The 72,089-nt window shown below is 38.1% G+C and overlaps 5 protein-coding genes and 1 long non-coding RNA gene across 6 annotated transcripts; all 6 read left to right on the forward strand.

The window, feature by feature from the left end:
• Positions 1-1,041: 1,041 nt before the first annotated feature.
• On the forward strand, positions 1,042-3,558 carry LOC131302291 (heat stress transcription factor C-1). The gene is made up of 2 exons (XM_058328848.1): positions 1,042-1,467; positions 2,783-3,558. Exons 1-2 carry the CDS (start codon positions 1,264-1,266, stop codon positions 3,464-3,466), a joined length of 888 nt encoding a protein of 295 aa, XP_058184831.1. The 5' UTR covers positions 1,042-1,263; the 3' UTR covers positions 3,467-3,558.
• Positions 3,559-5,267: 1,709 nt separating this feature from the next.
• Positions 5,268-10,519, forward strand: LOC131302299 (uncharacterized). The gene has a single exon (XM_058328860.1). The coding sequence runs from the start codon at positions 5,840-5,842 to the stop codon at positions 7,307-7,309; it is 1,470 nt and encodes a 489-aa protein (XP_058184843.1). The 5' UTR covers positions 5,268-5,839; the 3' UTR covers positions 7,310-10,519.
• Positions 10,520-41,886: 31,367 nt separating this feature from the next.
• LOC131302307 (uncharacterized) lies at positions 41,887-42,589 on the forward strand. Its single transcript, XM_058328871.1, has 2 exons — positions 41,887-42,263; positions 42,349-42,589. Exons 1-2 carry the CDS (start codon positions 41,952-41,954, stop codon positions 42,433-42,435), a joined length of 399 nt encoding a protein of 132 aa, XP_058184854.1. The 5' UTR covers positions 41,887-41,951; the 3' UTR covers positions 42,436-42,589.
• Positions 42,590-54,459: 11,870 nt separating this feature from the next.
• LOC131328263 (uncharacterized) lies at positions 54,460-57,058 on the forward strand. The gene is made up of 3 exons (XM_058361227.1): positions 54,460-54,467; positions 55,210-55,312; positions 56,726-57,058. Exons 1-3 carry the CDS (start codon positions 54,460-54,462, stop codon positions 56,936-56,938), a joined length of 324 nt encoding a protein of 107 aa, XP_058217210.1. The 3' UTR covers positions 56,939-57,058.
• Positions 57,059-62,735: 5,677 nt separating this feature from the next.
• Positions 62,736-64,357, forward strand: LOC131328268 (uncharacterized). Its single transcript, XM_058361237.1, has 5 exons — positions 62,736-62,880; positions 62,987-63,173; positions 63,273-63,309; positions 63,610-63,912; positions 64,013-64,357. The coding sequence occupies exons 1-5, from the start codon at positions 62,736-62,738 to the stop codon at positions 64,247-64,249; spliced, it is 909 nt and encodes a 302-aa protein (XP_058217220.1). The 3' UTR covers positions 64,250-64,357.
• A 220-nt stretch (positions 64,358-64,577) lies between these two features.
• Positions 64,578-65,506, forward strand: LOC131302316 (uncharacterized). Its single transcript, XR_009191692.1, has 3 exons — positions 64,578-64,841; positions 64,943-65,217; positions 65,334-65,506. It is a non-coding gene; the product is annotated as an uncharacterized LOC131302316 (long non-coding RNA).
• The last annotated feature ends 6,583 nt before the right edge of the window (positions 65,507-72,089 follow it).

Below are 72,089 nucleotides of genomic sequence, written 5' to 3' on the forward strand. Positions count from 1 at the left end.
CCACGTGATACCCGCTCAATATATTTGGCTGTTTATTTCAGTTTTGGACGGCTTATGACCAATTTGGCTTTAAAAGTCAAATAGTGATTTGTTTTTTGTTTTTATTAAAAAAATTGCATTTATTAGTTTTGCTTCAAACTTTTGTAACTTATTGATTAGTTTCGATAAGAGAAATCGGAAAAGTAAATTTTTTTTATCGAAACTCATACGAGTAATTTTTTTTAAAAAGACACAAATAAGGCTCCGTTCCGAAACAAAAAAAAAAGTCTTTATTTTTTAAGAAGACAATTTTAAGCTAAAAAGTTATGGACTTATTAAAATTTAAAAATATGCAATATGAATTATGTTTGGAAGATCTCGATGAGATCTTCTATAAGATGCAAAAAACATTGGAAAATTATTTTTCATTTACTTTATTTTTGAGTTTGAAAATGTGAAATAAATTGTTTATTTTTTAAGAAGCTTTCTGCAATGGGGCATACATAAAATAAGTTAACTTATTAACTTATTTTTGTCTTTATTCAAAAAAATTGAGTTTCTATCAAATTTTTTTATTTTTTCGATTCTTCTTATCGAGATAAATCAATAAATCACAAAAGTTTAACGTATAACAAACAAATGCAAAAAAAAAATTGAATAAAGACGAAAAATTAAGGCTTTGTTCGTTTGCCATTTTAGTTTTGTTTTAGTTTTGTTTTCCAATCATTACCGTACTTCTTTCTTCAATCATTACCTTATTTTTCCAATTATTACTTTCACATCTCTCTCTATCTCTCTCCAATCATTACCCCTGTCTTCAATCATTATTCCATTTCTCTCTCCACCCACTACCAAAACTAAACTAAACTAAACTCTCAACCAAACACAACCTAAGTTACTTAATTTTTCAATTCAAACCCACCCTCGGAGAGAGAGAGAGAGAGAGAGAGAGAGAGAGAGTGTGTGTTAATCTAGATGGTCCAATATGTTTTTGGATGACTTAGATGTGCCCTATCGAACACCATATCAGCCGAGTGACATGGTATCCACGGGCACTGAAAAAATTCTCGTCCCTGCTTATATACTCCAATCGCAATTGAACCCATGAAGGACAAATCACATCCACCCAACAAGTTTTTTTCTCTCTCTCTCAAACCCCACAAATTTCTCTCTCTTCCCGGTTCGGTTCACCAAATACAGAGAGCGGTACAGCGCAAGTTGAAACTCAGACAGGGAAGAAGATAAAAGTATTTAAGAACAGGAACGGGGGGGGACTTTCGGGTGATGGAGTCTGGCAATATAATCGCGCCGTTCGTGATGAAGACGTATCAGATGGTCAGCGATCCGGCGACGGACCATATAATCAGCTGGGGGAAAGCCAACAACAGCTTCATCGTCATCGACCCTCTCGATTTCTCGCTGCGGTTGCTCTCGGCGTACTTCAAGCACAACAACTTCTCGAGCTTCGTTCGCCAGCTCAATACATACGTGAGTGAAAAACTCTACAATCTCTTTTGGAACATCTCTTTTTTTTGAAACAGGGGACCAGAAAAAAGGGATTAGTGGTTCAACCAATTGGTTAGAGCTTAGAACTCGGCCAATAATTTTCTGTGCTCAATTTACACATTTTAGACGCTACTAATTGACCCCACTGAAGTTATCATATTTGTATTTCAGGACTCTAGCTCTTTTTTAATTTTTAACAATTTTTTTGCCATTTTTTTTTTCTTTTGAACATCTTCGATTTGCCACTATCAAATTTTTGGAAAAATCACTCCCCCACAAAATCTCGAGCTAGGATTGCAAGGACGACATGTTTACTTGATGGAACGAAAAGTTTTGCTAGTTGAAGTCTTACTTTTCTTTCCACAATTGAAGTTTTACTTTTCTCGATTGTAAAATTGAAAAAAAAAATTCACGAACGGGGCGATGGTGCTGTGTCAGTGTGGCACCGTGATGTTGTGCACGTCCGGATCGTCCGTTCGGCAATTTAACCGTCCAAATCTCATTTTCACCATCCGAGCATTTGAGCCGTATATTACAGAGATAAAATCGTTAGATTGTTGAATGAACCACCTGGATATGCATAGAATAGTGCTGCACAACACCTCACCGGACTTAACTTGAACTCTAATTAAGTTTTTGTCTTTTTAATAATTTGATATTCGGTCCACTAGACCAATTAATTCGTGAGACCCATCTTACCGTTCACAAGCTCTTCACCTGATCAAAATTGTGACAGCCCATATAAACTGTCCGAACCAATGAATTAGTAACTCGCATGCGCGAACTGAATCCTAAATTAAGAGCTTTTTGAGGCTTTAATTGTCAACTGACTATCCCTGGCTCACTGCAGCAATATTGGTTGACTCTGGATAAGGAGGAATTTTTCAGTGTCGGGTGGGCATGGCCACGTGGTGCCGAACACGTATCTCTGCCGTCCAAACGTATTTTGAACGGTCCAAATTTGTTTGGACTTGAGGGGGTGTTTTGATAATTTTACACTAAAAAAATTACTCAAACACATCTGGCCGTCCAAAATACGTTTAGACAGCCGAGATGGTGATTGGCACCACGTGGCCCGTGCCCACCTGGCACTGAAGAACTTCTCATGGATAAGGTTTTCCTTCCACTAAACAAAACTTTTCACTCTACCCTTTATGGGGTTAAAAGTCAGATAGTTGCTGCACAGATTTGGACACCCTCATCTTGGATAAATTAGGTGGTTTTTTTTTAATCGACAGAAGTTAGTATTATTAGAATAGTTAAAAAAATTAATTTAAACAGCTTGATTTTGCAACAGGGTTTCCGAAAGGTTGATCCAGACAACTGGGAATTCGCAAACGAGTGGTTTCTCCGAGGCCAAAAGCATTTGTTGAAGAACATAGTCAGAAGGAAGCACAGCAAGGTCACCAATCCCTACTTACTGCGTCACAATTACGAAGAGGAAGAAGAGGACGACAAGGAATTACTAAAAGAAATAGCCAAGCTGAAGCAAGAACAGGGAGACCTAGAACAAGAACTGGAAGGCATGAACAGAAGGCTAGAGGTCACGGAGAAACGACCGCAGCAGATGATGGATTTCCTGTGTAAAGTCATGGAAGACCCCGAGATCGTGCCACGTATCATGATGGAGAAAGGCGGGTCCATGAGATTAAAAGGGGAGAAGAAGAGACGGACGACGACCATGATGATATCGTCGTCGTCCGAATCTCCACCGTCGGTTATGAGCAGTGAGGAGGGAGATGAAGGGGCAGGGGTAGGGGCAATTTCGTCATTTTCCAGAGAACCTTATAGTTATGGGTCTTTCTCTAGTCAGTTGCCGGCGGTCTCCGGCTCCGCCATGGTTGGTGGTTTCGCGGCGGCGTTACCGCCGGTGGGTGGTGTTTCGGGGTATGGGGAGATGGGTTATTTTGGAGGGATGGGTGGTGGGGTGGACGAAAATCCACCGCCTTATCCTTTCTCACTGTTTGGAGGGGGATTTTAGTTTCTTCACATGATTTATGTTGTATTCTATCTTTTTTATTTTATTTTTTATTTCCTAAGTTTGTTCTTATGAAATATTGGTCTTTTTAGAAACTAGTACTCTAACTGCCTCATTTTAATTGCTCCCTACGATAAATCGTGCCACTTTGATTTTTTTATTTTTAGAAATATATTTTTCCAAACTTTTTTGCATTGTTCGAAAGTACACACTAATTGCAAATGCATTACAGAGACACCCTTCCCTCCATATTTCTTTGATTTTCTTTGGTATGCTAATACAATTGGAACTTTATTGATAATTCAAACCGTTAATCATACAGTCTTACTAGCGCATGCCTATGCCTGAAGGCACGGCTCAAAGGATTGGGTATTCAATACAGCTCTGAGAATGCTTAGCAATGTGTGATAAGATATGGGAGTTGACAAAAAAAAAAAAAGTTCATATATTGCATTTGCATTACACTACATGGTTGTTTAGTAAAGTAAAAACACATGCCAATTATCAAAACAAACTACGTGGATTTCACAGATCACAATAGAGGTTTAGTACTCCAAGCCATCATTGATGCAAGCGGAGAAGGTAGAGAGGAAAATGTTGAATTAAATCCCTCTAACAAATGGAGTAAATCTTTCAAGTAAAATGCAAGATGTCAATAGCAAATATAATCCAATATCACAACTCAAGAAGAATTTTGTATAGAGTTTTATGCTCGATCCCTTGGTTCTCCATCATACTGAACGGCACCAGAAGCATTTTCGATGAGAAGCATCAGAAACGGTTCAGTAAGAGTAAGGTGATTTTGAAGATGTATCAGCCTACGGTAAGACTCATCTATGACAATTACCATGTTCTTCAACTGATATACATTGTCCAACCAACATGACTCTCCCTCAAGTTATAGCGTAGTCTTGAAATATCTAAACAGATTATAATTTATAAGAAGTTAAGTCAACCAAATAAAAAACAAAAAGGACTTCTACATTCAAAGAATAAGACCACTTAGATTTCAAAATCTAAAAATTAAGTTTTCACATGTTGGACAAACAACCTGAACTAGCCACAACCAACTAAATCCGCCACCTACTTGCAGAGCCTTCTCATTTCTCCAATATCCCATCCCCATAGCACCCACTGCAGCGTAAAATATGCAAGGTTAGGGAACTGAAAGAACAAACATAACTTAGCCTAAAGGCAAATCCAAATAACTTGTTAATCAAAGGACTACAATGTTGTGTGAATAAAAATGTGGAATAAAGATATGAATGCTTTTCAAATCCTTAGGTAGGCGAAAACATTATCTGACCCAAACCAAAATACCCCGGCCCCGGGTAAACACATCTATAATACAAATCAAAACACAATGTCATAAAGATAAACACATTAACACCTTATTAACAGCGTGAGGATATTGGACTCCAAATTATAGGGGGAAAAAAAAAACAAAGGCCATGAAATTCTTTAGGTCATTCTTAAACTCTAACCAAAACTAAAAGGAAAATAGTTAAATTTAGCAACGATACGTACTGGTCCAAAAAGATCTACGTTCAATACCTATGAAGCACCAACGACATGCTTGAAGAAATTAGTGATCTCACATTTTGAGTTTCTAACTCTACAAAAGTAGGAAACAAAAAATCAAGAAAATAATGGCAGCATACAATTGAATAGCTTGGGGGCTTGGGCCGGCCACTATTAAATCAATTTTATCAATTAGCTTTACACGACTAACCCTTGCATATACAAATTTCAAGTAATTTTTCTACTTGGGCACAACTTCATAGTTAATTTCTCCCAGCAACTATAGTGGTGCGGATCACATAGCTGAAGAGTACATGAAAACCCGAGCCCAAACCCGGGCCCATCGGAAGGCTCGTTGAAGACCAGCAAGTCTGAAAACGATTTCAGCTTTTAGCATATTTAAGTCCTTATTTACTATATCCAAGCCTTTGATTTTTGTTTCTCGTTTTGTTTAAAATCTTTCCTTTTTGTTTAGGATTTGATTTGTTTCATTTTCTTAACTCTAGAGAGGATTTGATTTGTTTCCTTTTTCTTAACTCTAGGGAGTTAGGAAGGTGTTAGTCTTTTCTATATAACCAGCACTATGTAATCGTTTAGGGGGATTATTTTTTTATTGATAAAATTATAGAGAGACCTAATCTCTTTATTCCAAATTCTTTGGTATTCTACGGAATCAACAGAGTGTTTGATGCCTTTATTCCTGGGTATTCTTTGACTAAACAGGTTTAGAGAAGGATTTTGATCTTCGGGTATTCGTTACGAATCAACGGATTTCGAACTCGATTAAATAGTTCCGTTCTTCATAAGCTTCCGCTACATCAGTTGGTATCAGAGCCAGGTTACGTCCTAGCACCCATGGCACCAAGGAAGCAACGTACAATGGAAGAAATTTACGAGACTGATAACGCAAGGATGCAACAGCAAATCGCTGCTTTGACTGAACAAATCGCAGCATTGACGGTGGCATTTCAACAACCACCACTGAATACCCACTTCACGGAGGAGGAAGAGGAAAGAAGTGCAGCGGAGGATGAGGAAAATCCCTTTGCGAGGGATCTTGCTCGAAGGAGGGACAGGCGACCCACAGATACTGGCTCTCATCGGTGGGAAGCCGGATTAAAAATTGACCTTCCAGAGTTTCATGGCACTTTGCAACCAGAAGAATTTCTCGATTGGCTTTTTTCCATCGAGGAGATCTTGGAGTTTAAGGAGGTTCCAGAGAATAAACGAGTGCCCTTAGTGGCTACACGTTTTCGAGGCCGAGCAGCAGCATGGTGGCAACAATCAAAAGTCACTCGATTGAGGCACGGCAAGAAAAAAATTGATTCGTGGGACAAGATGAAAAAGCATATGCGAGTAGCGTTTTTACCCCATAACTATACTCGGACGCTGTACCAAAATTTTCAAAATCTCCGGCAAGGGGCAAAGACAGTTGAAGAGTACACTACAGAGTTCTATCAGTTATTGGCCCGTAATGATCTAGGGGAAACAGAGGAACAACTGGTCTCGCGCTATATTGGGGGTTTACAAATTGCGTATCAGGAGACTTTGAATTTTTTTGATCCCTACTCCGTTTCTGAAGCACATCAGAAGGCTTTACAAGCGGAGAAGCAAGCAAAGCGGCGGCTAGGAAATTACGGTGGGGCAAGTGGATCTAATCGTAACACAACACAATCAGGGATCAATAGAGGGACCATACAGGTTGGTAACCTACCAGTGGTGCCACAAAACAGAAACCCGATCGCGACAAGCGGCCCGCGGTGCTTTAAATGTGGTGAACCAGGACATCGCATTGCGGATTGTAAGAAGGCAGGTCCATTTGGGAAGGGGCTGTTTATGGAAAGTGAAGAGATTGTAGGGGATGAGTTTGACGTGTCCCTACAAGATCCAGTCTTTGATTCAGAACACGAACAGGTTGTGTCCGAGGAACACGTCATGGGGGATGATGGTCCTCTACTGGTGGTACGCAGGGCTTGTTATACCCCACGAGAGGCTAAGGGCGATAGTTGGCTTCGAAATAATATCTTCCAGTCCACATGTACCATTGGTGGCAAAGTGTGCAGACTTGTGATCGATTCTGGAAGTTGTGAAAATGTGATCGCAGAGGAGGCTGTTAAGAAGCTGGCCCTAAGCACCGAGAAGCATCCAAACCCGTACAAGCTATCGTGGCTACAAAAGGGTAAAGAGGTAACAGTTTCTGAACGTTGTTTGGTTTCCTTTTCAATTGGTTCTCACTATAAAGATAAAGTGTGGTGTGATGTTGTTCGAATGGATGCTTGTCATATTTTGTTGGGTAGACCATGGCAATTTGACAGGGACGTATAACATGAGGGCCGCAAGAATACTTACTCTTTCATGTTCAACCAAGTTAAAATTGTACTTGTGCCCAACAAAGAAGGTGCCCCAAAACCAACAGTCGAACGGGTATCCAACTTGTTGTCCATGCATCAGTTCTTGGGGGAGATGACCCAAGCAAATGTAGTATACATGTTGGTAGGGAAGGAACAACAAGGAGGCAGTGAAATACCGGATACGCTGAGGAAATTGGTCGAAGAATTCAATAGTGTATTTCCTAATGAATTACCATCAGAGTTGCCTCCCGTACGAGACATACAACATCAAATTGACTTCGTGCCTGGGGCCAATCTACCGAACCGACCCCATTATCGAATGAGTCCGAAAGAACACGAAGAGCTTCGCCGCCAAGTTGAGGAGTTGTTGGCCAAAGGGCACGTCCGAGAGAGTCTTAGCCCATGCGCCGTACCTGCCCTGCTAATTCCCAAGAAAGATGGTTCGTGGCGTATGTGTGTGGATAGCCGCGCAATCAACAAGATCACAGTCCGTTACCGATTTCCAATTCCTAGGTTGGATGATTTGTTGGATCAACTCAGTGGAGCGACTGTCTTTAGCAAGCTGGATCTCAAAAGCGGATACCATCAGATTCGCATCCGGGCAGGGGATGAATGGAAAACAGCTTTCAAGACTCGTGAGGGGCTATATGAGTGGATGGTTATGCCATTCGGATTGTCAAATGCACCCAGTACTTTTATGCGTGTGATGAATCAGTTATTTCGTCCTTTTATTGGGAGGTTTGTCGTAGTTTACTTTGATGATATCTTGATTTATAGTGCTAACCATGAGTTGCACCTTCAGCACTTACAGCAAGTCCTCTCTTTATTGCACAAGGAAAAATTTTATGCTGCTATCGGAAAATGCTCATTCATGACAGAAAGTGTGCTATTCCTTGGTTATGTGGTCTCAAAGGATGGTATTTCGGTAGATGAATCCAAAGTCGAGGCAGTACATCAATGGCCTTTACCAAAGAACATTTATGAAGTGCGCAGCTTCCATGGGTTGGCATCTTTTTATCGCCGATTTATCCCGAATTTCAGTAGCATCATGGCGCCTCTTACTGATTGTATGAAGGCCGGGAAGTTCTCATGGACAGAGGCTGCGACGAAGGCATTCCAAGCGATTAAGCAAAAGTTAACTTCTGCTCCTTTACTTATACTACCAGATTTTTCTAGACCCTTTGAGTTGCATTGTGATGCATCAAAAGTGGGAATTGGGGCTGTTTTGAGTCAAGGAGGCCGACCAATTGCTTACTTCAGCGAGAAACTAAGTGGGTCGAGGACAAACTATAGCACATATGACATTGAATTCTATGCAATAGTCCAAGCCTTAAAGCACTGGTATTCTTATTTATCGCAAAGTGAATTCATTTTGTTTTCTGACCATGATGCGTTGAAACATATTAACAGTCAGGACAAACTATCATCTAGGCATGCCAATTGGGCTGCTTACTTGCAGCAATTCACCTTTGTTCTCAAACACAAGTCAGGTGTTATGAATAAGGTGGCCGATGCACTTAGTCGACGTGTTCTTTTTCTCACTACCATGCGAACTAAAGTACTTGGGTTCGATTCTTTTCGGGAACTATTGCTTGCTGATCCTTTTTTTGGGAACATTCTTCGTGACGTTAAGGCAGGGCAACGATCAGACTATCTTTTGCAGGAGGGGTTTCTTTTCAAAGGCAACCAACTCTGTGTTCCCGAATCTAGCTTACGCCTTCGATTTATCAAGGAACTACATGAAGAGGGGCATGTCGGGCGAGACAAGACATTTCACTTGGTGGCCAATTCTTACTTTTGGCCCACCATGAGAAAAGAAGTTGCAAAGTTGGTGGAGGGATGCCGCATCTGTCAAGTCTCGAAAGGTACAGCCTCAAATGCCGGGTTGTACATGCCCTTACCAGTGCCTAGTCAGCCGTGGGCCGACGTTAGCACGGATTTCGTCTTGGGACTTCCACGCACAAAGCGGGGTTGTGATTCTATCTTTGTTGTGGTAGACAGGTTCTCTAAAATGGCACACTTTATCGCTTGCAAGAAGACTACGGATGCCGTTAATGTTGCCCAACTGTACTTTCGGGAAGTTTATCGTCTTCATGGGCTACCAACATCAATTGTCTCCGATCGGGACTCCCGGTTCCTTAGCCATTTTTGGAGGAGCCTTTGGAGAATGGCTAACACCAAACTTGACTTCAGCAGTGCATATCATCCGCAATCGGATGGACAAACGGAGGTTGTCAACCGCTCATTGGGTAATTTATTGCGGTGTCTTGTTGGTGATCATTTGAAGTCATGGGACCAAAGGATATATCAAGCAGAGTTTGCTTATAATCGGTCTGTTAATCGTAGTTCGGGTTTTAGCCCATTCCAAGTCAACTATGGTTATCAGCCGCGAGCTCCAGTCGATCTTGCACCCGTTCCCGACCTCAAGCGAGTTCATGGTAAAGCTACAGAGCTGATTGCCCATCTTCAGGATGTTCACACAAATACTCAGCATAATCTTCTAGAGGCCACTGCAAAATACAAATGTGCTGCTGATAAGAAGCGTCGCCTCGTGGAATTTGCAGTTGGTGACTTTGTTTGGGCAGTACTCACGAAGGACAGATTTTCAGCGGGGGAATACAACAAACTTGCAGCTCGAAAAATTGGCCCATTGGAGGTTGTGGAGAAAATTAACTCAAATGCTTATCGTTTGCAACTCCCCAGCCACATCCGCACTTCCAATGTGTTCAATGTCAAACATCTCTTTCCTTACTATGGTGACAATTCTGATGATGAGCCAGCAAATTCGAGGTCGAATTCTTTTCACCCAGGGGAGGATGGTGCGGATCACATAGCTGAAGAGTACATGAAAACCCGAGCCCAAACCCGGGCCCATCGGAAGGCTCGTTGAAGACCAGCAAGTCTGAAAACGATTTCAGCTTTTAGCATATTTAAGTCCTTATTTACTATATCCAAGCCTTTGATTTTTGTTTCTCGTTTTGTTTAAAATCTTTCCTTTTTGTTTAGGATTTGATTTGTTTCATTTTCTTAACTCTAGAGAGGATTTGATTTGTTTCCTTTTTCTTAACTCTAGGGAGTTAGGAAGGTGTTAGTCTTTTCTATATAACCAGCACTATGTAATCGTTTAGGGGGATTATTTTTTTATTGATAAAATTATAGAGAGACCTAATCTCTTTATTCCAAATTCTTTGGTATTCTACGGAATCAACAGAGTGTTTGATGCCTTTATTCCTGGGTATTCTTTGACTAAACAGGTTTAGAGAAGGATTTTGATCTTCGGGTATTCGTTACGAATCAACGGATTTCGAACTCGATTAAATAGTTCCGTTCTTCATAAGCTTCCGCTACATTAACCACGAACTTGATTTTTAGTAGGTTAACCATGAACCACATTACACCACTACTAATTGCATTGCGCATGAAAACTATAGGAAATGCCCAAAAAGATCAATGTCCAATATCTATGAAGAACCAACGACACGCCTGAAAAAAGTAGTGATCTTACACTTACAGAAGAATTAAGCCCCTGTAGGGCATTCTAAGTTTCTAACTCTACAAAAGTAGGAAACAAAAAAGAAGGAAAATAATGGCAGCATACAGTTGAATAGCTTGGGGGCTTTGGTCGGCCACTATTTAATCAATTTTATCAATCAGCTTTACATGACTAACCCTTGCATTTATCAATTTCAAAAAATTTTCGTGCTTGGACGCAACCTCATGGTTGATTTCTCCCAGCAACTATAGTTACTGAACTTTACCTATGGTACTGCCGCAACAAATAAACCTTGATAAAAAAGAAAGCAAATCAAAACTTTATATTTCCTCTTAGGAATTGGGCGAAAACAAAAAAAACATACAACGTAAGAGGTTGTTGACAATTGTCTCTCTCATAGAGCAAAACCTTTTATTTTCTTGCTCAAGAAAAAAATAAAAAGTCAATTTCATGCTCATTGCTTCATGCTCATTGCTTAGGTTTAGCTAGTAACTGATACTGAAAAAGAACCAACCAATTAGGCACAAAAAAAAAAAACTCATTCAACAAAGAAGATTCACACACATAAAACATGAATGGTTAAAAGGGATTATCTGAGGTAACATTGTTAGAAAAATCAAGTCACTAATCAAGGAAGCATACTCGCTCAAAATTGGTAGTGACCAAAAAGGTGCCGCATTGCCTGTCTATTGCTGTCCAAGCAAACGTCAAAACAAAACATCCTAAGTATGTGAAAAAGTTTTAATTAGATTCATGTACTTATGAAATTTCGTGTTAGCAATCTGTTCTTTTATTTTCTTAATCCCAAGACGTATAACTCCTTCAATAGTTTAGGGAACATAAATTTTAAAATTGATATTAGAACTTTCGGTTCACCCTTTCTTTTTCTAGCATATATAGAATGTGGAAATTAGTTTTTTTTATTGTGATTTAAAATTGTACCTATAACCTAAAGATGAATGAGTTTTTATTAGATTCATGTACTTATGAAATTTCATGTTTAAAGATTCTTGTTTGTATCAACAAGGTATGTTTTTTTGAATAGAAAAGAGCAGAGAAGCAAAGTATGTTGCCATACATGTGTCTGCCTCACATATTTTGCCAAACACGTAGAATGTAAGCAAAAACTTTTTTTCCACCCACGTCTCTCACACATTTGTCGAACACATCCTCATGCGTCTTTTGGCTAATCACTGAAAGCATATGAATTTCGTTCGCATTATTCATCCTATAAATGGGACACCAAAAAATGAAGATGTGGTAACTACGTTAGTAAATTTGTTGATTCAAACATATTCACATTCGTAACTGTGTGTGAGGATGCTTGATCGAATAAAAAGCCATGATAATTTTTTGTTTGATCGGCCAAAAAGCCATGAAGTTTATGTTTAGGTTTTTAACTGCGTTAGTTTTTTTTGTTGAATGATCGGGTATAAAGCTAGGTATTTTGGTCGGCCAAAAAATCTAGACATAAAGAGCAATTCAGAGACCATAAATGGTATCAACACATTAGTTTTTTTTAGATTGAAAGCACATTCACATTTGTAGCTAGGTCTTTTAATCGGCCAAAAAGCCATTAAAAGAAGAACGGTATAGGCCAAAAAAAAGAGAAAAAATTATGCCCGATCAAGCACGATATAGTAAAAAAAATAAGAGAAAAACTTTATTGTAAAAAATCAATGTTGCTTGGTTAATTCTTTTTAGGTTGAAAGCACATTTTCCCATTCGTAGCTAGGTTTTTTGATCGGCCAGAAAGCCAGTAAAAGAACGGTATAGGCAAAAAAAAAAAAGAGAAAAAATTATGCCTGTTCAAGCATGGTATAAGCAAAAAAATAAGAGAAAAACTTAATTGTAAAAAATCAGTGTTTGTATAAAGAAAAATAAACTTACCTCAAACTGTAAGTAATGTAATGAGAAGAACGTAGGATTTCGGTATTCCGAAGGATTTTCAAGTTAAAGTACTTGTTAGTTTTTTTAGATTCCAGAGCAGAGCAAAGTTTTTTGATCAACAAAAACTAACGTAGATAATCATAGGCCAGGAGAGAGAGAGAGAGAGAGAGAGAGAGAGAGAGAGAGAGAGAGAGAGAGAGAGAGAGAGAGAGAGAGAGAGAGAGAGAAGGATGAAGATAATTTTGGTTGATTATAGATTACCAGTTGAAAAGGAATGATTGAACCGGCATAATTTTCCACTAATTTCGACTGAAAAGGCATGATTGAACCGGCATAAGATTTCCAATCCAATGGTTGGAAAATATGTACCAATCCAACGGTGAAAAATACAGAAATCCTATGAGGACCGACCAAAGCCCACCGAAATCGTACCGACGGCCACAGCCGGGCCATCTCTGGCCACCAGACGGCCGATCCGAGCCGTCCAAAATGTTTTTTAAAAAAACCGAGGAGCGCGTGTGTGGGAATCAACGACATCCGATGTATGTATGGTAGTTGGATCAAGCACCCAATTTTTCGTGTATATATATATATATATATATATATACACACACAAATACATGAAAAATAGGGTGGTTGGATCAAGCCATTTGATCGTTGTATCATATTTACTCGATCTCAGAACATTTTTTTTTTATAGAAAATTGCCTGTAGGTCTAGAAAACCAAGACTTAATTTAAAGGATGGACTCAATTTTTATTTACCTGTAACGATAACCTCATATGAAGATTACCTATATACCCTTAATTAAATAAAATTTCACATTTTATTATCTTTTTCTGGCGAAATTTCACTACTTCAAATTTCACAAATTTTTGTTGGATTTCAAATTTCACTGGGTGCAGATTTTACCTAGTGAATTTCACTAGCTTTCAAAGTCGTGAATTTCACTCACATTTTACCGAACAGTTCATGTGCATATATAAACAAGTATATTCTGAAGTCAATAATTTAAATGCATTACCTGAGCTTAACGCAGAGCAATAATCGATGCATTAATAGATACCAACAATAATACTACGGATCTACTCTTCAATGAATCTCAAACAGCCATTCTTGGCGCAAATTTTGTCTTTGTTTGATGATGACATATGTAAACTGGCAACATCGCTTTGCACCGACGATGACGACCACAAAGGTACGAAATCGAAGCTAAGTAAAGACGACAAAGAGAGGGAGATCGGATTGTCGACAATGCCGACACCTCCAATTGTCAGCAAGATCGCCTCTGTCCTCGTTGGAAAACAAGTGCAAGGACTGCCGTCCGCGTGTGGTCAGCTTGAGGAGGACGGCGGCAGCGATCGAGGTATGGAAGGGAGGGAGCTGAAGTTTGGGGAGTGCGAGAGGGAGAGGGACGAGATGTGGCCAACGTGAGGTTGTTCTCTCTCAGGAGGGTGTTTTGGGGCATACAAGTTTGTGGAATCCTTAGCGGTGAATTTTGAGATTGGGTTGGAGTTCGAGGGAATACGGGCCTATTTTTTGGACCGGCCGTAATTATCTCTACACGTGGTGTACTCCTTGAAAGAGCAATCAAAAGCCAAATCATCACTCTCAAAATGTTTATTACGGAGTTACTAGTATTCATTGCTTCACAAAGCAGTGGCCCGGGGGCGGAGACAATTGGGGGTGGGAGTGGCACATGTCACCCTTGGGTCCAAAAATAATAGAGAAAAAAAAGTAGGTCTATGCAAAAATGCTCTCTTAGTTGTGAAAAATTCTTCGCTTTTAATTTTCTCAGTCCAATTCAATAGGAAAATCGTTCTTTTCCAAAAAAAAATTTCTTTGGAATTTTGTTTAGAATCACTCTTGGACAATTTTAACAACCAAAGGAGGTTTGAGGTTTGATGTCTCCTATGGAAGCCGAGGAATACAAGTTTTAACAACCAAATGAGGTTTGATGTCTCCTTTGGAAGCTAAGGAATACAACCAGATGGGCTAAGCCTAAGAGCCACATGTCACACTTAACACATCTTAGAAACAGATTTCCGAAGTCAATAAAACTATGGGTAAACCATTTGCTGTGCCCCAAATATACACCTGGTTATTAAGGGACCCACTTTGCAGTCCCACATAAATGACCAGAACCGCTTAATGATAACAAAATTGAGCGAAAAATCAATCAAGCCCTTAACTGTCAACTGAGTTAATTTTGTACAAGAATCCTTAAAAAAAATGTTCTAAGCAAATTGAGTGACTCTGATCATATATACGGAATCTAGAGATAGGCTCCACACAACCAGGTGTGTATATGTTCAAGAAAACTAAGGACACCGACCGGCTACCGACAGTGCATGGCCCACTCCGGCCATCGGATGGCTAATTCGAGCAGTCCAAAAATTCTATTAAAAAAAACGAGTGGGCCTACACGAGAATCAATGACATCCGATGTGTGTAGGTGCTTGATCCAAACATCCCATTTTTTCGTATATATATACAAATTGGGTGTTTGGATCGAACACCTACACACATCCGATGCTGTTGATTCTAGCGTGGGTCCTCTTGTTTTTTTTATAGAATTTTTGGACTGATCGGATTAGTCGTTTAGTGGCCGGAGTGGGTCCTGCGCGCCATCGATAGCTGGTCGGTCTCCCCTTTGGTCGGTGTCCGTAGCGTCCCTTGTATTTGTTGTACACCAAATGGTGCACCCATAGTCGGACTCAGATACTTTCCACATTTTGTTTTCATTTTCGCACTTTCCTTTGTTATATATATGCACTAATTTTTTTCACTCCATCTTTTAGTGAAACTTTTATGGTACAGTACTACTACGTAATTACTCCCTTTCTTTTTCTAAAAATGATTTCCCTTTGTAACTTGGATTCAGAATCATTCAATCACGTGCTCCCCGCGACCTTTGCCAGGACCAGCCAGGTGGGTTAAGTCAATTTGAAGACCAAAAAAAAAAAAAAAGTGTCAGGCCCACTTGGGGTTTTAAGGATGAGACAAAAAACCCTTCTTCTTTTACCCCACTTTTGGGGACCGCTCCAATGCCCCGTGCAACCCATGTCGAGCACACGTGCCCACACAGGGTTGCAAAATACTTCAATCGTAATCCTCGTCAAGTGTTCACATGAGCCCATCATGGCAAAGGAAACGGCTTCTCTGCCACTTTGGAGCTGGACGATTGGGCCAGACCCTTGACTTCCGGGTCCATCCGAAGGATGGGTGAGGCCCTTGGGTCTGTGTCCGTGCGGCTGACTCCTACATCGAGAGTTAGAGTTTGTGCGTGTGTGTTTAAAAGATCCATCTTGGCCCTCCTTAGTCTGCAATTATCTAGATGAGTGGTCAAATAATATTACCCTTTTACACCTCCTCCAAAAAGAAGTAAGTTTTATAAGCTTCCAAAATGTTATGCTCGCGCTATTATTCTCAATCTCTACGTTACGCTCATGTTTTTCATGCTCTCTTGAATTTTAGTATTTGAAATGTGTATCAAAGAAGGTTTTACACTCGTGTGCTCTCATTCAAGCACGCGTATGTGAATTATGCGACTTAGGACTGGACTGCCCCCGCGCAGTCCTGCCAATTTTGTCATCATTTTGAATCAATTTTGAGCATCGAATTCGTTTACAGTACAAAGCTTGTAACGTCCACGAGTCACGTAAAAATTCAAGCCAATCACATACCTAATAATATCTGAGCGGAGCATGTCTATATGGAAACAGAATGAGTTTGGCGCACTTAATCGAAGCTTCAAGAGGATATTTTTCCAATCTATATGTTGTTTAGATCAAATATTATTTTGTAATCCCTCCGTCTCATTTTCATTGTCCATTATTCTCTTTGTCTCTCTTATGTCTTTTGCCAATATCTTTCAGTATGGATCTTGAAAAAAATATGCAATATGGATCTTATTTGATAAATTTCAATTAGTTCTATAATACAAAATTTTCAAAATTATGAAAAACGTTACAGATTGAAAGATATAAGTAATTAAAAAATAGCACGTAATTAAAAAATGAGCAATCAAAATGGGACGGATGGAGTATCTGATTGACACACTTAATCAGCTCATTTAGATGCACAATGGCTTAATCAATTTTTGTTCATGACTTCGCAGAAACAAAATTAATCGAAGTGATTAAACCTTTACCAATATCCAAATGAGCTAATTTATTATAACGAAAAAATATTTTAAACAAATTGAATGACTCCAATCATTTGTATGAAATTCCAAGGTGAGTCCTATATAATTTGGTGTTCGTTTACTACACACAACACATTATGAATACCCAATTTGACGTACATTTGATATATACAATCTAGTGTACATATGATATACCCATAGTTTTTTTATTCCATGAATGCCCTGCATTAATTGTGCTCCATATCCCTTGTTCACAACACATTATGGTGGCGACCTACACTTGCCCGTTCACAACGTTTTTTTATCGGCAAAAGAAAATTTCATTATCGTAATCCTCTTCACAACTTCGCAGCTGTATGTTGTTCCATTGTGCAAGTTAAAATAGGTAGGCGTAAAAACAAATATTGTGAGGAACACATCAAGTGCACACGAAGAACATATTTCATGTGCCAAATGGACAAAATATTATTTAAAACAAAAAGTCACAATTTCTCAGTACTATTTTAGAGGAGAAAGAGCTTTAGAAAAAGAGCAAAAGGGTTTGTGACACGCGTCCCTATTTTCCCAAGGAATGTCATTGTCTTATGGGTTGTATAGCCAGCATTTTTAGACTCTATTTTTATGAGAACAGCCTGCGTTTAGACTGATGTGGCCTATTTTAATGCTCTTCTTAATCGTAATTAATTCCTAATTCGAGATGAGTCACTCATAGTTAGAAGAGATTACTCAAAGCTCCAAAGAAAAAAGGAAAAAAGCACATTAGAGAATGTGTAGAACAAAAGGAGAAAATCATAACTAGGAAAAATCATCTTGATGATAGATCGAAGTACACTTGAACATGGTGATTTTCAACATTTTTTTTTTCCGTTCCACTTATGTTTGCAGTGGAAAGCAAGGAAGTTGCTTAGATGATAAATATTGGTCCATGGAACCCTAGTAGCAAGAGCAATTACACAAGTTTTAGAGAAACAAAATGTCCCTTCTGGGACCAAGAAGACCGATGGACAGACGAGAAGTCCAGCATAATTTTCCAGTCAAGAAAAAGACATGATGCAGAATAGAGTAGGATTTAGTAGGCCAGGATTCAAAAGAGATTATCACACTGTGAGGGCACCACCTATCAAAAATTCTAAGAGGAATTCTTCCTGGCAGGAAAGATGGAATACAAGAAAAAATTACTGTATCAAATTTATATTACTGAACCAGGGACACGAGAGGCGGCAAAGATACATCCAAGGCATATCTTGGGCCGGGCCTTGGTCCGCCCTTGAGTTGAAATGTTAAATCTGGACTCGAGACCTGTAGGTGTTTGGGCTTGGCCCAATGGATGTTTTGGGGTTTTGCCCCTCTGGGTGTTCTCCTGAGTTGGTTTCTTGCTAACCCATGGTTTAGATTTCGAGTGGACAAAGAATAGTTCTTTGCTTAGCTTAGGATTTGCCTTTAAAAAAAAGGGTGTATCTTGAGCGGTCAATCATGAACCACTTATTAAGGTGTATGAAGTTGGAAATGAATGGTTACAGAGGAGTGCAGTTGCTCAAATGTCTCCATTGAGGTCCATGGCCCTTGTCCAAGATCAACTAAAAAGCCTTTTGATAGGTGCGTAAATACGCTTATTTATGCCTCTTAACTTAAGTTTGTCCATGTTCTTTTAGTTCGTTGCTTGGAGTTTGATACCTATTTTCTTGTTCTACGTCTCACCAAGCTGGAGGATGACATTTGGAGCTACATCGAGAAACAAATGATAATGTGATAACGCTAAAATTGGATTGCATAAAAGCTTTATACCTGGTGCAATGTTTGTATGCACTACAGTTTTAGCACCAATAAAAACAATTTTTGTATTAGCAACACCCTTATATTTATAGCCGTTAAATTCCATTGGTAGCAAGTCGGTCTTGACATTCAGAAGAAGCCGAAAGCTGTGGGATTTATCGGTTGCGGGGTTCACATTTGTTATCAAGGCTATAATAATGCTCATGATCAAGCAAAATCAAGCGGTGGAATTTTCATTCCTATGGGGGCCAATCTATTACAGCTTTGGAAGGAAAATAATTGGACTGCCATATCGTTGTGGGGTCCATTTGGGCCCACATTGATAATTCAAAACGCTCATTATTCTAACCATATTTTCTACGGATCTTGAGTTATGAAAAAAGCCTTTATCGATATCGACTTAAGCTGGGAATCCATAAAAAAACATTGTAAGAATAATGAGTAATTTTGAATCATCTACGTGGATCCGAAATGGAACCCTTAAAAAATCAATACATCATTAATCATCTCGCCCTTTTGATGGGCCTTTCTTTTGAAAGAAAAAGAAGATATTGATGGTCCTTCCGACAAATCAAGGCTGAAGGTGCTATTGGCGGGGTTTCTCACTTTCCATATATTCAAATCGAGCACTGACATTATCTTCTCTCCGAAATTAAACAAAACAACTCCCCTGAGAGAGAAAACATGAAGGTCGCAAGAGCCCACCATATTGGTAATTGCGTACTACGATATGAAATTCATTACGAATTCAAAAATGTGATTCATGTTTTAGCCGGTTAAAAAAGAATTAGGAATAATAAAATCCAGACGGAGAAAGTAATATGCATAGTTCACCTATGTACAACTAACCCGTTCAAACTCCATCGGATGTCCTATATTTATTTTCAGAGAATCCCATAATGTAGTCTGGCTTGTAAGATTTGATGTGGACCGCAGACCCGCAATCAGTTTGAATGCACCTCAAAATGGAAACCAAGCAAATATAACACTTAGAATCTGAGAGTAGGGTTGCAAACGAGTCGAGCCGAGCCGAGCTTTACGGTGTTCAAGCTTGTTTATTAAGTTTTTAACGAACATGAGCTCGAGCTCAGTGAAAACTTAACGAGTCGAGCTCGAGCCGAGCAGACCTTGGCTTGACTCGAGCTTGTTCACGAGCCTTAACGAACCAACAAAAAATGTATATATATATATATATATATATATATATATATATATATATACACAAATTATCAAGTGAGGGATCCCTCATTTTAAAAAAATGAGGGACTTTCATTTCCTGATCAAATTTTGAAAATCTGAACCGTTCAATGTGTGCAGAACGTGATTTTAAGGGTCCTCGCGAGAAATCAGCAAAAAAAATGACCGGGAAGGGCTTCATCCGAGCAGTTTTTTTTGAACCGTTAAATGAAAACTGCTCGGATGAAGCCCTTCCCGGTCATTTTTTTTGCTGATTTCTCGCGGGGACCCTTAAAATCACGTTCTGATCACTTTGAGCGGCTCGGATCATCGAAATTCAATCGGGAAGGGGAGTCCCGCATTTTAAAAAAATGCGGGATCCCTTACCGGATCCCGACTGTATATATATATATATATATATATATATATATATATATATATATCCTCGTATAGGCCTAATACAACAAAAAATATTTTGATTGTGAAGGTATATATCTTTCATTTTCCTATGGAGCGGGGGTGTACTGATATGCGTGTGCTTTCGTTTCCCTTGGTTGACTAGAAAGTGAAAACGGAAAGAACAAATTATGAAATAACAATAAAAATCCTAAACTTAAGTATATATACCCCGACTCGCGAGCCAACTCGAGCCGAGCTTATCCTAGCTCGAGCTCGGCTCATTTACAAAATAAGCTGAAAAAATCGGCTCGAGCTTGTTCGTTTAACTTCCGAGCCGAGCTTGAACGAGCCACTAAGGCTTGGTTCATTTGCAGCCCTATCTGAGAGTAACCAACTTAAACGTTAAAGCTCTATAAGCTTCTCCTACGGTGGAATCTCTCCCATAGCCTGCAAATAGCACATGAATGAAAGGTTAATCAGCCTTTTTATAGACATGCAAAAAGTTACATATATTTTGAAAATTTGACACATACAAAATGCTAAACCACGCAGCGCAAGTTCGGTTATCATTCAACTTGTATAAAACACAATCGGTATAAGGGGTGACGCAAGGACGCTGCTTAAATGATAGCTACTGGTGCATGGAACCCTATAAGACCATGTATACCAATGATTTGGTAAAATACTTTGTAAATAGTTCACAATTTTAGTTTAGCTATCACCTTTTTCTTTCACAATTACACTAATATTATCTATTTACCTAACACCAATTAAAATATACATTCTTCCACTATTTTCCTTTTATCTTTATCATTTTCTTTTATCTTTATCATTTTCTTCCCCTGAGTTTCTTCCACCTTGGCAGTGGAGAATCAATTTTTGTGCTCAAAATTGGGTTTTGACCAAACTAATCAGTTTTTGTGCTGAAACTGGGTTTTGATCAAACATGGAAAGAATTTTGTTTCACGGTGATGAGAGAGAGAGAGAGAGAGAGAGAGAGAGAGAGAATATTTTAATACTTACCTTGTAAACAGTTGTTAGGTAGAAGTAGAGAAGAACTGTTCATAAATGGAAAATACCTACTTGTTTGCCTATTCTGTTGCAGCTCTCTTTTGGTGTCTTGAATAGATAAAATAGCTACAAAAGGTGATTTACCTACTCTGGTAAACTTGCTCTAAGCAAGGAATAAAATGTCCCTTTTGGGACTAAGAAGAATAAAGATAGCTGAGAATGTCCAAAATAATTTTCCAGTCAAGAAAACTGACATATGATGCCCATATAGAGTTGAATTTAGTGGGCCGGAATTCTGTTTAAAAGGGGTCAGCAAACTATGAGGGTACCACCTATCAAAAATTCCTAGGGAAGATAGAACTGGCAGTGGCACAACATGCGCGTACCACAAACTCTAAAGGAAGAGAGAACGGGTACAGATTTTTATGCCAACAGAGAGGGTATTTTACAATGAGCTGTGCTACGTGCACAGCAGCTGTGTACAACAGTGGTTTTCTCCCGCCTCGGGTTGTAAAAAGATGATGATTCTGAAGTGATTTTGGGTGTTTTGTTAACGCCTCTAACGATATCAAACGAAACTCATTTTTTACAGAGACCTTAAACGACATATTTTGAACAAAATGAGCGGCTCCGATCATCTTTTTACGACCCAAGGCGGGAGAAAACCGCTGCTGTGCACATAGCTTTTTGGTTTTACAATTTGGAGCAACAATCATTTTACTTCCACACCCACTTATACACCCACACCATAGTTATTGATACCGTTCCGTACCGGCCGGTACGTACCGTTTTGACGAAGAACCGGTACCCTAACCCCCCAATTTCGTTCCTGTCCCAATACCGGTCCTTACTGGTCGGTACCGGATTTTTCGGGAAATACCGGCCGGTATCGGGATATCGAAAATTCCGGCCGAAATTTTGCAGAGTGTTTTTTTTTTTTTTTACGCTACGTTTTTCTTTTTCTGGTCCCAAAAAAACAAAAAAAAAAACGTTTTAGGATTTTTTTCCCAAAAAAATAAAAAAACGTTTTTCAAAATTTTAGCAAAACATGGGCTTAACCAATAGTATGTGCGCGAGGCTTAGATCCTGGATTTGCACCCCCCCTGCGCACGAATAACCCGTGACGCGCACCCAGTTAATTGGTTTCCGAATCAGTTTTTTCAAATTGCCTTCGGCCACGGCACATTTTTCCGAGCGCGCGAGACCTCTTATTGGGTTCTCATTCACAAGTTCACTAGTGTGCAAAGTCATTTAAAGTGGAAAAAAGTTTTGTAACTAAGCAATGTGGGACTAGAGATATTTTATGATGAATTGTATGATATGGGAGATTTTTTTGAATTATAATTATATATAATTATTATATATATTGTAGTGGCGGTAAATCCAAAACGGTACCCGGTACCTGACCGGTATCCGTACGTACTGTACCAGTAGGAAAACCGGTACTCTGTCCGAAACGGTATTCAGAACTATGACCCATACTCACAATAGAGGTGGAGTCCGCACACATTACACATCCAGTGTGTGTGGATCTCACCTCTATTGTGAGTATGAGTGTGTATATGGGTGTGGAGTTAGAATTTTTATTTGGAGCAATCCACAAACTGTAAACAAAGCGAAGTACCGGACTTCAGGTAATTTGGTATCCAACATACAATCAATATTTTAAAGGAAAAAGGTAAAAGAAAAAAAAAGAGTATGACAGAATAATAAAGGACTACAAGGGAAAATCTAATTTCTACACCATGCTCACCATTAAAAAACGTCCAAGCAAGTAAGCTGGTGTATAAATGTTGGTAAAAAAAGTGAGCTAAATTATCCTTCGATATGGCCTGAATGCATGGTCCGTAAGGGGTACAAAAACATACAAAGGAAAACAATGGGACACCGGACACATGTACCAGAAATGCATGCACAAGTACCATGTGAAGTACCAGCCTACGTTTTCAAAAAAAAGTACCAGCTGTTTACACCCATTTTTGGTCAAAAATTAGGAAATAGATTTACGGGTTAAAAGGTAGCCTCGAGGGTCGAGGCCCTAGCCTTGAAAGACCTTACGACCAGTTGCCCACGAATTAGGGCCGGTTCTTAAGAAATGATGGGCCTTCCATATAGGCCTAAATTAGTCAAAGGCCTAAGGCTTGAATCAGTCCACCAGGCCTGAGTATTTCGTCCAGGCCTAACCCAAATCCCTAGAAGTAACAAAGGCCTAAGAAATGGGCTCAAATTGGTAGAAGCCTTGGTTTTCTCACCAGGCTTGGGCTCAGAAGGCTTACATTGGGCAAAGGCCCATGATTTACCAACAAGTTCAGGCCCAATTGATGAAAGGCCCACTGCTTTAAGAGCATCGTTAAAGCCTTTAATGAGCAATTAGGGGGCCTTAAGCTGCTCACAAGTAGCTCAAAGGCCTTAAGCTGCTCACAAGGAGCTCACAAGCAGCTCAAAGGCCTTAAGCTGCTCACAAGCAGCTCAAAGGCCTTAAACTGCTCACAAGCAGCTCAAAGGCCTAGAATATTCCTGATAGGCAGGTCTGGGTAAGCTGCTCACAAGCAGCTCAAGGTCTGAACTGGTGGGACCCCATTCTTCAGCATGAAGCAAGGCTAGAGACAGGTGGCGCACATGCAGCCCTTGGAGCTGTTGGTGAATGATTCATGCAGACCTAAGCAAGCTGCTCACAAGCAGCTCATCTAGGTCTGGTTAATCCTTTGTTTCTGGATCCTTCTTCCGTGAAAGATGAACCTCAGAGGATTTAGAGGGCCCACAAGTATGCAAGGTCCAATAAAATGATAAGAAAGGCCTGGTGAAGTATTGGTCTGCAGCTGTGGTGGGCCCGGAATGGCCTAGCTACTGCAGAAACTGAAATTTTCTTTGCCATTTTTCAAATTTATATGCAGAAAAGAAGGATTTTTCAGGCCTTTGCCCTTTTCTTGGAGTAAAAGGCACGTTTTGTTCAGAGAGTAGCCCCTCATTGGAGCATTTCGAAGCTGCTCAAGCTCAAGCCTCTGTTAGAAGGCCATGTGGCAGCCATGCATTGGAGCATTTTGAAGCAGCTTAAGACCTGTAGCTCCTATAAATCACAGTTCTGAAGGCCTTGGCCAAGGTCCCCGACCATCAAGCCCCCGGCTTATGCAAATTTATGTTTTAATTATCTTTTATCTTTAGGTCCACGACCATCAAAGCCCATGGTTTATCCAAATTTCATTTCATTTATCTTTTAACTATTTTTATCTTTCGGTTCCTGACCAAACAAGCCCACGGCTTATCGTTCAATTACCTATACTTTCTAGAATAGTTTGTACTCAATCTAGCCAAGCCTAGATTTTATTTCATTTCCTTGTAATCAGACTTTGTTAAATCGTTAATAAAGTCCATTTATTTCTGTTTTAGGCCTTGCTCTACCTTTCTGTCCATTTTTCACACGATTAGGAAATTTTAAGTCCTTAGCCCGCAAATGCAAACCACGAACCTCCTCACTGTCTCCACCCTTAGGCCGTGCACTTTCGTCCAATTAGAAGTCAGATTAAGGCTTCCAGGCCTTGATACGAATTTGGGCTGCAATCCAGCCCTGGCACGCCTGCATCAGGCCTAGAACTGCACTACTCGCTGTTCCTAGGCCAATTGTTACTTTTCGGAAACAAACATTGGCACGCCCGGTGGGACCCTAATCGTTTCAAGGGGTATGATCACGCCGATTCATGTCGATTCAATACGTTGAATTGGATATTGAGATTCGGCGTTGTGAAGAAGAAACTAGTTGGCGCTATGATAAGGTCGATGAACTTGAAGATGAGATCAACCGTCTCAACATGGAGAAGTATTGACTCAATCCTACGGATGGTTGGTTTCTCGACGCACAACACTACTACAACGATGCAGTTAGAAGGCTTGAAGACGAAATTGGCAGACTTGAAGATGAGGAATGCCAATTACGCAATGAGGTAGCCTATCTCCTTAATGCTAAGTCACGTGGCTATTCAAGTATCATGCATTCAGGCCTGCCCGGACAGCCTGAATTCCAAAATGGTGGCTTTGGTGATCCTTATACTCAGACCTTTGGAGGCCAAGTTGAGGAAAATATGGGCATTCAGACCTATATCGTTGCATCCAACGAAAAATTCTCGCGGGAGATTTCTCATCCCTTGGATGCATCTTTGCTTAAGATTGAAGAATGTCTAATCAACTGCAACAAGGCCACTATCAACTGCAATAAGGCCATTGACAACTTCGACAAGGCCATTGATAAAGCGATGGCTAAACTCAAGGATAAGTTGTCAACTCCTCCACCACCAGTATCACGGTTTGACACTTTAGGCTCGACTTCAGGCCTGAATGTGTCTAAACAAGCCTCTAACAAGTACACCAGGCCTCCAGGCTTCTCTCAGGCCTCAGCTTCCGAAAGCCCTGCACTCGGGGGGCAAGATTCTCAGTTCAAGCCTTTGAGGATTCCCGACCAGCGGCAAGGCCTGGGTTACAACAGCTTCATGCCTGAACGCAGCAGCGAACATTCAGGAGTTTCTCAAAAACTTCTAGATGAAAAGCCAGTTCCAAGCCTAGAGGAGCCAAACGACAGGCCTGTTTCGACGCAAATGGAGCAAGATCTCAGGCCTGGAATAAGCCAGAACTTGGGAAGTCCAATTATGAGGCAAGATCAGCCCATTTTTTCCTCTCAAGAGCTTTCTGAAGTCTCTGAAGGGCTACCACATCCAGATTCAGTCCTTGGTGATGAGCAGATCATTGATGCAGATCAGGAACGATCCAGGCCTGCCATCAGCTCTATAGACAAGTCTGAATTGCATGTTGCGGTTGTTCTAGAAGAGGAGGAAAGACATGAAGAGGAGGAAAATGGTGACACTCCAAGGCTTGATCATGATTCTTTTGTGATTGGAGATCCCCCTCGTCCCTCGGTTAACGAAGGCCTTTTTGGCATTGTCCGACCTGCCAAAAGGCATTACAAGCGTAGGCCAACTATAGGCCTTAAAGCTTTGGAATCACGCCCACATTGGATTTGTGGGGCACATCAAAAGCGAGTGTTATTCACTTGGCTTACACGAAAACATCGTGGTTGTGGGAAGGGCCAAGTGGAGAAAGCCCTTCAAAGGCCGAACATGAATCTTTAAGATGTTCGGCCAAGGCCTACCAGTCATTGAGTAGGCCTTATTTTTAAGTTTGTACCAGGCCTTTTCTGCAGAGGTGGAGGCCTTTTATTTCATTTAAATAGGCATTTTTGCAAGAAATAAGGCCCTTTAAGCTCTTTCTTTCGGCCTGAGCCCCCTTTTAAGGCCTTTCAACGTATTTCCAGGTCTTGTTGCAAACCTTTCATAGGTTTGGAGCTGCTCTGCAACTGGGACTGAAAATAGGCCTCGTATCGGTGTATGAAGGCCTTTTCCACAAAGATGAAGGCCCTTTGAGTCCTTTAAGTAGGCCTGAATCTTCATTACAAACACTCTAAGTGGAAGTTTAGGCCTTCCAAACATGATTTCAGGCCTGAACGCATAGCCTCTATTGGCGCAAACATGGCTAATAAGAGGCAATGAGCCTTGAGATTCAACTCTAGTATAAGCATGATCATCATCCAATTGCTCTAAATAGCCCTAAAGGATGCAGATTGAGGCCTTCTATATTTAAGAGAGGCCTTTCACAGGCCTGTCCAACAAAAATATGGTTGGCAGACTCATTCCAAGGTCTGAAGTTAGAGAATATTGTCAGAGAGGCCTGAAAGCATGTTTGAAAAATGTCTAATGCCTACTAAGTCCATAGGAAAGGCAATCAAAAGAATACATGCAAAAATAGGAATCGAGGCCAGTTTGGATGCCAAAAAATGGTTTTACTTTTTATACATGCCTTGATCCTTAACGTAAAGAATCAAGGCATGGGGGGGCAATGTTTACACCCATTTTTGGCCAAAAATCGGAAAATGGATTTACGGGTTAAAAGGTAGCCTCGAGGGTCGAGACCCTAGCCTTGAAAGACCTTATGACCAATTGCCCACGAATTAGGGCCGGTTCTTAAGAAATGATGGGCCTTCCATATAGGCCTAAATCAGTCAAAGGCCTAAGGCTTGAATTAGTCCACCAGGCCTGAGTATTTCATCCAGGCCTGAGTATTTCATCCAGGCCTAACCCAAATCCCTAGAAGTAACAAAGGCCTAAGAAATGGGCCCAAATTGGTAGAAGCCTTGGTTTTCTCACCAGGCTTGAGCTCAGAAGGCTTACATTGGGCAAAGGCCCATGATTTACCAACAAGTTCAGGCCTAATTGATGAAAGGCCCACTGCTTTAAGAGCATCGTTAAAGCCTTTAATGAGCAATTAGGGGGCCTTAAGCTGCTCACAAGTAGCTCAAAGGCCTTAAGCTGCTCACAAGCAGCTCACAAGCAGCTCAAAGGCCTTAAGCTGCTCACAAGCAGCTCAAAGGCCTTCAACTGCTCACAAGCAGCTCAAAGGCCTAGAATATTCCTGATAGGCAGGTCTGGGTAAGCTGCTTACAAGTAGCTCAAGGTCTGAACTGGTGGGACCCCATTCTTCAGCATGAAGAAAGGCTAGAGACAGGTGGCGCACATGCAGCCCTTGGAGCTGTTGGTGAATGATTCATGCAGACCTAAGCAAGCTGCTCACAAGCAGCTCATCTAGGTCTGGTTAATTCTTTGTTTCTGGATTCTTCTTCCGTGAAAGATGAACCTCAGAGGATTTAGAGGGCCCACAAGTATGCAAGGTCCAATAAAATGATAAGAAAGGCCTGGTGAAGTATTGGTCTGCAGCTGTGGTGAGCCCGGAATGGCCTAGATACTGCAGAAACTGAAATTTTTTTTGCCCTTTTTCAAATTTATATGCAGAAAAGAAGGATTTTTCAGGCCTTTGCCATTTTCTTGGAGTAAAAGGCACGTTTTGTTCAGAGAGTAGCCCCTCATTGGAGCATTTCGAAGCTGCTCAAGCTCAAGCCTCTGATAGAAGGCCATGTGGCAGCCATGCATTGGAGCATTTTGAAGCAGCTCAAGGCCTGTAGCTTCTATAAATCACAGTTCTGAAGGCCTTGGCCAAGGTCCCCGACCATCAAGCCCCCGGCTTATGCAAATTTATGTTTTAATTATCTTTTATCTTTAGGTCCACGACCATCAAAGCCCATGGTTTATCCAAATTTTTATTTCATTTATCTTTTAACTATTTTTATCTTTCGGTTCCTGACCAAACAAGCCCACGGCTTATCATTCAATTACCTTTACTTTCTAGAATAGTTTGTACTCAATCTAGCCAAGCCTAGATTTTATTTCATTTCCTTGTAATCAGACTTTGTTAAACCGTTAATAAAGTCCATTTATTTCTGTTTTAGGCCTTGCTCTACCTTTTTGTCCATTTTTCACACGATTAGGAAATTTTAAGTCCTTAGCCCGCAAAGGCAAACCACGAACCTCCTCACGGTCTCCACCCTTAGGCCGTGCACTTTCGTCCAATTAGAAGTCAGATTAAGGCTTCCAGGCCTTGATACGAATTTGGGTTGCAATCCAGCCCTGGCACGCCCGCATCAGGCTTAAAACTGCACTACTCGCTATTCCTAGGCCAATTGTTACTTTTCGGAAACAATCACCAGCCTACAGTGTACCAGGTAACAATGCCCAGCATTCGTGGCAATATTACCAAAAGTCGAGTAAAGGTTGAAATAAGATTTTCAGTTTTGGTCAAAGAAAGTTTAGCACAATCCACGAGTCAGACATGGATGCCTTCCCCAAACGTTAATAAGCATAAAGCTGAGATTGAACCCCAAGATTTGGACAACCAAGTAATAGATAAAAATCCCTTTTCTTTTCATAAGTTAGTTTGTTGGTAAATAGGCCAAGCTAACAACCGAAATGGTTCAAATTCACGGATCACAACAATACAAATTACAAACAGCTACCAGCAACATGAAAGTAAGATCTTCGAATTGTTCATAGCTACGGGCTCATATGATAATCTGATTCTGTAGAACTATCTATCTATTCTATTATATAAAGGGAGAGCACCAGTTTGGTGTCTCTCTTTTTTGAAGCTTTGTCACACTTCTGTTTTCCAAAAATACCCATAGAAGTGTGAACAAGTATTTAAAATTCATGGGCAAATATGTAAATTAATATGGCAGTTACCAAACATGTCATCCATAATCACCCCCGCACACATGATCCTCCTCCTCCCCAAACTCACAAGTGTTTGCCCAACTATTATTCAGCAATAAAAATGCAGTAGAATCAAGGAAAGAAATCCAGTAAACAGAATATATCCGGATATTACAAAAAAGAGCTTCATACTGCCATCACCATAAAAAAATAACCCTTACCTACAAGCAAACCCATAATATTCAGGATCCTAAAACCTATGTTCGGTTGACTCGATAACATATTGCAGTTTACCAACAATCCAATCACAGTACAGCCAATATACAAAGGGAAAATGTACCTTGGATTGTAGTAGTTAAAGTCACAGTTCAGGCTGGCAAGAGATGACTTTAACATCATCTTTACACTGATAAACTTTTGCTCGAAAGTTGAGAGTGGAAGAACCAGGACAAGCTATGTCATTGACCTGAAAGGTAATATAATAATAGCGGCGATCGAAAGCCTGAGACATCCTGCCGTTGCCTTAAGGACCTTCTCAAACTGATACTTTGTTTTCTGCAATTTCAAGCAAGTGGTTAAACCAAGTACAAATGAAGCAAAGTTCGGCAATGATCAAAGAGTGGAGGATAGAAGAGTTTTATGAACCAAAAAGAGGCGCTCACATGACCCACAAATACCTTACTTTCGTTGACCTCGTTTAGCGAAGCTTGAAAATTTTTAAATCATCATCAGCCTCTCAGGAACCTTGCCCATGTCAATTGGTCTGACAGGGACACCTGAGGCCCTAGTGTTATAGGGTATATCTCCAACATCAAACCCCTGTAGGTACATTAAGCAAAGCTACGTGATCAGAATTAAAAGGAGAGGGAAATGACAATTCTTTTAGTAAGTGAGAAAAATGATAATGGATACGGAAGGTAAAAAGGGATGTAAGTAGAAAGTGTAAAAGAACTTCATTGGCAGTAAATTTACATAGCCCACTGTCCTTGACTCTCTTTGTGTATTCTTGCATCTGTGACCATGTAAGACAGACGGGAGGGTTGTCCCGAAATTGTTTTAGCTTCCGCATACCAATTTCATGCTGTATTTTCTTCTTTTCATCGTCACTGTCCTTATGCTTTTTTGCTGGTGGCTCCCCTACATAACTTGTGGATCCATCACCCATGTAAATAGTCATGGTGACCCTGTCCTTGTATGCCAATCCCTTAGCATCTTCCTCCTCCCTTATGCGTGCAGCTTCTTCCACAGTCACCTTACGAGCCTGGTGTCTTTCTTCTTCTTCTTCTTCCTTCTCCACCATATTCTTCCATTCAGCATGAAAAACAACCTTTTGTTCTTCCCATTCGCTAATGAATGATGACCCATACCAAAAACAAACAAACAAAAAAAAAATAGGGAAGAAGATGAAACAACTAAAGATAACACCAAGAATTGTACAGTATATAATTAAGGTGGAATAGGAGCGGAAATGATCAATGTGAGTGCAAGTAAAATCTCACTTTTGCAACATTGCTAAACCAAGGTTACCTCCTCCTATACCAAAAGAAAGATAAGATACAGCCGCAGCGAAAATCAATGTTCTTATCGAAGGGTAACGATATTGAATATCATAAAGAATATGGGATACATGCGGTTTTTCTCGAGGTGGAAAGATATTGATATCATTAGGAATATCCGATATGCATACGCGCACATTACAAATTAAGTAAAGAGCAAACTCATCCTATCAGCAACAACCGGAATCCATCATAGTAGTATCAAAATACAGAGAAGACAAAAATAAAATGTTAGGGCTAGTGTTCCATGAAAATGACTCAATTATGTAATTGGGTGATCCTATTTAGGTCGTCTGAGTTGGTTATAAATTGTCGTGGTTTTGCTTATCTCAGTTTCTGGTGAATGTTATGTAAGTAATGGAAGGAGTACCATACGCTCCTAAAAAAGTGAAGGAGATAAAAGGGTAAGCGGGATGGAGATTGGTATTACCGCTTTAGTTTCTCTGCAATCGTTTCAGCCTTGTCGGAAGAGAGAGAGAGAGAGAGAGAAAGAGCCATAAAGCAACATAAAAGACAAAAAAGTGGAAGGTTGGGGTAATACTGACTGCTCGCGGGCGTGAGATTTTTTTAAGAGGACCTGATGAGATTCATGAGAACATGAAATTATAGCGATAGGATCTCCCAGGCCATGAATTAAAAAAATAGGACCGGCCCAGCATTATCCTATCGAATAAGGCCCAAATAGTCTGGGTCATAGACTCATAGGACTAAATTGCCTGGCCCAACCAGGGAAGTAGAACTAATAAGACATTTTGCCCTTGAACTAACAGAAATGATTCGTGCACAGCAAGTTGTGCACAGCAGCTGTGAACAACAGCCTTTTTCTTCCGCCTCGAGTTGCAAAAAAATGATCGGAGCCACTCATTTTGTTCAAAATATATCGTTTAAAGTCTCTGTAAAAAATGAGCTTCGTTCGATATCGTTTGAGGCGTTAACAAAACACCCAAAATCACTTCAGAACTTAGGCTTAAATTTTGAAGTGATTTTGGGTGTTTTGTTAACGCCTCAAACGATATCGAACGAAGCTCATTTTTAACAGAGACCTTAAACGATATATTTTGAACAAAATGAGCGGCTCCGATCATCTTTTTTGCAACCCGAGGCGGAAGAAAAAGGCTGCTGTGCACAGCTGCTGTGCACAGCAGTCTGTGCACGTAGCACAGCTCTTGAACTAACGAGACATACCCCTCGAGTTTTCACCCAAATGCATGAAAAACTAAAACTTCGATAAATTTAAATTTTTTATCCGTCAAACAAGTCACGAAAATGAAAGTATAGCAATCTCAGCCTTTTATTTAGCTGAACACATTAGAATCGTGGGATTTAATCATCGAACTCAACATCAGCCGTTGAAGGCAGGATTGGCTCGATAGGTTCAATTTTCATTTTTCGAGTGTTGGAATGAATAAAATAAACAACGGCTATGTATTTATTGTTTATTGATTTCGTCTTTCGTCTTGTCCTGCAGAAAGACTTGCTTTCTTTTGGCCTTAACTTAAACTTAAAAGGAGAATTTTGTCCTTATTTGAATTTTTTTCGCATTTGTTAGTTTTTCGCCACACTTTTATTGTTTATTGATTGGTCTCGATGAGAGGAATCGAAAAAATAAAATTTCTTTACTTTTACCCAAGTATTTTGAGGAATAACCACTTTTTTACTATTCTCATTTTAAGTTTAAGTTAAGGCCAAAAGTAGGGGTGAGCTAAAAATTCGTTAAACCGCGAATCCAGTCCAAACCAATCCAAACCTAAATGTTTGGTTCGGTTTTTTAATAATATGGTTTGGTCATGGTTTAAAAAATTAAAAACCGCGTTATATGGTTTGGTTTGTGGATTCACGTTTACGATTATGATTCCAAACCGATCCGAATTGTATAATACATAATACATAAAACACACACACATATAATTAAATTATAATTCACCAAATAAATAAGGTCGCCTTAGTCAACTAATTTCTTAATATTTTGATCCTATTAACTCTACCACAATATTTAATTTTTCTTTTCTGCCAAGATAATTTAGACTAAACTTTTATATCTCACAACTAATTCCTAATTTCCTAGATTATTAATCTTGATGTGGAGTGATCATCATAAGTTGGTTGCTACCATATTGCTGCTTCTACCCTTTTACTACCTCATTTAAATTCAATAGTTTTAGGAATTATCTCAGGCCTTTTATTTGGTTAAACTATCTTTAAGATGTTTAGTAGTTGGTATTCTTAGTTGGTTCATTGTAGTGGCTTATCAGTATTTCATTTTCTTAGTTTAAGATTTGAGGCAATTGTTGGTATTCAACTCTTAATTAGTTGATTGAAAATGATAGCTTAGTTCAAATCAAACCATGGTTTAAAACCGAAACCAATCCGTATTTTAATGGTTTAGATTAGTTTGGTTATATACCTTTTGTGGGTTGATTTTGTTCTCCAAATTCATAATCTGTAGATATTAATTTGGTTCATGGTTTACCATAAAACCGAACCAATCCGGACCATGCTCACCCCTAACCAAAAGAATGCCGACGTCCCCTTGGCCCCACATCTCATATCTTTTCCACCGAAACCTAATTAATCTTGTCCAATTCCTCCTTGGCATGGCATCCTCCCTATGTAGTTGAAGACTGATGGGTTTGTGTCTTCTTAGGTTCTAATCTCACGGTGCGCCAAAGAGTAGGTGCGCCAAAGAGTATGTACAACATAGTCGCTTCAAGTTCTATTGACACTGCGCACAAAGCCCTTGCTTAGGCTGCAACCGCGTACTTACTTACTTAGTCACATCAATTGCGGGATTTCAGGCCTTGAAGAAGAGTTTCAATGCAACGGTTATTTTTAATGCCTAACCCACTTCTAATCAGGCCTTTTGGGTTTTCTTGATTCAACTAGGGCCTAGTGCACCTCCAATATTAGGTTTAAGTCACTTTAATCAGGCTCGGAATTGATTCGAAACCTTTACTAGGGCTTGTAACCAATATTCTTTTCCGGAACAATATTAATTTAAAAGCCAATATTCCTTACCGTATGCAAGGCTTCCCATTCGCATTACCATTTTTGACGTGACTTTCTAGGTGCTTGGATTTCTCGTGTCTTGTCAACTTTTAAGGAAAAAATGATTTTCAGGTAAATTCAATTCATTGCTATTTTGTTTGTTTTTTTTTTTTGGAACATTTATTTTGTCACTCTTCAACCTTCATGTATAAAAAATTCGCCATTCAAAAAAAAATAAAAAATCTTCATGTTTAAATGTTTCCATAGGATCTCGTTCCGCTAAGATTCTTATTTTTTAAATATTTATTTCACGTTATACGAGACATGTCATTCTCTCACAATATATCATCTTTAATTAAAAAATAAGTACATTTTAGTCAATGGAACACATCCTAAATCAGCATAAAATATGAAAAAATAGATCAATGTCTTCTCCCGAAAATTATGATTTTATAAAGTAATGAATGGCTCTCAGTTTTATAATTCGATCTCTCTTCCCACTAGGGTTTTCCTCCACATTCTTTTATCATTTACTAATTTGTAGGGAATCCCCACTTTCAAATTCCAAAAACTTTCTCAATTAGTATTTATTTAGAGTGCATCTAAGAACCTCCTTTTATGCTAATGCCTTTTCTGTCTTTCACTAACCAAAAGTGCTACACACACAACGGTTGTGTAAAACACAACACACAACCAATCTCTAGTCGTCCATTGCTGTAATAAATGGTCAGGATTCGCTCAAACTCTTCCACATAAAAATTAAACTTTTCCTTGGAAGAGTTTTTATAAAATCTAGACTGTCCAAATACATCTGGACGGTCAGAATTACATACACAACCAACACAACGGTTATGCAAATAGCATTTTTGTTCACTAACACCCATCTTTCTACCTAACCCGCTCAATCTTCGAAGATATTATGATAAATTTAACTCAAACAATGAGCGAGTTTTTTTTTATAACCAGATGTCCGGTCTGACTTGTGCGCGGCAACTAATTCCAGAGCTTTGAAATTAACGACTGGACAAACCCTCTAGTGACTACATAGTTTGGAATGCTTGACTTTCGTGGGATTCGATCGAACATGCTTTCTCATTGTTGACAAACACTTATTGCTTTATCATTTTCACTTAGCTAAATCTCTTGGGATTTCCTATGAACAGGTTAATTACTTTAATTTTCCAACCTAAATATTGGGCCTGTGATATTTAGGTTGTGCAGTAGCTCGCACCTATATAACTATTTTTAATTTGGTTTCACCTTATAAAAAAATTACTAGTACCATCAAATATTGATTCTTTAAGACCGTACACTAGCTTGTACCTAATTTTAGAAAATTTTAAAAATCACTTGTAGCATTTAGTACTTTTTAGGTACTTTTCCACTGATTTGAACATTTAATCAACTGCTGATTGGCCTCGATTTCGTTACTAATCTCTGATTGCTAGTATAATTAGTACCTTCTTAATTACTCATCAATCATCATTGACGTCAGAGACAACAGCATCATTTGCTACAGGTTCTCCAAGGAAATATTTAGGAATTTTTTTTTTGATAATAATCACACTTTAGTCCCCTATGTGCGAAATCTCAACAAATTTCAGGGGCCGAACAGACTTTGCACCTCATGAGATTTTGCACAAAGGGGATTTCTCTGTGAAATTCATGGACTGGCGTTGGACCATCTAGAAAGGTAAGGGGAGATTCATGTTTCCGATTGGCACAATCAGTTTTGGAGGGATGAAAATAGGATTTATACGAATTACAAGGACTATTTCTCAAACCTTTCCATATTCTATGTATGTTGGAGCCTAATTAATCATGGAAAAATCTTGATTAGAAGCAATGCCTTAAAAAAAAAGGAAAGCAATTAAGGATCCCACAAATGTCTAATCAAGCTCTTAAATAAGGTTTAAAAAATCTGAAAAACATAAGTTTAAAAATAAAGGGTTGCATTAATAGATTTGCATGAGTGGAAGACACAGTGCCCGCGTTGATTCTCTTGTATCATTGCATGTTATTCAATATTATGGAGTGTTTTGTAAAGAGGAAGTACTACTCCAGTGATGTAGTTTGTTTCGTGGAAAATAAAGGAACAAATTTTCTAGGGTAGCATTAAGCTTGGTTGTGAATGGGAGTTTTATTTTTCTCTTTGTGCTTTTCCCCTCACCAATATTTTTAACAATATATTGACCTGGATCGATTCCATGCATTTTAACGAAACTCTGTACACGTGTAAAAGTGAGAGGAATAAACTTTATTACCGAGTCCCCATTATCGTAGCAACAAGGACAGTCACAAAATTTTGTTTTCTTTTATCGATTCAATGCATTTTAACAAAACTTTGTACACGTGTAAAAGTGAGGAATAAACTTTATAACCAAATCCCCATTATCGTAGCAAAAAGGGCAACACAAAAATTAGGAGGGAGCAACCGGCGCCAATAGGTGGAGCTAAGCTAAGCTAACAAGGCCTCACATATGCAAAGCTTTTTCTTTCATTGATTCAATGTATTTTAAAGAAACTCCGGTACATCATAGAATAAAAACGTTACAAATTTACGGTTGATTGTATACATTTATCTAAGTCTATAAAAAAAGTTTTGAATTCAATAGTACTCATGATATTGTGAATCTATGTGGAGGTGTAATGAGATTTTATACAATTTTTTTTTTTTTGGCCAAAAGTTTAGGAAGATTTTATACAATTTAAAGGTAGCATATATACATTATACATCCAAATAAAGAGTATATATTTATTGTGAGATTTCGTGATAATTAATACTTCATTTAAGCATATAAGAAAGCTAGATTCTTTGGCAGATCAAACTTTGAGATAATTAATATTCTGTTGTATTGCTTTTTGAGATTTATATTGCCGCAACTGTGCCCTTCATGTTTGGTAAAACAACTGCAATTTTTATGGTGTCATTGGGGGATAAATTCTATTTATTGTATTTGGTGTCTCCGGACACACATATTTTCTACTATTTTGGTCCTATTTATGGCCTACAAAATCATCATTCCGCAGGCCTATGATGTTTGTAGAAACTTTACAATAAAAAGAGAATACCAAAGGGATAACATTTTAGTTGGGCAAATCTTCTAAAAAACAACTCCATAGATCTACATAGGAGCCACCACTGTTGATTTGAAGATTAGTAAATCATCAATGTTGGGAGTGGATGTATATAATTAAAAACATGAAATGGAAGCAAATCGATTTGTCGTTTTGAACAAATTAACGGTACGCTAAGTTATGGAAAGTCATCGGTTATTTTCTCATATGGGATTCCTGGTGTGCCTGATGACACATCAGGCTGCTATGGTTTGAAACCAGGATTCATCTAGAGTTCAAAAACTTGGTTTAGACCATTCATGTCGTGGAGCTTGTCAAATGATATAATCTTATAATAAAATCATGTTGATCGGACATCACTAACTCAGTGGCCATAGCACACTGTTCTCGAAAAAAGTAAACAATTGACAAGAACAAATTTGAGATTCACTACAAATTAAATTTTAAAATGTGTTTAGAATTGTCCGAGACACATTAGCCTCACCCAGCTATAACCGTACTAGAATCATCAATGCCATTGTTGACACCACATTTTGTCCTAGGGATCGGATCACCGAACAAAAGCATGTATACTGTAATGTTTTGAATTACCTATAAATATAAGTAAACGAAAGTCCAAGAACATGATGAAGTTAAGCCATATTCGATCAAACTTGATTTTTCGGACATGCTCTCTTTGTCAAGATCTACAACTTCAATGATTCAGTTTGTATTTTTAGGCTCCAGATGAACATCGTTTGGCAGGCACAACTCTCCTTAGGGGCACAGTAGTCCCCCAATCTGTTTTAAATCATTTTATCTTTCAATGTTAGCCATATGCACTATCTATTGACCTAGATTTTTTTTTTTTCGAAAGGCGAACAAAAAAACAAATTTTATTGATCTGAAAAAGGTTTACAAAACAAGCCCTTGTTTGCTTTTGCCGAGCAAAAAAAAACAAAACAAAAAAAACACCCAATGGGCCTAGGCCAGTACACCTAAAGGGTCCTACTGACTTGGTTTGGTGATTTTACAAACCGGGCCTAAAGGGAAGTGTCGTTGGACGTTTCTTTGGTTGAGTATTGAGAAACGGATTTTCGTAAATCTTTGAGATGAATACAAAGATTAAAAAGGACCCACAGCATAACGACATCACAATAAAAAATGACCCAAAAATGTTGGCACCTATATACACACTCTGACAATCATGTGCCATTCCATAAAGAAAGCAAAAGACAATCATGTGCCATCCAGGATTCAAAGGAAACTCCGCAAGGGACTCTACCCGGCCAAAACCAAAAAACCTACCACCGCTAACTAAGTCAACATTTATATGATACTAAATAACCAATTAAGCTCTGTCTAGCTTTGGCAACATTTCCTACAATATTGCATGTCAAAAAGTGCACTTTTGGCAGAGCATATGCTCCTAAAATATTACTAGTATTCACTTTCGCTTAGTTAAAACTTAAAACCACCCAACAGGGTTCTTATGTTTCACCAAATTGCAGGACATTTCTAATAATGTTTCCACTTTCACTTTTTTTTTTTTTTCACATTCCCCACTCAGTGGGCCCACTAGTTTGATCATTTTACTTATCTTCTTTTTCGATTCGATCTCCAAAACACTGCAATTTTTTTTTTCCCCTTGACATTCTCCCGATCGAGAACATAAAAAGGGTAAAGGTTCTTGTATTATTTTAATGCATGCATAATTCATAACACTTTTTTTATACTAAATTAGTAAAAATAGAAAAAGAAGAAAAGTGTTACTAAGCTGTTGTTGTTGGTGTACTCCCTTATACGTCGATGGGAATGAAATTGGATGCATCAATCGACCGACTTTTTGAATGCTTTTGCTCAACTTGTTTCACTGCCAAGTTTAGACCTGACATGACTAATTAAGTTGGTTTAACGACTTCCGTCGTCAATAACATTTCAATATATTCTTGATGGACACTCACTATTCTTGATACGCTTATACTCTATTACCACTAGATATAAAACTAAGAACCCTTTTTTTTCGTGCATATATTTTTATCCTTGCTCGCGGTACAAGTGGAAACAATTTTGAAAGAGTAGTATTTTGTAATATAAGCATAACTTTTGATCAATGTATGGATGTGACAAGATAATTAATCCAATGAATGGCTTTTGCAAGCTTTTCATGATCTTAATTACATTTTTCATAACATATTCAAAAGTATAAGACCTTCTATTAGAGGTATCATTGGAACAAATAATTTAGATAAAGTAAACATAAAAGGGGAGGTAGCCATAGTAGCATCGAAACGCCAAAGTAACACAATTATAACTTAGAAAGGCTAGAGATGCCAAAATAATTGTTTGAACCATGTATGACACGTGTCAAGCCCATGGGAGCACAATTGAATAATGGGCACTAAATTTTCATAAATCCATACAAATTACAATTAATTAGTAATCGTGTGACAAGTTTTACCGGGGAACAATGCTACAATATAAATTCGGTCTTCCTATTATCAACCAACTGGGCTGACAGTAAGTACATAAGGAAAAAAAAAACACGTTTTCCTGTATATTTTTTTACACCTTTAAATACATATTCACACACTTGTTATTATTAGTCTATTGGGCTGATTCAACAGTCTTATTTTTTTAAGCATTTACAACATTAGTTCAGTGCTGATATAAACATCTATTAATTGTTGTCTATACTAATTATTAAAAGTGAAAGTTTCATGGGTCGGGCCGGGGCAAGGTGTGGCGGCGTTGATCAGTGAGGTGGTGGCAGCAAGGTGTTGTTACGGCGGGCCGCCTTGGTCCTCGCCTCTTTGGAACCCATCTCCACTCGTTCTGCCTCCACTTACCTCCGTTTCTTCTCTCAATCCGGCACCGATGGAGCTCGATCTGGCAATAACGAGCGTGGAGCAAGGTTGGCTTCGCTCATGAGTTTCCAACGATCTGTCTCCAGATCCGGCGCCGGGGTTTGTTTTTGGTTGTGTTTTCTTTTCTTTTCTTTTGGTAGAAGAACGATTCATAAAACAATGATTAAGAGTTCACAATTCTAGGGTATGCAATCCCAACTAAATCCGTATGAAATAAACTAGAAATACAACTATGCGTATAAGGGTAGATATGAAAATTTTTCATCAAAATCGGAGCGTCATTTGCCAATGCATCTGCATAGCGATTAGCTTTACGATAGACGTGCTTGATGGAGACCACGTCAAGTTCTTGCATCATGGATTTGCAATCAAATAAGATGTTGCCAAATGGATGATTAACCATAGTTTGATCCGAGATAAGTTGAATAACGGCTAACATATGCATCAACTTCAATTTCTAGCCGGCGTAAGTTATTTTCCTTAGCCAGCACCAAACCATCTCTCATGGCCCAGATCTCTGCTAACAAGCTGGAGCTAGCAACCATGTTATTTTTCTTTGTATTCTGCTTTATCCCACTACAAGAAAAATGAAATTGGTGATGAAAAAGTGGCGACGAAATTTAATTTCGTCACTAAATGAGTATATTTGGCGACGAAAAAATAAATTCGTCACTGTTTTAACAACTTCCGTGACAAAATAATTTTGTCACCAATTATACTTGTTTAGCGACGAAAAAAATATTTTCGTCACCGAGAGCTTAAAATAGGTGACAAAATTATTTTTCGTCACCAAAGATAATCATTTGGCAACAAAATATATTTTGTCGCCAAATGAGACCAATTTAGTAACGAAATATTTTTTTTGTCACCAAATGCTTAACTTTGGTGACGAAAAATAATTTCGTCACCAATTTAACGCTCTCAGTGACGAAAAATATATTTCGTCGTTAAATGGGTACCTTTCGTGACGAAATTTATGAATTGCGCTTTGTCACTAAATATATTTCGGACATAACTCTTTACTAACTACTCCGATTGAGATAATTCAAATTGGATTTGAACAATAACTCGATTGCCTACAATTTTCATGTTTATCAAAATTGCTAATTTTAATGTTTAAAGGTTCAAAATTACATTCGAAATATATTTTCATGTTAAACATATATGTTATATATTAGATATTTCAAATATTTATTGAAAAATGTGTGTGGTGCAGTAGGAGCAAGAAAGAAGGATCTTTTTCCCATATGAAAACATCTTTTGCAACGAAATTTTTTGTCACCAAGGGCTCGTTTGGATGAGGTATTAGGTTTGGAGGTATTATGTAAGAAGGGGGGATTGGATAGTAGGGGGTATTAGTTAATAAGGGATGGCCCACATTGATGTGATGTTTATGAAGGGGGGATTAAATAGTGATTGGTTTGGATGAAGTATTAGAAAGGGGGGATAAAATAGTACGTAGTTTGGATGGAGGATAAATAGGGGGTATTAGGGAGGGTGGATAACGTAAAAAGCTGTCAAATGACTATTTTACCCTTGTGCAGACCCAAACTTAAATATGTATTACTTTATATGTATAATTACAAATTTAATTAATCTTTCAAACTTAGCCGTAATATTTATTTTTATTAACAAATGTACTAATTTAATAATATTACAAAATGAAAAGTCAATTTTACTTTGGAAAAATTGGTGTTTTTTATAATAAAAAATCTGATTATTTTTATTTTGTTGAAAAAATACATTGTTTGGTAGTAAAAAATGTGTCCAACAATTTTGTTAGTTGAATTCACATGTGCCGAACATATTTATTTGGTGAAAATGTGCCTAACTAATATAATAATTATATAAAATAAATAAAATAATGTCATATCGTATTCAGTAATGTTTAATAAAAATACATAATAATGGCTAACATAGGAAATGTTATCATTTTTTGAAAATGATTAATAAAACTGAATTTTTTAGAATTTTTTAAAAAACCAAAATTTATAAAATGAATGGGGAGTAGATGGTAGTTGGAAACATGTGGGTGTTAGTTGAATTCATGTGAGGAGTAGGTTCAACAAATTATTGCCTCCAAATTTTCTATAAATAGCACTTGGTTATTTTCCATATCGCATCCCACATCTCATCTTCATTTCCTAAATTCGTAATTTTGTTTTTTTCATCATTTCAATGGCACGTCGGGCTTGGAGCGAGGAGGAGGAGGATACATTGTTAACAAACCTTACGAGCCTTGTCGATCAGGGGGTTTGGCGAACCGACAACGGAGGGTTCAAACCTTCCTACTTGAGAGTTCTTACAAATGAGATGCGAGTTTCTTTCCCTCAAGCAGGTATAAACGAAATTCATATTGAAGCAAAGATCAACAAATGGAAGAGTGATTATCGCATACTGGACGCTATGCTTAGGCGTCCTGGGTTCGGGTGGAATCCAAATGAAAACAAACTAATGGTGGGAAATGAAATTTGGAATGAATTTGTCCAAGTAAGTATTCTTAAATTTATTTTTAATTTTGTAAGAAGTATTGGTTTGTAAATTTTGATAATGTTTTCCTACCATTTATATGTAGGATCACCGACATCAGAGACATTTCTGGGACAACCAATTTCCCCATTTTAATCGATGGGCCTATTGCTTTGTTTCTGATGAGAACTAGAAGTTCGAAGTTTAAGGCGGGCATTGGAAGAATAAATTGAAAGTTGTGATAATAAATGGATTGACAAATAAATTTGCAGCCTTCCTAATGTATCTGAAGTATTTAATTTTATGTATGTGTTGTGAAATGAATGGATTTGCCCTTTCGTGGGTTCCTAATTTGTTTTATGTATGTGTGTGAGCGTGCATTTCTGTTGGTCTTTGTATTGTAGCATTATTTTCAAGTGAATATGCGAACTACAGAAACATGACTAGTTTTCTATACATTAATTATGAATTGAATATCCAAACCAATATTTAATGAAGTGATTTATGAAATAAAAAACGTAGAAGTAACGGAATTATTACATTTCATAAAGTCTTCCCAACTTAATTCGTCCAAATTCTTAAAATAGAATACTTACAACTTTATTTCGAATCAAACAAATGTGCTAATAAAATACAACATACGAAGCCTAAAAAAAAAGTTAGAACAAAGTATGTTGTTAGATTAGTTTGTTGTGCCACTTCCAAATCACTTGTGGATGTGGAAGCACCGTCACTTGATTGATGTTTGGTTTGAGCGAACTGCATGTCTTGCATGAGCCGGTATCTTTCCTCATGAAATGCTAACAGTGCTTCTTCTGCTTCATCTAATGTGTTGTACTTTTTCTTCAAGTTCCCTGCGTATCCATTAACTTGAAGTTCTGTGGCCGCCCAACTTGTATATATTCCCGGTTTACGGCCAACGAAAACCACCCAATACTTATCTTTATCTTCACTTGCCATGGAAAATCTATTCGGATACAACAATTACGATATTTCAATGTCAAACAATAGTAAGAGTATGGTTACAAATAAATATAGCTCAAATATATTTGACCGGCACATAGTGCACTACTTGGCTACAAGATATGTTGCCGAACGATTATTGAACCGTTGGCCCTCATAAGTTGTCCCGCCAAGGTAATGACTCGCCTTAAATTGTCTCATTTTATATCATCATGGCCTACATATAACCAACAATTGGACAACGAAACAGCCTGAAAACAGCAGCAGCAGTTCAAAAACCGTCAAAACTGTTCACAAACTGCAGTTTTTTATCACTGTCCTAAAACTGCACTGTCTATAAACTGCAGTTTCGACAAATCAACCTGGACACACAGCAGCACATCACCACAGAAAACCAACTTGGACACAGTACAACTGCCCAACACACAAATTGAAACATAGGCAGGAACAACAGCAGTTTGGACACAGTGATAACCCAAAAAAAATCCAGTTTGGACACATCAGTTTGGACACAGCTCGTTTGTGATATCCCCCCTTCTAATTCGTGCGCCCTGCTGTACCTCACACACATACTAACCAGAAAATATTCCTCATAGCCATGCCAAAACATACTTGGACACACACAACTGAACCTGCTGCACAAACTAAACCTTACACACACACACACACACAAAAACTGCACCTCACACACATACTAACCAAACCAAATACTGAACCTGCTACACATTGATCCTCACACACAGACACACCAAAACACTGCAGTTTGGACACATCATTGGACACAGCTAAAAACTGGAGAGATAGGGCTCAGAGCATGTATTTTAATTCACAAGGGTACGCATGGCTGCAACCAAAAGTTGCCCCGCCAAGGCACTACCATGATTTACTTTGTCATTTTTCCATCATTGCCCTATTAACAACCACTTGAACCATTGGAACAACAAACTGAACATAGCAAAAACAGCATGGTAAAAACTGAACAGAGCAGAAAATTGGACACACACACACTCTCTGCACCTGCTACACACATACACTACACCCCCTCCAAAACTGCAGAACCAGAACCAGAACATAGCAAACTGCAGAACCAGATCAGATTCCCCTGCACCTGCTACACACACACACACACACATTGCACCTGCTACACACACACACACACACACACAACACCCCCTCCCAAACTGCATAACCTGAACTTAACAATACAGCAGAACTGGAACCAGAACCAGAACAGAACAAAACTAAACTAAACCAGAACAGAACATAATGTGAACTGCAGAAACCTTTCAACTCCTCAAGTGGACAGATCAGAAATCATAATGGGCTCAGGAAATTAGTACGAAACGCACGAGTGTACGCATGGCTGCAACTAAAAGTTGTCCCGCCAAGGCACTACCTTCATTTACTGGGTCATTATTTCATCATTGCCCTCTTAAGAACCACTTAGAGGCTCAGAAACGTATCATTATAGCCCAAAAAACCCAATTCTATGCCAATAACAGGAACTTAACAGAACATAAAACTGCATGTAGGAACTTAACATAACTTAACAGATATCAACAGAAATGTAACATAACTGCAGATACCAACAGCAAATAGCTAGGACACAGCAATAACCCCAAAACAGTGCAGTTTGGGTAGGACACACCATTGGACACAGCTGAAAATTGCAGAGAGGGCTCAGATCATGTAATTTTATTCACTAGGGTGCGCATGGCTGCAATCAAAAGTTGCCCCGCCAAGGCACTACATTCGTTTAGGTTTGTAATTTTTTCATCATTGCCCTATTCGGGGTATAACAAAACTGTAACCTTAAGGGCTCGTTTGGAAGCCACAATAAGAAGGGGTATAACAAAATACACCCTTATAATACGTGGGGCCACCTGTATTTACATGACTAAGTAACCTGCAAAAACAGCTCACAAACTGCCCATTGAACTAGCAACACAGTTGCCCACACAACTGAAATCAACAGCACAGAAAAGTGGAAGGAACAGGTCACAAAACAAGCCTGCACCTGCACACACAAACTGACCCCTGCACCTGCTACAGTAGTTAACATAACCACCAACACAACTGCAGCATCACAAAATTTTCATCAGAACCACCAACAGAAATTAACATAAAACCATGGCCTTCATTTATGACATTTTTGGCTCAGAAAATTTTCATCATAGCCACTAGTTTACAAAATCACAAAATACCCCAGCTAACACATGGAAGCAGTGCATGGACTACTAACAGAATTGTGATTATGTGCAGGAATAAGTGGCCTAACCCACACCAAAACCACACACATACTGACCTGCACTTGCACAATTTGACACACACTGATCTGCAATTGCACAATTTCACCCACAAAACTGCACTTGTAAGTCACACAGTCTTGTGATTGAAAGTTGAAGTGCAGTTAAGTGCATGCAAATACGTATTGGACATGCGACGTGGCGTATCCAATAATTATTATTATTTTTTATAGGGGACACGTGGGGGACACGCTGAGGACACTGCAATTTGGACACACCATTGGACACAGCTGAAAACTGGGGTGATAGGGCTCAGATCATGTATTTTTATTCACAAAGGTATGCATGGCTGCAACAAAAGGTTGCCCCGCCAAGGCACTACATTCATTTACATTCTAATTTTGTCATCATTGCCCTATTAGGGGTACCAAAACTGCACAAAATTGCTTCCCACAGTTGAGAACAGAAAGAATATGGCCAAAACAGAACCTACTACAGAACAGAACCTCCCACACAGATAAAGACCAAACTGAACCATTCCCATTGCCACACACAGAGACCAAAGCTTATCCTCACACACACACACACAAAAATAACTGACACACACACTTAAGAACCCAAAAACTGCACCTGACACACACACACACACAACTGACACACACTTATCAACCCAAAAACTGAACCTGCTACAGAACTGATCCTCACACACTCACTCACACCAAAATTCCACCTCACACACACATTAACCAAAACTAGAACTGATCCTGCTCCCAAAACTCAAGTTGGTTCACAAGAAACTGAGCCTGCTCCACAAACCATAATAGTATATATTAAGAGGCTCAGAAAAGTATAATTATAGCCATTACAATCAACACTGAACAGAACCATCACATTTTGGTACACCTCATGTTATATGCAATTACAATAAGCACTACAGAAACCAACAACTCAAAATTCCATCATAGCCATTTACTTAACTGGATTGATTCATGCATTGCATTGGAGTTATGACAGGGCTCAGATCATGTATTTGTAATCACAATAGTAGTCATGGCTGCAACTTCTGTTACCCCGCCAATGTTTCTACGTTAATCACAACTAATGTATTCATTCATCATTGCCCTATTAATGGATTGATTCATCATTGCCATGGATCATCAGATTAGGTAGGATTTTTATGACAGTTGAATTGCACCTAATCACACAAACACACACAGTTTGCACATGCTCCACAAAGCTGCCAGTAAGTGGACAGAGGCTCAGAAATATTTCATCATAGCCGTCAATGGGCTCCGACAATATAATTCCATAATAAGGGTACTCATGGCTGTAACTACCGTTACCCCGCCACAATATCTACCTTAAATAAGAATTTAATCACTTCATCATTAACCTAGTAAGACTCACTTAAGTTGCGAACAACCTGTCATGCAAACAAACTTCATATTACAATCTTAAAAGATTAACAAAATTAGACATCCTCCATTGTTCATTATATATTTGACAAACTTCATAATACATTCCCAAATATTAGCAAAAACTATGCATCCAATGTAGTGAATGTACCATATTACATTACAAAAGGTAGCAAATGTTCATTAGGAATTAACAAAAAGCTTCCTAATTATGCCACTACAAAAAAAAGTGGGTAAAGTACCATTCTTGCTTATAATGGTACTTTAACCACTTCAAAAAGGCATTCATTCCTCAATGCCACTAGATGGGACCATACACTTCACTAGCAAGGATGGCCTCCACAAAAGCTTGCCTCTCCTCGGGCTTAGTCCCATAGAAGTCATCCACCCGCTCTTCCGCTTGCACGATTACTGCACTTAGCTTGAACTTCTCTGTCAACGTGATATCAAGCTTCGACAACTCATCTTTCACCATCGTGCGTCGGGCGGATAGCTCTTTGTCATAGCCAAACGAATTGGCCATCTTCTCCATATAGGTACTGCTTGATTTGAAGAAATTGTCCATGCTCGCATGAATGGACAACTCTGCATCACCTATTCTTGTCCTCTTTCTCTTGTTTGGGACTCCGGCATTGGCCGCCGGCATTGACCCATAGGGAGTGGACGTGGGGAGTGACGAATGAGGTGTGGGAGTTATGGGAGTTGTAGGAGTTACGGGAGTTGAGGGACTATTGGGGAGTTGTTGATCGTAGTTATCGAATAGGACATCATAAAAGTCATTGGAGTTGTGTGGCTCCACATTTTCATTGCGAATATCCAGCCGCGCCATTTCGTCATAATCTTCGGCGGCTGCCCCCGTAGCCCTATCCTTGCCAAATATGGTTTGCCAATCTTCAAAGTACGGGAAAGACTTCCCATACAAGCCTTGGGCCTTTTTAGGATAGGCCTACACAACCATTTGCAATTTTACTACGAATTCTCATGCCTTAATATTCAATTAAAGCATTGGAATTCAAGATGGGGACTTACCTTTTCATACGCATCCCATACGACTTGGTCCACGTCGATGGGTTTGTTGACCGCATCCCACCCGTATCCACTTAGGTTTGTAATGTCTACAATTCTAGCCCATACGCATTTCCAATACCTCACCTTGGAGTCAATGTGGGGGTTTGCCTTAAAGTTGCAGCCCGGGAGCACTTTCTCTAACTCCTTCTCCAAATGGGTGAAGTAACCCGTTTTGAAGCCATTATTGGCCTTCCACCTCTCTGCCGCTTCAGTGAGCATGCACTTCATTAGTGCATCCTCCTCCCTTTTCCTCCAACTCTTACGTTTTTGCTTTGTAGGCCTTTCCACTTCCACTACTTCCACATCGTTAGTAGCCATAGCTGCAAATGCATTTAAAATTGGCCAACAATTGTAACAGTACGACCTTAAACATTACGTTATGAAAAATACCGGCAAATTCAATAGTACGTTACAAGTTGTTCACAAATATAAGATTCGAACAAGTTTGAAATATTAGAATTACAATGTTGGACACCACAAAACGAAAATACAATCAAGGAAGGATGCCCTCCACTTGTCCCCCACCATTGGCTAACCAATGGTTATACATGGCCGCCGCTAGAGCATCCCTCCCCGCAGTCCACTCATTGGAACTCTCAACGTTAGCAATGTTATCATCAACAGGGACATCGTTCACATGTGCTCGTTCCCACGCAGTGTACTTGTGTTCAATGGGATCGTTCGGCATCTCTCTCTTAATTAGGTTATGAAGCAGACAACATGCTGACACGATACGACATTGAGTCCTTATAGGGTAATACGAGGGAGATCTCAAAATTGCAAACCGCATTTTGAGAACCCCGAAGCTTCTCTCAATGACATTCTTAGCGGCAGAGTGTTTCATGTTGAAGAACTCCTCTTTGCTTATTGGCATGTGACCTTGCCTCCAAATGTTAATGTGATATCGCTGTCCACGGTATGGTGCTAAAAAACCGTTGCCATTGGTGTAGCCGGCATCAACAAGGTAATATTATCCTGTAACGAATGGAAGACAACACATTGATCGGTGGATAACTTTAATAGAGTCAAAGTAAACTACAACTTAGGATATGAAACATACCACGGGGAACTCTAAGACCGTGGGGTCTTTCCATGGCGTTTCCAAGGATTCTAGAGTCTGTGGCTGATCCTTCCCAACCAGACAATACATAGACAAATTTAAGGTCCCGGGTACAAACACCCAAGACATTTGTAGCAATCTCACCTTTCCTCGACCTATATCGTGGCCTGTCCGCGGCCGGGGGATTTACTGGCACATACGTCCCATCCAAGGCCCCAAGACAATTCTAACAAAAGTGGACAAGAGTATTAACGTAAGTGAATATGTGGAACTAGAGGAAAGCTTGACAATGGATGACATATGAACAATTCAAAAGGACTATACCTGAAACCAATTCCACCTATTGTCTTCGTAGTTAACAGGTACAGGGTTGGGCGTCTCTAAGAGCATTCGGTGAAGGCGTAAGACAGCTTGGAGTACAGCATTAAATTGCCTACTTATTGCCTCAGTAGACCTATAGAATACAAATTTTGTACGCCTCTGCTTCGTATGGTGACCGAGGACCCATAAGAATATTGCTACCCTCTCCTCGAGACATACGTTGCGTGAGTCGGTTAACCCAACACCTTGGACTAAACAACACAATCTCAAAAAAGTTTGTCTATTCACCCTTAACTGTTCATGGCAATCCGTGTCATTACCCCTTACAAGCCTATTGATGTTGTTTACATGCGTCTGGTAAAAGTCTGGATTCGGAGACAACTCCGGACGACGAGGGCGAAACGTGGACGTGATGAACATGAACAAACGAAAAACACCAATGACAGCGTTCATAAAGGCCTGTAATGCCATCAATCCCTCTTGCTCTTCTCTTCTCCTTTTCTGTTTCCTATTTAATCTTGCCATCCTAAAAAACACTTACAAGGTTTAGGGTTTTTAATGAAAATCTATTGTTTGGATCCTAAAAAAACAATGAATAGATATGACAGCAAATAACCTGTTCACTACAAAAAAAAAAAAAGAAGGAATAGGTAGACATAAAAAAAAAAACTGCTTCACCAATGAACCAAAACTAGTGTAGGGTTTTTAATAAACTATCACCTCCTTATCAATTTAAAAAACTTCTAAGTCTTAACCCTTTAATGTCAATTTAAACTTAAAATCCATCATCTATGCATATATCTGTCACATCAAATAAACAAGTAACAAATCCGTATGGCTTTCCCTCAAGACCACTTTGAGCAGCCCATATTATCATGGGTCCCAAGGAGTCAGATTGTGCAGTGGCATTTTATCAAACATAACATATGCATTACCCATGGAACCATGTTTCTATCAATTATAAACCCAGTATAATCCCCATCTCATAGCATGAGAAAAGAAAATGAACTCCATGTATGGATTTTCAAACCCAACAGTACTATAGCACCCAATTATTTCCAATCCGATTGAAATGAAAGTCCGGTAGAAGTGTAGAACCAATTTTCTTTTGTTCATCCCCGGTCGTGTCCTCATTTTTTTGAATTATAGCGTTCGGCTTCGTCCTTCTTACTCAATGGCGAATACATAATTGCAGAAGAGTACACTAAAAAGATGTTCATGGCCTCCATTGTATTTTGGACACATGCTTTTACTAAGGTAAAATATGTGGAAGCAACAAATACTTTACTTGAACAACAAAAGAGAGATTTTATCAATCGATAATGAGAGAATGATTAAAAGTGACAAAAGCGAAAAGCCATCACAACAAAGCAATGCATCCCAACAAGGTCCGCGCCCAATGCATGCCCTTGCCAATCATATGTATGGCACTTGATTTCCAAAGACTACAAGGTTGGCTAGATCATCCTTTCTTTTATTGGACTTTTTTGTACCATATTTTAATTTATGATATAGTCAATGGGTAGAATATTAGACTTACATTTCCAATGATATAAGTAGTCCTAGGGTATTGCACACGGAAGTTCTAAATCAAAAACACAATATAGATTCAACACAATAGCAAGTCTGTGAGAGCTTTCCGTCAACAACCTATAAAAAGTAATTGCCCACAGATGTGAGAATCAGGCTGCGATAAAGAAGAGATCTCCAATGTAGTGGGAAAAAAGGTTAGGACAGTGAACAGCTACAAGTATATTGTCATGTTTTTTTTTTGCTACAACGCAAATGAGAACTTAGCTTCCAAATAAGAGCATGTATGAAATCATTTCTGCAGTCGATTTTACAATCTAGACTACGAAATAAAAAGTTTAAAGGCAGTGAGTAAAGTCATCAATTCTAACCACCTTCAGAATCAGTGTGGTGAACTTGAGTGATTTCTTGGAAATACTGATTTGAATCTGACCAAGCAAATGAAAATTTTCACACATGAATAATTCGTTACAAGAATATTGTGCCACCTAGTAAAGATTCACACAATAGAGAAAAATTGCTCATGGACCAATTATTAAACATCTGTGAGATGTTGAGTCTAGACAGCTAAAATCCTTATCGTCACTAAACCACTACATACATTCAGATATAGGGAAGCATGCTTTTAATTCAAAGTTAGAGCAAACTGAAAAGGGCACTTTTAGAGTTGTTATGAACCCATTGCAACTAAGTTTTCCACCAATCATGAAAATACTCATCATTTTCATACTGCTTCAGAGTTTCCTGATGTGAAAACATCTTCTTTGGTGGTTACACAACAAATAAATTCCAAACGAATTTCCAAAAATTGCTCCACAAAACCAAATCACAAAAAAAGAATAACCAACCAAGCCTTACTAGTCATCGTTATACATAACAATCCCTAGATTCTTCCCATGTCATTCTACCCTAGTCATATAATGCACGTGCGTAGGGCTGCAAACAAATAGTACGAACTGCTTCTTCCCACATTTTATAGAGTCTCTGTTTGCGACCTATGAACACTACGTATGTCCTTCCCTGCACCTCCTAATTTCTCATCAGCAAAAATAAAAAGATCTTCCCTGCGCCTAATTTTTGATCACCAAAACATAAAAAAGAACAGAAGGGTGTCAGTTTCAGCCCTTTAATGTGTTCATCCCTCAGTTTAGGGCTAATTTCTTTCATGAGCTTGATAATTGGCCCAAAGTTGGATCTATATGAGATTGGTAATACTTTTTAGCAAAACCACAAAACCCACATACCAAATGGAACAAAAATACTGCCAAAAAAAAATTCAACAGAAAATAGAACAGAAAATTCTACCAAATCGACCGAAGCACCCAAATGAATCGAACTCTCAAATTGACTAGCACACAAATCGAACATAAACAGTGTAAAAACGATCCCTTAACACTCCAAAAAAATCGAACAAGGAAGAAATATACCTCAATGAATCAAACGCAAATCGACCAGCACCCAAATCGCCATAAACCTCTTCTTCTCTTTCGAACAAAAACCCTACCGAGAAGAGTTGCGACAGAAATGGTACCTGGGAGTCGAAACCCACAAAACCCACAAACCAAATCAAACAAAAACACAAACAAAATCATAAATCAACACAACTTGTACAGAAAAATCAACAAAAACAGGAAAAAGTCGAAGAACAAGAATTACCCGATGAATCGAACTTCAAATCGACCAAAGCACCCAAATCGCCACACTTCTTCCCTTTCGAACAAGACAGAGAGAAGACTGCGCGACAGAAAATGGAGCCTCGAGAGTGGAAAAGGGGGATTACGAGGGGTAAGATCGTCTGAGATTAGGGGGGATTCGACATTGCTACCTCAAACCCTAGCCATCTGCAATCCCCCCTCAGCCTGTATAAGGAGGGGTTATGGAGTCGGTGGTTTGAAGAATACCCCCGGTAAAAACCCTTCCCAAACCAGGCCATACAGGTGGCCCCACGTATTATAAGGGTGTATTTTGTTATACCCCTTCTTATTGTGGCTTCCAAACGAGCCCCAATTTCTTATATTGGTGACGAAAATTTTCGTCATCGATATGACCCATCGGTGATGAATTTTTTCGTCGCCAAATAGCACAATAAGCGAGGAAAAAAATTTCGTCACAAATTATTCACTTTTTAGTGATGAAATATTTCGTCATCAAAAGGCACTATAGGTGACGAAAAATAGATTTCATCACCAGGTAGGAATTTTCGACAACCTTTAGTCGACAAATTTTTTTTGTCACCTATATTATTTGTGACGAAAAACATGTAATTTGTGACGATTTTCATTCGTCACCCAATATAATTTTTCTTGTAGTGTCCCTTGTGCGGGCTTTCCTCCCCTTGGTGGGTCTTTCTCACCCCTTGCGGTTGTGTTTTGATGTACTGAATTTGAGTTTTCGGTGTAGTGGCTATTATGTTGCAGCCCAGAACACAGTGTATGGGTGCGGGATGCCTACTTGGCTTGTTTCTCTCCCTTGGCATGTATCTCTTCTTTGTGGGATGCTTGTCTTTCACGATCTACTGTTTCTATCTCTATCAATGGAACTATCTACCGTTTTGAGGAAAAAAAACAAACAAACATAACTTTGTAAGATTAAAGATGTGGATCGGATATGATATATCACTACAACAAATTATACAATTTCCAACTAAAATTGCTGACTAAAAAAACTTTGGTAGCCAAATATTAAGAAATTACCGACTAAATATAAAGTAGTCGGTAGAAGTGTTAATAATTCCCGACTAAACATATTTTAATCGCTAATAGTAGGTTTTTGCTGACTAATTAACAGTAAGTTTAGTCGGCGACAATTAAATTTTAAGCAATTTAAAAAATCAATAAATATAATACATTTTCCCAACAAATTATTTTTGTCGGTATTTAATGATATTAGACGACTAATAATAATTTTAGTTGGTAAAAGTCATTTTAACCAAATTAATAAATTAATAAATAAAATACAATTTCCCGACTAATTATTTTGGTTGCGATTTATTGATATCAGCTGACTAATAATAATTTTAGTCGGTGACAATCATTTGTTTATGAATTTAAAAAATCAATAAATAGAATATATTTTTCCGACTAATTAGTTTGGTCGGTATTTATTGATATTAGCCGACTAAAAATTGTTTTAGTTGGTAAATATCTTTTATTTTTTTCTCATTTTCAAAAAATTTCAAGAATGGAATATTTGTTCCAACTACATTGATTACAATGCAACTTTTCTGATCGAAACTGTTCCAATTTATTTTCTTCTTAATTATGAGATTCTTGTAAAATTTTGGCTCAATTGGATTAAGGAAATCCCTTTATCGACACGTAAATTCTTCAATTAAAATTTTTTGTTGTCCAATCAAGAGTTTATCCATACGCGGTTAACTTCATTTTTAGAATGAATAATTTAATTTGTATTACGTCAAAGATAGATGGTTTTGATTGCCAAAAAAGACCTCATGCGGGGTTCGGTTAGTGCAATATAACATTTAAACGTCTCTAAAGGCATAATATGTATTTCGATCACGAGGTTGCCGATAACAATTGATCTCTGATTTTGGTGACAATGCTATAAGCGGTAAGACGTGAAATTCTAACGGTTCAGATCGAACATTATAAAAAATGACTCGGTAGTTACCTTTATAATTTATACTTTTGATCTAATTGATAGTCAAATAAGTCTTATGTTGCATTTCTTGTTGTAGTAGGTACATGATCGCGAGACAATCATGATGATCGATGTAACAACCCGGATTTTTGACCCAATTTTTTTTTAATACAAATTTATATTTTAAAATTCCTAATTCAATAATTAATTAGATTGAATAATTAAAATATATTATTATGTGTACAATTGATATTATTTGCATTATTGTATAAGATATGTATTTAAACTTTAGATATACAGGAAATCAGTGATTCATATTCATCTCTTATCTTTCCTATCTAAACCCTAAGTAGAACTCTATTCAAACTAACTCTCCACTTCTCTATCTCTCATCCTATACATAAAAGCGTTCAGATACATCCTTACCATGTACATACATGCGTCCATATACATTAGAATTGAAAACCCCCCAAATGTGGCACTTGTCCCCTATCTTTTTATCCTTATCAGTATCACTCTCCTTCCTCATTCCACCACTTCTACACTTATCCTCTCACCTTCTCACTACCTTATTCTCTCTCATTATACGTACCCACATAAATTCGAAAATTGAACACCAGTATATTATTTTACTCCCAATTCTATTGTTGAGTATAGAGAGAGAGAGAGAGAGAGAGAGAGAGAGAGAGAGAGAGAGAGAGAGAGAGAGTTGTGGTCGTAGGTGTGTGCACACCGTTTGTTTCGTGGGCACACCGCCGCTGCAGGCCCTGTTGGAGTGCCGCCGGACGCTGCCTCGAGATTTCAGAACCACCATGGCGATCTACGGACACCGTACAACACTTATCCGGACTTAGAATCGCGTTTGAGGTAGTTTTTCAGAAACCCAAAACCTTTATCTGCATTTTAATGGAGTTACTTAGATTTAAAGTTTATTGAAGATGATGATCTGCTGTTAAATTGTTAATTTATTTTTAGTCCTGTTTATATTAAAATTTAGTTCGGTTGTGCTAGAATGATTAGTGTTATACCCTGTGAAAAATTATGATCGTTTAACAAGTGTTTGATTGTGAAATTATTATTGATGATGCATTATTGATTTGTATTTAGGTGGACGTTTACGTGTTTAATAAATTATTGGAGTAGATAAATGTTTATGAAATATTCACAAGAATATTTTACTAGTAAAAATTTATTTAGATTGTAAACAAGAAATATTTTAGATTATATATTAGTTAATCTTTAACTTTAATAAATATTAACTAGAATAGCCTCTCATAATTTTGTTGTTATAAAAATCTCATATTAATATTTAATATAGTTAGTAAATACTAAATTTTGCAATAAGTATTTTTTTCAATAAAAAAAATTAGTTTGTAAAATCTTTAAATAGTATGAGAGTTAAAGAAAATGTTTAAATAGTAGAAATGTTTTATAAAATTTTTAAATGAGAGAAATAGACTTAATTTTAAGTGTAGTAATTAATTGTTTGACTGAATATTATTTTGTTACTCGCATGATAAATTCTATGACATGATTAATTTTATCGCACGGTTATGTGTTGTTAGTACTTTTAGTTGAAATGTTGAACCGTGTGATATTTTGTTGTGGCTGTAGATTGGACAAATTGGTTCCCTGTGTGGTTATGAGTAGTGACTCATGTAGACGATGTTAAGTAAATGAAAATTGATAAAGTGTTGGAAGTGTGATTGTGTGGATTGTGATTTGAGCCATGGTGATGGCAAGGGTAACCTATGGGGCCCTGTGTTGAAATGGGTTACGTGAGGGGCCCGGTGTTGTGATGCTAACGTATGATACGTCATGGGAAGTTTCTCTTCGAGGAAGAGAATGGGTCCCATGAGACGGTTATAGTTAGTGAGACGTTAATGTATGATACGTCATGGGAAGTTTCTCTTGGAGAAAGAGAATGGGTCCCATGAGACGGTTATAGTTAGCGTGGGGTAGTGGATGTCCGACCCTAATGTACGATACGTCATGGGATGACTCAATCCTCCTGTTATGGTCTTAAGTGAGAACATACTCGGTACATAACTTAGATGCGCTCACCTAGGACCCTGGTGCAGGACAAGCAAGAGGAAGGGTGGACCCATGAGACGATTGTAGTTAGTGGATGTGGGAGGAAAGGATCTCGCGGAGAGAATCCTTAGATTACATGTAAGATGATGGATAGTAAAGAAAAAGACGACGTGTTATTATTTTGTACCTTCGGTGTATTATGAATTATTATATTGTTGATCTGCATATTGTGGTATTGGGTTTTAGGATTTCTACTTGGTGAATTATCACTCAGGATACGTTTGTATCCTGGCAAATCGTTTGCTTCGGCATTCAATTTGCCAGAGTGTGCAGGATTCCACAGTGGAGCAGTTGATACAGGTGGGACCCCCTGGAACGGAGTCTGGGCCAATGTTGCTTGGAATTCGTGTCAAAACTAGAGTCGCTCTGGAGTTGCTTTTGTTAAATAAATGTACATAGATTTTTGTATTATTTTGAAATTGTAATTTTTGTATAAGGATAAATAGGGGCCTAATAGTTTGTAAAATTCAGTGTATTTTTGGGTTAATGCTTCCGAAATTCCTTGGAAAATCGGGGCGTGACAATTGAGACCTTTGATTTTGTTGCACTTGTTAAATTATTCATTATCGTAAATTTGTGGCTTGATCATGTTTAGAAAATTCCTTTATGGAGACATGGACTCATTAAGAAAATAGTATTTTTCATTCGATAAGTTGTCTAATCAAAAGCGATCTCAACTATAACTCGGTAAGAATGATCTAATCCATAATAAATTAAAGACAGATGGTTTTGATCTTGAAAAAGATCTCAAGTGTGGCTTAAGTGGTGTGCTATTAGACTTTAATGCTTCTGGAAGCAGTAAAACTATTCCAATCATGTGGTCGTTAATACTGAATGATCTTCAATTTTGGTAACAATTCTATAATCAATAAGACGTGAAATCCTAACGGTTCAGATAAAGCATTATAAAAAAACATCCATGGTGAAAAAGTATAGGGTTTATATGAAATGGTGGCGCAATTAGAGCTCACTAAATATTTTCCCCCAAATTCTCAAACTAGATAATTGTTGACTAAATTAGGTTTATTAGTCGGAAAAATTGTAATTTTTTTGTGGGACAATTGAAATTTCTGCGAAAATTGTTGGCGGTTGTCTCTTTCCCAAAAAACGACATTGTTTAAGCTCAACAAAGGTGATAGGTCTCTCTTTACCCTTATCTTCGTCACTTCGTCTATCTCCCCAATGCTGAACACAGGTCTCTCTCTCTCTCTCCAACGCCCAACACAGGTCTTTCTGTCTCTCCCCAATGCCATCCTCGCTGTAGCCTTGTTCTCTTGTCGAACGACAACAGAAATCGGAGCCCAGTCTTCATTATTCATGGCCAAGGTCGCTCTGCTTCTCCTCAACAGGTAGAATCCAAGCTCAATCTTTGTTTTGCATGTGTTGAATAAACTGATTATCTACTGATTTGGTTGATTTCTCTCATAATCTTGGTTTTGCATGTGACTGTTATACGGTGAAAAATGTACCACATTGAACCCCCAAATTTACTTTCACATTAATTACTAATTTGGTCTGATTTTGAGTCCAATTTTGTTCACCCTAGTTGCCATGTAAATGTCCAATTGAACACGTTAAATAAAGTAAACTTCCTTCGTTGCTTAGGTAAGAAATATGAATATATGTTGTACGGCCTTTGCAGTTCGAGCTTTCATATTTTCAGGTCCTGGATCTATATCAGATGCTTGAACATCTATTAGTACATATTTACGTCTGACACTAGGTACCAAAGTATAGAAATAGTGGGTGCTGTTACTAAAGAGTATATTGTTGATGCATGAATAGTTCCAAAAGACAGCCCGAGACCTATTTTTTCTGGGAATCTGCGGAAACAGGAGTCACAGAGAAATCACATTATGTAATGTCACGTCTTAATATTGGAGTTTGTCTGAAATTTACTAGCTAGACTTTGGTTGTTTGATATTGTCCTCTACTCTATTAAAGCAATATATAGTTAGTGACGAAATTGCACACAAGTTTGAATGTCTTGGGTGCTGACTGTTCCCAAAATGAGTGGTTCTTTTTAATGGAACATAATAGGATATGGGCTTCACTGGGAGAGAGGCAAGAGTTATTTTATGTCATCTTAGAGCATCCACACCCATGACTAGCTCCATTTTCATTTTTGGACAATAAATAGTGTTGTTTTGCACACACAAAAAAAAAAAGAACAGTCAAAGGTGTTACAAACCCATGTTATCTATTTCTTTCAATCTTTCTGAATCTCGAAAAGGGCAATTTTGCCATATATGACCAAAAATTTGGTATTTGCCAAATTTGAGATAATTTTGGCATTGTGGGTGTGGCACCCAATATGCAATTTATTGTGCCATTTTTGAGATATGGCAAGGAATATCGCAAAAAATGGGCTAGTGGTATGGATGCTCTTATTTTAAGATCAAAAATCCTTCGAGGCAGGGTATTTTGAACCCCTCTGTGCCACTCCTTCAGGTATATTTTAAGCCCACCATTAGTATTTTGGGGTATGTATGGATGATAGCCCCAATCAAAGTTTTATATAAGGGAAGGAAATTTGGGTTGAAGAAGTTCAGTTGCCATGACTAATAAGGCTCGATTGTTTGTGGATCCTGTTTTGTTTCTCGAATGGATGGCCAAACAGACTCGTCTTTCTTTTCTGGTGCCATGTAATCAAGTATCCCATAATTGGTTAGCAACAAACGGACTCGTCTTTCTTTGCTTATGGCTAACTATTCTATTATGATTTCTGCTGGTGTTATTTGTTGGATTGTAATATGCCATGGTTATTTGAATATGCAACGCTGAATCTTATGATGGAGGGAAAAAAAGCATTTGTTTTTAACATGTGGATAGTAACAATTGTTATTGGAAGATTTCCTTTTCATTTTGGATGGTTATAATTGGAAGTGAATGAATAACGATTGTTCTTTTGACGGTGTTCTTATGCTTTTGTTAGTTATTCCTTTCTATTTTCTACATATACTTAGGCCATATGTAGTGATGTAAAAAAAAAAAAAAAACAGAGTAATGTTGTATAACCTTTAGTTAATTTTGTAGGTCAGAAGTAATGGACAAGAGTTGAATGACGATAAGAAATAGGTTGATAAGTAGATAGTATAAACTGGGGGTGGAATCTTTCCTATAATTTGCGATTGTGAATTTAGGACCACAACCTGAGATTCGGTGTCCATGTATTGATTGTCTAAATGGCACAAAACTTAGCAGTGCACTTGTTAAGATCCATTTGATGCTGAAAGGAATTGACTCATCTTACAAGACTTGGGTGCACCATAGGGAATTTGTTCCTGCACCTCAAGCACATGATGATGACCATCATGACCCCAATGAAGGTAATGGGGATGAAATTGGAGGGCAGGTCTCCGAGGATGGCAACCAATTGCCTAATATGTTGGAACAGATCTTTGTTGGTGGCCTCTTGATGACGATATCGATGAATTGCCTGCTAATCTTGGGAGGCGCAATGTATGGAGTTTCGATAAGTTGTTCAATGCTGCTCAATGTAAAACTTATCCTGGATGTGAAAAGACTGTGCTAGAATTCATTGTTGAAATGCTTCATGTTAAAGTATACAAGAAGTTGACGAATGACACATTCAATATCATTATGAATACTATTAAAAAGATGCGATCAGACTATGATGAGGCTATTCCTTGGAACATTTATGAAGCAAAGAAATTTTTAAGGGATTTTGGGTTTGGGATATCTGCCTATTCATGCATGCATAAATGACTGTGCACTCTTTTGGAAGGAGAATGAAAATATGAAAAATTGTCCAAAGTTTAATGAGCCTAGGTACAAGGTGAACAATGGTACGAGTAAAAAGATCCCCCACAAGATACTACGGTACTTACCATTGACTCTGAGACTAAAAATGCTATATTGTTGTGAGAAAATAGCTCCTGATATGAGATGACACAAAGACAAATGTGTAGATGATGATGAATTGCGTTATCCTGCTGATGCTGAGGAATGGAAGAACTTTGATGAACGATTTCCCGATTTTGCTGCCGATCCGCGAAATGTAAGGCTTGGGATGGCTACTGATGGTTTTAATCCCTTGGACACATGAGTCAATCATATGGTATGTGGCCTGTAATCATGGTGCCTTACAATCTCTCGCCGTGGAAGTGCATGAAAGAGCCCATTTGCTTCATGTCACTGCTTATTTCGGGCCCATCGTCCATTGGAAAAGATATTGATGTTTACTTGCGTCCGTTAGGTGAAGGAGTTGTGGAAGAATGGTGTGCAAACTTATGATGCCTCTACTGGAAAAACTTTTACGACGCATGCATGTGTTTTTTGGACCATCCACGACTTCCCTACTTATGGCATGATGTTTGGGTGGTCTACAAAGTGTTATTTGGCTTGTCCCATTTGCAATGAGGATAACTCATCAGTTAGTTTAACGAGTAAGCTAGATTGGATATTTGGGTGCTTGCCGCTGGTTACCTGAGAACCACATTTGGCGAAGGAGCAAGCTTTTTAATGGTAAATTTGAGGATATGACCAGACCTATGGAGTTGTCGGGCCAAGAAATATTAGAGCAAATTAACACATACGAGCCATTTGGGAAACATCCAAGTAAGAGCATGAAAAGAAAAATGGATGAGTTTGAGAAAAATTTGAATTGGGGGAAGAAAAACATTTTGTTTGAGCTCTCTTACTTTGAGTTTCTCAATCTCCGATGGAATCTCGATGTCATGCACATAGGGAAGAATATATGTGAAAATTTGGGCATAGATGGAAAGAACAAGGATACGAAAAAGGCACGAAAGGATTTGAAGGATCAGAAATTACGCAAGGAGTTGCACCTAAAAAGGCGTGCAAATGGGTCATTTGAAAAACCCCTGGCCATGTACACATTATCAACGAAAGAGAGAAGGCTTTTGCAATTTCTTAAAATCGATCAAGTTCCCAGATGGATATGCAGCGAATATCTCTAAATGTGTGAACACTCGTGGTGGCAAGCTATCGGGGCTCAAAAATCATGATTATCATGTCCTTTTGCAAAGACTAATCCCGATTGGTATGCGTGGCTATTTGAACAAGGAAATTGGAACGGTGTTGTTTTAGTTCAGTAACTTCTACCAACAGTTGTGCTAAAAAACAGTGATGAAGAGCGATTTGGATAAACTTTAGGAGAACATTATACTTGTATTTTGCAAGCTTAAAAAGATTTTTCCTCTCGCTTTCTTTGACGTAATGGTACACTTGGCTATTCACCTGCCCCACAAGGTTAAACTAGAAGGCCAGTGCATTACCGATGGATGTACCCTATTGAAAGGTATGTATAACTATTGTACTAATTGTGTCATTTACTTATAATCCTATTCATAACCTAATAGCGTGGTATTTTTTATAGACTACTTGGAGTTTTGAAAAAACTTGTTGGTAATAAAGCTCGTCCCGAAGGTTCAATTGTGGAGGCTTACGTTTCTAAAGAATGTACAACCTTTTGTTCTATGTATCTCGATGGAATTAAGACAGTGTTTAATCGCAAGAATGGAATGACGATGGTGGTGAGCGTGAACTGGGGTTAAGGGCTTTCACTCAGCAAATCCGTCCCTTCAGTATAATCCTGAGAGCACCTGATGTACCTGTCACCCAACAAGACATGGCTCATTGGTTTGTCTTGTACAATAACCCTGAAGTAGAAACATATCTAGAGTACATATTTACTTCATTATTTTTCTTTTCTATATTTGGTTGGGGTTTTATTAGCATTCATAATCCTCTATATTAACAAGGATACACAAGAATTTGTTGGGAAATGGCAATACACTTTACATTGCGAAGAGACAATGCAAAGAGTTTCTTAGTGGTTCAAAGGGCATATAAGACATAGAAAATTGAATTTACTCACGCGTCACATTAAGCTATGTTTATTTAAAGTAGCATAACAATAATTTTTAATGTAGGTGAATGAATTGTGGAAGCAAAGGTCTCCAGAAGTAACTAATGAGTTGTGGTCACTGGTCAATAGACTTGAACCAATAATAAACACATATTCAGGGTGCATTTCTAATGGCGACCGTTTCCATACTATTGAACGGGACAACTGACACACAAGTCAAAATAGTGGGGTGGCAGTGGAAGGGGAGCACGAAGGCCATACAATAAACTATTACGGTTTCTTAACCAAAGTATGGGAAATGGCCTATTTATTCAATCATCGAGTTATTTTGTTCCAGTGCGAATGGTCAATTCCAGTTGCAGTAGATTTTTTCGGGTTGATGCACATTGCTCAAGCATTGATGTAAAAAGTCAATGGTATAAGGATGACCCATTCGTTTTTCCAAGTCAAGTCCAACAAGTATTCTACATTGCAGATACAAAGTTGGGTGAGCATTGGAAAGTAGTAGAATGAATTCAATGTCGAGGAATCTGGAATGTCCCAAGATGGATAGTTTTGAAACCAATGGGTCTCCAAATGAAGTTTTTTAGCAGGAAATAACTACAGATTTGTTGTTGAAGATCCTCCCATCGTAACCTCTTTGAGGAGAAATGATATTGAACCTGCAATTATTAGGGAGGAAGAAGATCATAGCGATGAGGATGAAGAAGACCTAATGGGTGATCTAGACGATGAAGAAAAGAGGAAGAAAATCAAAGTGATTCTGATGATGATTTTGACGTAGAAGCTTAATGTACCAAGAAATTTGGTGGTCCCTACTTGTACCTAGGATTAACTCTGAAATTAGTTTTAGCAATTGTATTTCTTTTTCTGATCTAGAGTTATCTACATGTATGCTTACATATGGGTGACAAAGGTTCAGTGTAATAGACTTCTTCTTGAGCAATATCGTTAAATCAACTTTGTTGATTATTCAAAAGGCATGTACTAAAATCACCTATAGACTAATACATTCGTACAAGGCCAAAGAAGATGGGAAGAGATAACAATTAAAAGAGAAACTATGCATAATACCTGGTCTTCTGTAGAATGGCAGAATGCACACTGAATTTTATTAGTAATAGTCTCGAACCTAGCAATAGCTTCATCCATGGACTAGCAATAAATTTGTCTATGCCAAAAACACTTCAAACATGTTGCTTTTGCTTTTGTGTAGTATGTGGTAGTTTGGATACAAATTATTTACTCTTATTTTGCAGGTGCATCTTCAGTAAAGCGGCGGCGTGTGCGAGGGCCAACACGTGGAAAAAGAATTAGAAGGATAATTGTTAAGAATAAAGGGGAGAGGATCCTAGCTTATGTGACACCGGAAATAAGAGTATTTTGCGGAAACAATGCAAACAAGGTGGCAAGTCAAGTAGGGACACAAATTAGGTGGATATGTCCTATTATGGGATTTTACCCCTTGTGGAAAAGTGTTGATTCAACGTTGAAAGATGCCATCTTACAAGTGGTCCGGGTAAGAATGCCTAATTTGAATGGTTATCGGCATAACACCCTCATAACGTAAAGATTGCAGATTGCATTCTGTTAGTGAATTCTCTAATATATGTTTGTAGGAGAAAATTAAAGTCACCGAAAATGAAGTTGAGTCTACTGAGTTAGTTGAGGAAGTTTTTCATGAAAAGGCAAATCTACTCTACAAAGATTGGAAATGGAGAATGGACGATTTCTATGCAAAGACATTGTGCGATAGCAAAGGCGCATATCAGCATCCTTTTCAAGAGACACCCACAGATGACTGGAAGTACATGATCGATCATGTATTCAAGGATCCAAAACGAAAGGTTAATTGAATACTTATTGGAGTTACATTTCCAACTCTAACTTAATATCTAACAAATGATTTTTTCAACCCCGCAAAGATGCTAGCAAATTAAATAGAGAGGTCGTACCTTATGGTCATACTATGGGCTCTCGATCCTTTGCTGCTGCAATGACTATTGCGGTGAGACATTTTGCACAACTAATTATGCAATGACATCGATGTCTTGGTTTTGCTAGTTTAAGAATCCATTAACATTGCATTACATAGTTTTGTCTTCTTTTAATAACCAGTAGCATGTCAGCTTCCTTTCTCTTTTATTTTTTTGGCTGACGAAACTTACTTTTGTTCATAGTGTTGCTATTGATGATGGGTTGTGCCTATTCTGTTATGATTTTTGCTAGTGCTATTTGCTAGATTGTTAATATGCTATGGTTATTTGAATATGCTAGGCTGATCATTCTGGTGAAATTTGTAATGAGGGACATCATGATGATGGAAATGGTAATGAGGGAAATGGTAATGAGGGAAGAAAGAAGCTTGATTTTTGTGATTTATACGAGGCATCACATAGATTGAGAGATACATACGAATAGATTGATCCAATATGCCAAGAGAAACATGTATGCATTTAATGTTGAATCCTTTACTTATTTTTGTCTGCTTTTTAATTAGTCCATTCCTTATGTCTTTGTTGTTTGTTTTCTTTTTTCTGAAATGATAGGCGATGATTGTGGCAATGCATGACGTTGCAGCTCTGTCCAGCACTCCACTATCAGGTGAAGAAATTTCAAAGGAGTGCCTCGGGGAGTCGAAGACAAAGAACTATATAAGAGGATTCGGGAATGGGCCAAAGCCATCTACCTATCTTTCCAAATCCAAGTCACAGTTAGCACGCCAGGACCAACTGTAAAAACTTCAAATTGAGTTGGATTTAATTCGTGAAGAACAAAGAAGGGAGAGGGAAGAGGAGAAGACGCGATGGGAGGAAAAGCAAAAGTAACCCAAGAGGAACAAAGACGACGCGAGGAGAAGAGAGAGGATGAAAATAGGCAGTGGGAGGAGGAGAAGGCACGAAGGGAGGAAGAAGAAAAGCAATGCGAGGAGGAACAAAGAAGACACGAGGAGGAGCGAGATGAGGAGAAGAGGCAGTGGGAGGAGGCACAAAGGCGACACGATGAGGAGCGGTTTGTACTTCTAAAAGAGATGGATGTATTCAAAAGCTTTATGATGAGCCAATTGCAGAATGGTGGACGAGGCAGCATGGGAGCAGGGTGATGGTGGCTCAAATATACAGTAAGTAGTTTGAGAATATCAATTTTAGAATTGACTTTGATGCTAAGTAGGAAATTTGGAATTGCAATCAGTAAGTATTTTTTTTGAGGAGTGATGTTGTAGTGGTTGGGGAATTTTTAAGTGTTGGACATTAATACCCATTAAGTAGTATTTTTGAGGTTCTATCAGTTGGACAAAGCCTTTGAGGTTCTCGATGGAACATGGTAAGGATTCGTTTGTCGTATAAGGCGTTTGAATGCTAAAATCATAAATGAATTAGTTTTTTTTGTTTAAAAGTTTCTAACAGAGAAATTTATGGTGTTTTTAGTGTTGAATTCAAAGGCCAGAGGAAACAATTATAATATAAGGAATTACTCGTTTTCAATTGAAAGGTTTTTGGATGTTTGATCATGGTATTAAGCTCATTGAGTCTGACAGTAACATGTGATAGTAATGCCTCAGATATGGAGGAGAGAAAAAGGGTTTCCCCACTAATGGGTCAACAATTACACCTATCAGTTACATACTTTGCCAATGCATTTTTGGATACGGCTATACATAGCGTCTGTGAGATAGAGAATCAACAAAATACTTACAGTTGCTCTCGACTTGAATTGTAGTCCATTTTGTAAACCTTAATATGGATTAATACGATATGGATTCTGCATTTGTGTATACTGTTTGGAGGTTGGTTTGGTGAATGAGTCGACTTACCACTACACTTTTTAACCTTTTTTTTCATTCTGTATTTCTGAACCATCTACGGAACTAGCATTCTGGGTTTGGCATGTCTGCATTATGGATTCTGCATTCTACGTTATAGATTCTGCTTTGCTAGAGTTGTAGTGTAATGTCTCAACATAACCACTGATCACAGCCTTAGTTTTGGAGTTTGAACATGAGCTATGGAACCACTGAATTTGGCCTTGATCACAGCCATGTAGCAGTACATGGGTGTTTTTTTGGCATTTCAAGTGTTGTGCCTTACTATTTTTTGTGTTCCTTAGGTCTTTTGTTGTGATGCTGAAATTAAAGTACTAACTGCTGGAATTGAAGTTTAGAGGTTGAAATCACTTCTATTAAGTGCTAAATCTATTGTAGTTGTTGTATAGATGCAAAAATTTGGTTGTTGAATTCTGAAAGTAATCTACAAGAGCTGAAATTATGTGTAAAAGTGTAGGATTTGAGTGTAACATGTTGGAAACAAATTGTATTTGTTGAAAACATGTACTCAAGTGTTGGAATTTGGTGGTCAAATGCAAAAATCTGATTTTGTTTGCTTAAAATATGGTCTTGAGAGTTGGAATATGAGTTCATGTTTCTGGAGCTGAAAGCCAGTAGTTATTTTTTTACCGTAACAGGTGTTTCTGTTGCCATATGTTTCGTTTTGGCTTAGTATTTACCTATGTTCAGTCTTTGAGCAATTAGATACACCAATTCATAAATACTAATGGTGGATTGTTCTTTTTCCTACATATCGACACTTTAATGGAGTATCCCGCAGTTATACTTCTGATTATTGACTATGAAGATCAAAGATATTGTGGACGTGTTTGGATGTTTTAAGGTTATCCATTTGTTGAAGTTGAACTTTTTAGTATTTTGTGGCCTTGGAGTTTAGATACATTTTGTAGTTGGAGACAAGTCGTTATTTTTTGCTCTAGGAATTCGAAGACAAGTTGTTATCACCATATTTGGTGGACGCTGTATTTATGAAATTTTGGATTTGTTTATTGGAATTTGTATTAATTGCATTAGGTTGGTAATTTTGTGGATGTAATAATCGTTGGCTCAAATTTATAGGTTTTGTAGTATGGGGAAAAAATTTGTAGGAAATTCTGGAATGAATTGCGGATAAAAAAAAAAAAAAATTCTAGAATGGTATTACACAATTATAATACGACATTACCTGACTAAACATTAGTTACCAATAGGCCACACATTTCCCGACTAAACTTTTGGTTTACAATAGGTTTAACATTCCACGATTACATTTTAGTCGCCAATAGTCCACACATTTCTTGACTAAACGTTTGGTCTGCAATAGGTTTAACATTCCCCAACTAAATTTTAGTCGCCAATAGTCCACAATTTCTCAACTAAAACAGTATTAGCGACTAAGGTTTGGGTCGGGATATGTTAGTGGCTAAAAGTATACCTTAGCCGACTAAATTTGTTTTAGTTGGCAAAACACTTTCCCGACTCTCATTCCCTGACAAAGTTACCGACGAATTTATTAAATTGGGGAAACCATTTGCCGACTAAAAAGGGGACATTAGGTGACTAAAGGGTTAGTCGGGAATTGTGTTTTTTTCTTGTAGTGTATATTGTGATTGTATTTTCTGGCGTACGTCCAATATTTTATTGGATGTCTTCGTTTTTCTTCCTCCGGAATTGTGGTATGCATATGAAAGTACTAGGACTTAGGTGCCAACGTCGTTGGGATGTATGTTTCAAGTAGTGATGCATCCTTTTTCTTTTCCGGACTCGATGTACCCTTTCGAGTTTTGAATAAAAATTTTCTTTTGCCTACAAAAAAAAAAGAAAAAAGATGTGGCGCTACCTTTATGCCTAGATCAGAAAACACTACTACAAAATGGTATAAAGATCACGGTCCAAAAACTATAAAGATCTCACTTTTTGTAAAAACGTAATAAAATGTTATGAACTATAGTTTTAACCTCAGTTATACGAAAAAACTGAGATAGAAAGATTTTTTAATCTCAGTAATCTAAAAAGTGAGATTGTAACTTGAAGAATAGATCTCATTTTCAAAAAACTGAGATTATATATGAAAGAATATATCTTGTTTCCAAAAAAACTGAGATGAAAAGATTTTTTAGTCTTTGTAATTTAAAAGTGAGATTGTAACTTCAAGAATATAACTCGTTTTCCAAAAACTGAGATTATATATGAAAGAATATATCTCATTTCAAAAAAACTGAGATAAAAAGAACCTTTAATCTCAATCATCTAGAAACTGAGGTCGTAAGTTAGAGAACATTTTTTTTAAGACTTGAGATGAAAGCTCTTATATAGAAAAAGTTGAAAGTTGCTTACCCCTTAATCGATTCCTCGCGCAATATCCCTAAATAAATGTCACTCTCAACCATTTTACAAAAAATATTTCGTCACAAAATGGGGCACTTTCAGCAATGAAAATATATTTCGTCGCCAAATGAGTACCTTTGGTGACAACATTTATGAAGGTTGCGTTTCATCTCCAAATATATTTCGAGTATAACTCTATGTTTAGAACTCCATTAATTGAGATAATTCAAATTGGGTTTGAACAATAACACAAAGGGCTACAGCTTTCATGTTTATCAAAATTGCTAATTTTCATATTTAAAGGTTCAAAATGATGTTCAAAATATATTTTAACGTTAAACGCATATGTTTTATATTAAATATTTCAATCATATATTAAAAAGTATGTGTGGTGTAGTTGGTTGAAGCTTCTATGTAAAACTCAAGAGACCCTTCAAAACCCACTAGGATAAATAATGTGGGATTTTTTCCCTTAGGAAAACGCCAATTTTAATTTTGGTTTTTTTGCAAAAACTGAGATTATTTCTCTCTAAACAACTACGGTTTTATAATAAAACTGAGATGTTTTGCTATTAAAGGTCACGGTTTTGTCATTTTTAATCACAATTTTTATGTTTTTAGTCACAGTTTTAATGAGTTTTAATCACGGTTTTTATCCTGTGGTTAAAAGATAGAGACTTTTAGTTACACCTTGATAGATCACGGTTTTAAATGCGAGATTAAAAGTGAAAGATCACACTAAATGACTGAGGTCTTTATCTATTTTTGTAGTAGTGAAAAAGTAAGAAAAATCGTACACTTGTATGTTGAAAGTAAAAATTAGTTAATGCCTGGAGAATTATTGCACACAATGTTGTTATTTTTAGTCTGGGTTATGTGGGTGAAAGACTAATGGGCGCCGATCCCTAAATTTTTTGGAGGGAATATTTGGACGAAATTAACAAGTTGCACACAAATTCTCTTTGAATAACCAAATTAGAAAATCAAAACAACATAGTTTCATTCAAAAAGAGAAAGTTGGATCATCTTGGACGTTTATTAATTGTAATGTAGATGAGGTGTCACTGCCACATTAGGCTGCGTCCTCCTCAACTTTTTGGTCTAAAATTTATTTCATTATTTTTTACTTCTTGTTAAGTTTTTAGTCGTAATTTTTGGGGTTAAACAATCGTCTCGATGAGAGAAATCAAAAAAGTATAACAACGTTGATTGATGTTGAATAAAGTTCATATAAAACGATACTTTAGACCAACAAGACAACTATTTTGGGATTTTTTTTTTTTTGCTTTAGTGAATTTTTTTTGTTTTATTAATGATAATTTACTTTTTAGACTCCTCTTATTGGGATATGTAATTAATTCATTAAATATGACACAAATTTAACAAAAATTCAGAAAAGACGAATAAAACACACCAAACAAATATATATATATATATATATATATATATATATATATATAGAGTTCTTTTCAGGTCCGGACGCCTTACGGTCCGGACCGTCCGGACCTCGCATTTTCCGATCGAATTTCGATGATCCGAGCCGCTCAAAGTGATCAGAACGTGATTTTAAGGGTACCCGTGAGAAATCAGCAAAAAAAATTATCGGGAAGGGCTTGATCTGAACAGTTTTTTATTGAGCGGCTCGGATCATTGAAATTCGAACTGAAAATGGGAGAAATGGAGAGGTCCTTATTTTAGTTAAAATAAGGACCTCCTCATTTGAAAATGACTGTATATATATATATATATATATATATATATATATATATATATATATATATATATATATATATATATATATATTTGTTTTTTGTGTGGCAAGAATGCAACCAGATGGAAGGCAAGGATACGGATCCGAATTTAATGTCAGTGACCTACATTTTGTTTGTCCCTTTGAAGCTTGAGTTCTGGGGCAATTCATTATCAGTCTCTAGCTACTCACATTGGGCCTATTAATTCCCCCAATCATTGCCAATTATTGGCTACCCATCCCATGATGCGACTCCCTGTTGATAAGATGGTGATGGTGCAAATACAGTCGGTGCTCAAGCCGAAGAAACTTATTCAAAATGGTCACCGCCAATTGCTTTTGGTCCCAAATCTTGAGGGTTGCTTTTCTCAATAAACGTTGGTTACATTGGTTTATAGATAAGTGCTCTTAGAATAGTCGGTCTAGCTAGCCCTGAAACTACGTGCCTATGACTTTGTTTCTCAGAAAATGTCGGCAACAGAAGATCCTGTGCATTTGAGACTTGCCATCCCAATCACTCCCTAGCTACTCACATTGGGGTTATTAATTCCCCCAATCGTTGCCAATTATTGGCTACCCATCCCATGATGAGACTCCATGTTGATAAGATGGTGATGGTGCAAATACATTCGGTGCTCAAGCCGAAGAAACTTATTCACAATGGTCACCGCCAATCGCTTTTGGTCCCAAATCTTGAGGGTTGCTTTTCCCATGCAATAAACGTTGGTTACATTGGTTTACGGATAAGTGCTCTTGGAGTAGTCGGTCTAGCTAACCCTGAAACTACGTGCCTATGACTTTGTTTCTTAGAAAATGTCGGCAACGGAAGATCCTCTGCATTTGAGACTTGCCATCCCAGTCACTCCCTAGCTACTCACATTGGGGCTATTAATTCCCCCAATCATTTCCAATTATTGACTACCCATCCCATGATGCGACTCCTTGTTCATAAGACTGACGATAGTGCAAATACATTCAGTGCTTTTAATCCACTCAAGCCGAAGAAATTATTCAAAATGGTCACTGCCAACCGCTTTTGGTCCCAAATCTTGGGGGTTTCTTTTCCCAATAAACATTGGTTACATCGATTTATGGATGAGTGCTCTTGGAGTAGTCGGTCCAGCTAGCCTTGAAACTACGTGCTTATGACTTCGTTTCTCTAGAAATTCCCGTAGTGGAAGTGATCCTGGATTTGAGACTTTCTACACTAAAAACATTCTCTTAAACAAGGGTATTCGTGCTTGGATGGCGGCTCAAGATTAACCTCATGAAAACCTTATATTCCCTGAGGAGGTTCTACCCTATGGAAATGCTCTTTGATGGAACTTTAGCTTTAGCTGACCATGACCAAGAAACCATAGGTTTCGCCTGGTGGGCCGAAAATGCCCGACTTATCAATTTATCTAAACTACTAAGGGGCACTTAAAAAATTTTAGTCCCACAAATATCTGTTTGTTAAACTAATCAAGCTATTATGATTGAAGTTCTTTTTCAACTTGTCAAAAATTGTTCGAGATTTTAAACAAATTAAACTTGACCATTTTTCAAGCTTATGAAACAGAGTTTGAACAACGACTCTATCGACTTTTTGATATTAACAAATTCAAATTACTCGTGATTGGCTCGTTTAAATCTCATTTGGGGTCGACTCACCTAATAAATAATTACTCAAGATAAGCTCATGATCGACTTGTTTAAATCTCATTTGGGGTTGACTCACCTAATAAATAATTAAGTTTAAACATATATTAAAAACTCGTCAAGTTTTCAAATCTAGTTTGAACGATCCACTACT

This window comes from Rhododendron vialii, chromosome 1a (genome assembly GCF_030253575.1).
Source record: "Rhododendron vialii isolate Sample 1 chromosome 1a, ASM3025357v1".
Classification (NCBI taxonomy): domain Eukaryota; kingdom Viridiplantae; phylum Streptophyta; class Magnoliopsida; order Ericales; family Ericaceae; genus Rhododendron; species Rhododendron vialii.

Excerpts from the sequence above, each read along its gene's own strand:
- LOC131302291 (XM_058328848.1), top strand. The coding sequence starts at position 1,264 with ATGGAGTCTGGCAATATAATCGCGCCGTTCGTGATGAAGACGTATCAG. Across the intron at positions 1,468-2,782 it reads TTCGCCAGCTCAATACATAC|GGTTTCCGAAAGGTTGATCC; the intron begins GTGAGTGAAAAA and ends ATTTTGCAACAG.
- LOC131302299 (XM_058328860.1), top strand. The coding sequence starts at position 5,840 with ATGGCACCAAGGAAGCAACGTACAATGGAAGAAATTTACGAGACTGAT.
- LOC131302307 (XM_058328871.1), top strand. The coding sequence starts at position 41,952 with ATGGCACGTCGGGCTTGGAGCGAGGAGGAGGAGGATACATTGTTAACA. Across the intron at positions 42,264-42,348 it reads TTTGGAATGAATTTGTCCAA|GATCACCGACATCAGAGACA; the intron begins GTAAGTATTCTT and ends ATTTATATGTAG.
- LOC131328263 (XM_058361227.1), top strand. Across the intron at positions 55,313-56,725 it reads GACTTAGAATCGCGTTTGAG|GATTTCTACTTGGTGAATTA; the intron begins GTAGTTTTTCAG and ends ATTGGGTTTTAG.
- LOC131328268 (XM_058361237.1), top strand. The coding sequence starts at position 62,736 with ATGGTCAATTCCAGTTGCAGTAGATTTTTTCGGGTTGATGCACATTGC. Across the intron at positions 63,174-63,272 it reads ATTCTGATGATGATTTTGAC|AGTTATCTACATGTATGCTT; the intron begins GTAGAAGCTTAA and ends TTTCTGATCTAG. Across the intron at positions 63,310-63,609 it reads CTTACATATGGGTGACAAAG|TATGTGGTAGTTTGGATACA; the intron begins GTTCAGTGTAAT and ends GCTTTTGTGTAG.